The sequence below is a fragment of the Lissotriton helveticus genome, chromosome 4_1 (genome assembly GCF_964261635.1).
Source record: "Lissotriton helveticus chromosome 4_1, aLisHel1.1, whole genome shotgun sequence".
Classification (NCBI taxonomy): domain Eukaryota; kingdom Metazoa; phylum Chordata; class Amphibia; order Caudata; family Salamandridae; genus Lissotriton; species Lissotriton helveticus.
This window is the reverse complement of record NC_136063.1, coordinates 477,803,033-477,875,121: the sequence shown is the minus strand read 5'-3', so window position 1 is coordinate 477,875,121 and position 72,089 is coordinate 477,803,033.

Here is a 72,089-nt window from a genome sequence, read left to right as displayed (position 1 = left end):
CGCTTTTATGTGTCTTAAGGACATTTTAAGTAATTTTCCCATGTGCAGTGTTTTGAAATTATGATTTGAAAATCGTTTTTGAGGTAAAGGAATGTTGTTAAAATTTATGTGCGCCATATGCCCCCAAATTTCTTTTTCAGGGGTGCAGCAGGGTGTTATTGAGACACCCCTGCACCTTTGGAAAAATTCCTAATTTGCGATGAGCAAATTGTTAATCGCAAATTGCACCTTCATTTATATGAGCCTCCTAGCCCATGGAAATGAATGGGTAATTTGCAATTAGCAATTTGCTCATCGCAAATTTGGAATGGTAAAGAATCGCTATTTATTCCTTAAAATTCGCTATTTTGGAAATGCGAAATAGTTATATGATACATATGGCCGTTGATGTCTAACAAGATAAGAAGCTTAGGGATACATTTATGATGACTGGCGCAATGAAGTGGACATCACTTACTTCATTGGTAGAGCTTTACATGTATTATGTCCTCTGTATTCTTCATCAAGCGTAACTTTAATCTGCAATCCTGAGTAGGCCTCACCTTAAACAAACCTCTGGATAGGCCACATCTTATTGTCATCCTGAATTAATCATTTAAAATGCTAGGGACAGATTTATGATAGGTGTATGCCTCTTTTGCGCCACTTAGAAAACACTGTCCATGGGGAAATGACTTAAAATGTCCTTAAGACACATGAATGTGTTTTTTCAAAACGTTTGCAATTTTTTTGGGTCACTTTTAACATGGCTATGTGACTCAAACAGTCAAAATCTAAATTCGCCATGCACAGGTGGGAGCATATTTACAAGGAATGTGCTCCATGGGGAAAGGTCTTATAATGTAATATGGGAAAAATGACATCAGAGACATTTATGTCCTTGTCATAAATTTGCAAACCATTACTTTTCCCCAAAAACGATTTTCAAATCATAATTTGAAAACACTGCACATGTGGAAATGACTTAAAATGTCCTTAATTCAAAATTTGCTATTCCTTATTTTGCGATTGCACTGAAGGATTTGCAAATTTTGCGATTCCTTAAATGCAATGTATCAAACAAAAAATATGTAAAAAATGATATTAAGGATTTGGAAACTACCACCAACTTCTAGTTTGTGGTAATTTGCGAATTCTTTTCAAAAAGCATTTTTTTCCCAAAAACAAAAGGTCCCATATGACGCCCATACATGCCCTTAGGGCATGTATGTGTGCCATATGCCCCCAAATTTCTTTTTCAGGGGTGCAGCAGGGTGTTCTTGAGATACCCCTGCACGCTTGAAAAAATTCCTATTTTGTGATGAGCTAATTGCTAATCGCAAATTGCAACCTTCATTCCTATGAGCCTCCTAGCCCATGGAAATGAATGGGTAATTTGCAATTAGCAATTTGCTCATTGCAAATTAGGAATGGTAAAGAATTGCTATTTATTCCTTAAAATTTGCTATTTAGGAAATGCAAAATAGTTTGATGGTACATATGGTGGTTCATCTGTAACAAGATAAGAAGCTTAGGGATACATTTATGATGACTGGCGCAATAAAGTGGACATTACTTACTTCATTGGTAGGCCTTTACATGTATTATCTCCTCTGTATTCTTCATCAAGCGTAACTTTAATCTGCAATCCTGAGTAGGCCTCACCTTAAACAAACCTTTGGATAGGCCACACCTTATTGTCATCCTGGATTAATCATTTAAAATGCTAGGGACAGATTTATGATAGGTGTATGCCTCTTTTGTGCCACTGTGCGTCACTTTTATGATGCAGCGGCGGTGCTAATTTTTAATTAGCAATTTGCTCATTGCAAATTAGGAATGGTAAAGAATTGCTATTTATTCCTTAAAATTTGCTATTTAGGAAATGCAAAATAGTTTGATGGTACATATGGTGGTTCATCTGTAACAAGATAAGAAGCTTAGGGATACATTTATGATGACTGGCGCAATAAAGTGCACATTACTTACTTCATTGGTAGGCCTTTACATGTATTATCTCCTCTGTATTCTTCATCAAGCGTAACTTTAATCTGCAATCCTGAGTAGGCCTCACCTTAAACAAACCTCTGGATAGGCCACACTTTATCGTCATCCTGGATTAATCATTTAAAATGCTAGGGACAGATTTATGATAGGTGTATGCCTCTTTTGTGCCACTGTGCGTCACTTTTATGATGCAGCGGCGGTGCAAAAGATTTGCTATGAGGCGACAACATTACAAATTGATGCATTTAGGCAGATATGTCATGGTGTAAAAAAAACGTACCACATGAAACCGATGCAGCAGTGATGCAAAAGATGCACCATGTCGCAAGACAGGCCTCACTTGGGGCCATATGTATCAAGCTAATTAGCATTCGCAAAGATCAAAATTCTACGAATTTCGGCCTTTGCGAATGTTAATTAGACAAATGGTATGTATCAAACAAGTTTGATGCAAAATAAGGAGTAGCAAAATTTGCTATTCCTTATTTTGCAATTGCACTGAAGGATTTGCAAATTTTGTGACTACTTAAATGCAATGTATCAAACAAAAAATATGTAAAAAATGACATTAAGGATTTGGAAACTATTGTGGTAAATTGGTGGTAATTTGCGAATTCTTTTCAAAAAGCTTTTTTTCAAAAAAACAAAAGGTCCCATATGACGCCAACACATGCCATTAGGGCATGTATGTGTGCCATATGCCCCCAAATTTCTTTTTCAGGGGTGCAGCAGGGTGTTCTTGAGACACCCCTGCACCCTTGGAAAAATTCCTAATTTGTGATGAGCAAATTGCTAATCGCAAATTAAACCTTCATTCCTATGAGCCTCCTAGCCCATGGAAATGAATGGGTAACTTGCAATTAGCAATTTGCTCATTGCAAATTAGGAATGGTAAAGAATTGCTATTTATTCCTTAAAATTCGCTATTTAGGAAATGCAAAATAGTTTCATGCTACATATGGCGGTTCATCTGTAACAAGATAAGAAGCTTAGGGATAGATTTATGATGACTGGTGCATCACCAGGGATGTGTCAGTCATCCTGCGCCGCTGTTCCGCCACCCATGGTGTGCTGCATTTAGAATGCGGGGCATCATGGGGCAAAAATGGCACAGATGCGTGACGTATCTGTGCTGTAAAGGTAGTGATTGCTGGAGTTGTATCGCAAGTGCGATGCAGCTCAAGCAAGGCTCAGGGGTGCCCCATCTCCACAATGTTGCGTCAAGACCTATGCCTGCTTAAAGCAGGCGCAGGGTTTTGACGAAGCTTTCTCCTATCTGATTGTAAATACGGCACACCATGGGTGGCAGAGTAGTGGTGCACGTTAACTGGTGCATGCCTGGGGATGTGCCATTTAACATAAATCTGCCCCTTTACATTTAAGTATGTGCAGGACACACAGAGTCGGTGAGGCTTATCCAAGGTTAAGAAGAGATGAGTCCTGTTCACTGAAAATTTAGACATAGTCTTCACCTGCTCAGCATTGTTGGACATGGCTAAATAATAGCTGCAAAATATTACTCTTGTTAAACAATTTTACTATTATAATCTCTGAGATTTGTCTCTTACTCTGCAACATCTCATTGTTGTTATCTTTCTTTAAAGATAAAGACAACCTCAACATGAGCGACAATCTGCAATCAGTTGATTTTGACCTCATCATTGAACTTGTAATTGAAACATCAGTGGATGTTGATCCCTTGGATGATTTAAATCCTGAGGATGAAGAAGAGCGTGATGAGGATGCAGATTTGTCCGAATTATATGACATAGGATGGGAAGCTGACCTGCTTGAGCCTATGGAAATATAAACATTTATTTTTAAAATTTATAATTAATAAAAAGTAAAAAGGTAAACCGTTTAATTTAAAAATAAAGACACCTTCAAAAGCAGGTTATGTGTAGTGTCTTCAATAAAATATTAAAATATGCTCATAAAATTAGATCAGATTCACATATAAAATAGCATAGGTAACATAAATATAAATGTCATTTCTTTTCTGCTATTTCTGTATTGTAAATTTGCAATGACTAAAAAATCTTCTATTTAAAATGTCAAGTAGTGTGTTAAGTTTTTGATCACTGTTATTGTTTTACTGTTTGGTAATAATGGTTAATAACATTTTTTATTATATTTTACCACAGATTCAACTGCAGATCATTTCAAGATTTCACCATGCCAACAATAGAAAGACAGAGAAAGGCTGCAAAACGTCAAAGACAGCAGGTGAAAGAAAATAAGCAGCAGTCCTCTAACAAAAAGATTTGTCAAGTCACGAAGAAAGCACCGGGTAAGAGCACAAAATATTTCATAAGAAATATGTGTAGTAAAAAAAATATTACTACAGAAAATGTTTCAGTCCATAAAACGAGAAGGAATTCAAATGGAAAGGAAAGGCCAATCAAAAATGTTACTGCTAGAGCAAGAGATAACTCTGTGCATGATAGTAGAAGGAAACAACAGTTTAGGGAGATTCGTAAACGAATGTTCCGCAACAGGATAATTGGCAATTTGTTAAAAAATATTAAGAAAGGTCAACAGAAATTGGTTTTTTATAAGAGAAAAAAAAAAGTTGAGAAAGTTATTGATCAGGCATTTGAAATTAAACGTAAGTTATTTATTTTGATAATCAATAGAATTAGGAAGATAAACAAGGCAATTTATGATTTCAAAAGAAATAGTAGATGGAAGAGAATAGTTAATCGTAGTAATTTTTGTGAAGTTTTTTCTGGAGAATGGATGCATAGTTCAAGCTGTGAGGCATTTTTTAATGAGGAGAGTTATTTCCAGGATAATGATTTGGTGCATGCAGTTGACACCAGTGGTCGTGCTTATGAAGTGAAAGATGGTTGTCCAGTTGAAAAAGAAAAACTTGTGACAACAGAGGCAGAAGAGGTGTTAGGTAATGAGGTTTTAGGAAGATGTGCTAAGGGTCCTGTGTACACCTGGAAGTGTAGTAGTATTTGCAGTGTGCGACAGGATTCCATCAATTTGCTTTGTGATTTTGTACAGTCATTTAATAAGAAAAGTTTGAAGCAGAAAATAAGGTTGTTGCAAGAATTAGATCCTTGCAGAGTAAGAGAAGTGACAGGTTTGCATGGTCATTCACTGGCTTGTCTTTCCAGGAGAGTATGCCAGAGTGTTTTTCATCATTTCAGGATGCTAGCAGTGCATCATAATAAAGTGAGGAAATTAGTTAGAATGTTGTATTATGCTAAGAGTCCAGCAATTATGCTTAAACAATTATGCGCTGCTCTTTTGCATGGTTCTGAAATAGATGTGAAGAATATATGTGAAGAAATTGAGTTTTGTTACTTTGGAAGTAAAGAGGAGAATGTTGAAATTGAGCAAGAAGAAGAGGGTCATATGGAAGATAGTGTACAGGTTTCCAGTACAGATAATTTCCAGAGGGAAATTGCGACGTTTGAGGTGAAATCAAGTGAGAGGCCTAATTTCACTTGTGTGTGTTGTCGACGCACTTATTATAAGAATCAGACTAAGTTAGTGGATTTATATGCAAAAAGTGAAAGGGAAAATAATAGTGAATGGAAGGATTTCGCAACATACTTGATGGTAGAAAATTGTTTTGATTTGGGATTGGATCAACGTGTGTGTAGTTATTGTTGTTGCAAATTAAATCAAAACCAGATGCCTGCTAGAGCAGTTCATAATAATCTGGAATTGGTTGAGATTCCTTCTGAATTGAAGGATTTAAATACTTATGAATCTATTTTGATTCAAAGTATCCATCCCTTTCAGGCTATTGTAAGAATGGAGCCAAAGACAGGGAAATTGCCTCCATCAGATTTACAGAGAGGATTAAAGGGAAGAGTTGTTTATTTGCCTCTAGATTTGAAGAAAAACATTAACACAATTGGAGTAGAAAAAGTGGAAGAGGAACCTCTGGTTATCTTAGTTAATGGGGTTCCGACAAAGAATAAGAAAATATGGCAAGATTTAGTAGATGTTAGGAAAGTTAAAAAGGCAACATTGTATTTGAAAAAAAATAATAAATACTATAAGAATGTATATGTTGCAGAAGAGGAAGTAAGTGAGGAAGAGGATAGCGATTTGTGTGCTGGTCAAATTGAGAAAGTAGAACCCTCTACTAGTGAAGAAATATATGAACATTATAGTGTTCATCCTTTGCATTCCAAGGAAGTCATGGGGAATGCTATTGAGTTGTTTCAAATGAAACAAGCCAAAGGGAGTCCCATTAGTGTTTGGGAGGAAAGTTTGGAAGCTCGGTGTTTCCCACAGCTTTTTTCAACAGGTCAGGGAGGAAGATATGATGAGCGACCTCATCAAATTCCTGCTTCTGAATACCGGACTTTGCGATTGTATGCAGGAGATGCTAGGTTTCGACAATGCATTCCTTATTTGTTTCATCTCCTGTTTGAAAGCGATCTGTCTGGACTGTCATATGCAGTGAACCACATCTTGAAAAGTGGTATACACATGCAAAACATCTCGGCAAGTGACTTTATGGATAAAGTCAATGTCCAAGACAGTATTTTGGATTCTCACCTGATTAATCTCATGGCGTGTCAGCGTGGTACTAATGAGTACTGGTACCGTCGTCATGGTGATTTAAAATGTATGCTGAGGAACTTAGGTACTCCCACATGGTTCCTCACTCTGAGCTGTGCCGAGTATGGCTGGGAAGACTTACTTGAATTTCTACGAGAGGCAAATGCTAACGTAGATAACATCGAATTCAAGACACCCGGAGAACTGTGCTCTTTGGATCCAGTCAATGTATGTAGGTACTTCAATCATAGATTTGAAGCTATGATGTCTTTCATCATGAATAAGAAGAATCCACCTCTTGGAGAGGTGTTGGATTTCTTCTGGAGAAAGGAGTACCAAGCAAGAGGTGCTCCTCATATACATATGTTGCTGTGGATCAAGGATGCACCTAAATTTGGAACGGATCCAGAAGACTCAGTGATGAGTTTCATCCAACAGTATTCTACGTGTGCTGTTCCAAACGCAAAGGAGAAGAAAAGCCTAAGAGAAAAAGTTCTGCGTTTCCAAAGCCATCGATGTGGAAAGTACTGCCGTCGTAAATTCCGAAACAAGGACAAGTTCTACACTAAATGTCGTTTCGGCTTTCCACGACCGGTGATTTCTAAAGGAAGAGTAAACAGTTTGATGTCTTCGCTGCGACACAATGTCATGAAGAAATCACCTAAAAACACTTACAATTTGAAGAGGAACGAAGAGTCCAAGTACATCAACGACTACAACCCGGTGATTTTGTCCATGTGGAATGCTAACATGGATATACAGTTTGTGGCTGATAACTGTATGGCTGTGGCTCGGTATGTGACGTCTTACATCACCAAAAAAGAGAAGACAGAATTGAAGGATATGTGGGAGGACATTTCCCATGAAAAGAGCCTCAGCAAGAAGTTGTACAGTTTCAGTCTGAAGATGTTGTCGCATCGAGAAATCGGAGCGTACGAATGTTCTGACCGGTTGTCTTCAGCAAGTCTCTATGCCAAGTCCAGGAGTATCGTTTGGGCGAGTCTTGGTCTTGCTGCAACGCGTAATCGAGTTCTCAAACCTGTGCGGGAAATTGAGTATTTGGCGGAAAAGGAGCCAAACAGTACCGACATTTTGAAGACCAACATGTTGGATACATATTATCCAAATCGAAGCATTCACCTCGAGAATGTTTGTCTGTATGAGGTTCTTCAAAATTACATATGCAAGAGGAACATCAAAGAAGATACTGAGAAAGGAGTGTATGCTGTAATAGGAAGTGAGGGATGTCTGGTCAAGCAAAGAAAATGCCACTTGGTAAACCATCGAAAATTGAGTGGCGAATCTCCTGAAAAAAAGGAGTTTTTCTATTTAGCACTTTTGCAACTTTTCAAGCCTTGGCGTGCAGAAGAGGAACTGCTTGGAGATTTCCTCTGTTACGAAGACTCTTTCAATGCCGCCAAGGAGACCATAGAATGTCCTGCTTTTCCCAAATATGTAGAAATGTTGAATGCGGAAATTGAGCAGGAAGCAACGATTGCAGCCGAGATTGCCAGAGACAGTTCTCAGGACAGTCAGAGTTCTGCTTCATTGAGTCAGGATCCACTAGGAGGACCTGTTATTGAAAATGAAGCTGCCACTGCTATGAATGAAGTGGAAAGAGCCATGGCACATGCTCAAGAGGATGCGGTTAACTTAGAAGAGTTGGAAAGACAACTCAACGTTGAGCAGAGGAAAATATATGACGAAGTTACCATGCAAATTGATCATGGATTAAGTCATGATAAGACAGAGTGCTCATGTACGTCGTTGAAGCCTGTCCGACTGTACGTGAGTGGAGAAGCGGGAACTGGAAAAAGTTTCCTCATTAAAGCAATTTCATGCTATTTGCAGGAAAGGACAGAGTCATCGCTGTCTTGTGTTGTCACTGCTCCAACTGGACTGGCAGCACATAATATTAAAGGGATTACTTTACATCGTTTACTGATGCTGCCAGTGGAGCATGACAACAAATTACAATATCACAAGCTATCTGGAGATGCTTGTTTTGAAGTTTCAAGAATCTTGAGGAAAATGAAACTTCTTATCATTGACGAAGTAAGCATGGTTTCCAATGTCATGCTTGCCTTTGTGCATTTGAGGATGCAAGAAGTTCTCAAAACAGAGTATGATGTGTTATTTGGTGGCAAACACATCATTGTTTTCGGAGATCTTCTGCAGCTGACACCAGTGAAAGGGCAACCTGTGTTCAAAATGCTCACGCATGAAGATACCAGGAAGTGCCTAGGCAGCATTGGCAACGTCAATATATGGTTAAACTTCAATTATGCTGAACTGCATGAAAATATGCGTCAGGCGAAGGATGAAGTTTACAAGACTATTCTACAAGATGTTAGAATTGGAAAAGTGACCGAGCATGGGAAAGAAGCTTTACATGCACGATTACTGTCAAATTTATATCCAGAACAAGATGTTGTGCCTGAGAATATTTTTCAGAAAATTACTGAGAAGAAATCTGGAATATGTTTGATGCCAACTCTTGCAGAATGTGCCAAATTTAACAACAAAATGTTGCATTTAGAAAAGCAAGAGATTGTGAAACTGGAAGCTATTGATAGAGTAGAGCATATGGGATCAACAAATATTTTGTCTGAGAATCTGAAAACAAAATTGGATTCATTAGAGAAGAGTATATCTAAAACTGCAGGTTTTGAAAAGACTCTGAATGTGTGCTTGAACTGCCGTATAATTTTAAGAAGGAATTTACATGTTGAAAGAGGTCTGGTAAATGGATCAATGGGTAATGTTGTTGATTTTGTAAAATACAGAAATAGAGATGGAATTGAATTTTTAAAAATTAAATTTGATGGCATTGAGGAAGTACAGTTAATTGGTCGTTGCTCTGCTAGATTTTTGCTTGTAAAAGACTTATATGTTCGCCGTAAGCAGTTTCCTGTTTGCTTGGCATATGCGGTGACAATTCATAAATCGCAAGGTTTAAGTGTAGACAGTGCATTGGTGAATATTGGCAGTTCTGTGTTCAAGGAGGGTATGGCATATGTGGCATTGTCACGAGTTAGAACTTTATCGGGATTGTACTTGATTGAGTGTGATGTCACAAACATTTGTGCGGATCTAGATTGTGTTAAGGAATACAATAGGTTAAGAAGAGAGTATGCGCCACATTTGCCTCAGTATCCTTTGTTTGAGAAACGTGTGGTAGGCCGGAAACGAAGAAATGAGAACAATACTGGGGAGGTTGTAGCAAAAAGACAAAAAGTCAATGAACCTAAAATTACAAGCAGAAACAAAAAGGATTCTGTTGAAGATGTTGTTGGTTTTCAGTTTGAAAACAGTTCTGGTGTCAACTGCTATGCTAATGTAGTGGTTAATGTTTTGTTTTCTCTAAAAAATGTAAAAGAAGAGATTGTGGTCAATTCTGATCAAAGATTTTGCAGTTTGTTAAATTCTGTGTTAGAGAAATGTAGCACTGATAGAAGAAACATAGAAAGTGTGTCTGAAATTCGAAATCTGTTAGACAGATGTTCAGGCCAAACACAATTCTCTCAAAATATTCACCAAGATTGTCAGGAGTTTTTAATGTATATGCTTGATGTATTACATGCTGAAGGTGTAGATGTAGATCAGCTGTTTGGGCTTTCTTATCAATGGCAGCATGACTGCGAGAACTGTATGGTATCAAGTACTACTAGTGTAGACTCAGAAAGATTTATATATTTAACTTTGCCAGACAGTAAATCAGTCTCCTTTAATAAGCTAGTAAAAGCAGCTGATCACAACATGGAGTGTAGCCAATGTAAATCTGAAATGATGTCCACATTATTTATACGAACATATGGCCAGTATGTCATTTTAATGTTCCAACGATGTAGGCCTGATGGAACAAAATTGACAACTTTAATTAAAAATTTTGTAGCTTCGCAGTTGTCAATATCAGGAAGGACTTTTGTAACTGCAGCAATTATATATCATGACGGCCCTTCAATAACATCAGGACATTACACAGCTTATTTAAAGTCTAGAAATGGCTGGTCATTCTGCAATGATTCTGTTTTAATTTTCAAAAAAAAATTGCCGTATGACCTTAAAAACTCTTACCTGGTGTTTTTAAAACCAAAATTTTAGGGAAATAATCTCGGGATGTGCTCTGTGGAATTTCAAGAAGTTCTAATGGCTCCTACACAATTTGGCCTTGAGGATAAGTGTAGTTCAGAGACATAACTTCTAACCATAGGACTGGACGTCATGGAGAAATACGTGCACTTTGAATGAGTTCAGAAAAACTGTTTCTTTTTATAAGCTAATTGAAGCAGCCAATCAAAACATGGAGTAGAGGGAATGTAAGTCTGCAATGCTGTCTACTGTTTTACATTGCTTTGTGATTAAAAGTGATGTAGAGAATTAAATAATTGTAGTAGTCATAGAGGTAGTGTAAGTCTGCTTCATAGTAAGCAGTATCAGTGTCATAGGAAATGTAGAACATGACTGAGCAAGAAAGGGAAGATATTACTATTCCAGGATTGTGAAAATGATCTTCAACATTTTAATTCTGAAAGTTGCGGAAATGCCAAATGACGGGATTGGCTTACAAGAAATCCAAGAGTTATAAATGGCTCTGACCAGATTTGGCCTTGTGGAAAATTGTGGTAGAGAGCAAGAAGTCATTTATTGCATGTAACGTGTTTTTAAAAACGATGGAGATTTTCTTTCAGAAAGTGGCGGGCTGAAAGTAATAACAGCACAAAAGAGTGTAAGCTGTTCATAGGACATCCTTGGACGTCATGGAAAGTAAGTTAACTTTAAGGAGTTCTGAATTTTGATTTCTGATGTTGTATGGGTTTTTTAAACACAATCATTTTGATTGTGTTTTTTTTCCCCGCTGTTACATGATGAATACCTTCAAGTCACTGTTTTTAGTGAAATTTGATACATTCTGAGAACAGCAAAAATAAACCATTTAACATGTATAATTAATGTTCTACTTTTTGTACTTATGATATACATTTAGAAATGTGAGGTAGATATGGAGAAACTGAGGCTTCTGTAAGTGTCAAAGTTAATGCTTACAGTGCTGCACTTCTGGGTACTGTTTTTTTTAACAAACTGAATAGGCCTCACCTTAAAGAAACCTCTTGAAAGGACACATCTTATTTGTATCCTGAAAGAATCATTTAAAATGTTAGACACAATTGTATGATGGCTTTACATCTTTTTTGCGCTGCTATTGCATCACTATTGTGAGACATCAGCAGTGCACAAGATGCACCATGTTCCAAAATAGGCCTCACTTCATCAGCATCAAGATACTGTTTGTTTAAAATATATATCTTTAGGATTGTGTAGGGGACGTATAGCAGCAGAGGCTTCTGTAAATCTCAAAGTTTTTGAAAAACTGTTTCTTCTTGAACCTTTTCCCTTGTCTTTTCAAATTTTTAAATACATGTTTTAATATTTTTGAAATGTTTCTTCTCTCTTTTACAGATTGAAAGTATGAAAAAATATGTGAAAAAGTTAACAAGAATTATAAGGTAAATGTTTTCTACTCTTTTAACCCGCAATCCACTGCTGATGATGTCATTGACTATGTCATGAATGATGTAATAAGTGGACATGACTTACTTCATTGGTAGGCCTTCACATGTATTAATGCATACACTGCTGCACTTCTGCGTACTGTTTCATATGCTGAACTACATCTGCACTATGAGATACCTAAGCAAAGGCAACACAGGTGATGTGATTTTGAAATGAGCAAAAGAAACTCCACGTTTTTCAATTACATTACTTGTGTTTTCTAAGTTTACGGATGACATTGTGCAGATGAACTTTAGGTCTGTCTATGGACACAGAAGAGGTCTGGCCGTTGTTCAAGAGTGAAGTGGACATGTTTTACTTCAATGGTAGGCCTTCACATGTATTATCTCCTCTGTATTCTTCAACAAGCATAAATTTGATATGCAACCCTGAGTAGGCCTCATCTTAAACAAACTTTTGGAGAGGACACACCTTATCGTCATCCTGAATCAATCATTTAATCTATCACATTTAACATCTATTAGTTCTACTGCTTCATTTCTTTAATCCTTACTTTCCTGCGTTTGCTACTTCTCTCATTCCTTTCTCTATTACTTAATTATTCTACTCCTTCCAGTATTTTTCTCAGTCCCTCTCTTCTCATACTTCTTCATTATTATTCACTCATTCTGTCTCTATTAATGTTACTGTTTCTGAATGATCTCAAATTTTTTTTAAAACAAGAACAGTAAGTATAAGGATAGGAAACAGACATTTATGTTACAAGAAAGACAGCTATAGGAAGTAAACAAAAGATACTGTTACTCGCAATCCACTGCTGATGATGTCACTGACCATGTCAAGAATGATATAATATGTGACATGATCAGAAGTGGATTGCGGGTAACAGTATGTTTTCTTTACTCCCTGTAGCTGTCTTTCTTGTAACATAACTGTCTGTTTCCTTCCCTTATACTTACTGTTCTTTTTTTTAAAAAAATTTTTTGGTTCGCTCCTGGTTCGCGTACCGGAGTGCGAACTGGAAGCGAACTAAAAGAAATAGAGGTTGGCAGAATTTCAAAAATTCTACCAATTTTTTTTATAATGGGGAGGTAGTTCTGAAAAAAAAAAATTATTATTTTTCTGAACATTTTTTATATTTTTTTTGTTTTTTCTGAACATTTTGTAATTTTTTTGTTTTTTGGGGGGGAGGGGGGAAACAAAAATGATTCATTGAGAAGGGCTCAACAGGAGCAACGAAAAAAAGAAGAATTTATTTTTTGGGGCGTTTCGGGCAAACATGAATATTGATAGCTCTCATTATAAGAGTAATGCTACTTTCTCGGTAGCAAAGTGTTTGGCTGCACCACACGCACACTTGCTTTACTTCCCCCATGTCCATTTGAATGTTCGGGATCACCTCCCTCGCCTCTGGTCCCGATACTTCTTTGACAGCAGATCTTCTCACCATTGCCAGGGGATTTTGCTGTTCATCACGAAGCTGGGCAGCACTATAATTATTTGGGTGCCACCTACTCATATGCCTGTGCATCGTATAATTTCCGAAGCTGTATTTCTTGTCAGTGCCCCTTGAAAGTCGATCGTCGCAAATACGGCAAAACACATATCTGGCATTGACTTTTTTTTGCCCTGCTGGAAATTAAAAAAATTGCCAGATGTAGTTTTCTTTTCTATTGTACCTCCTGGGCTCCTCTGGCAAAAACTCAGGCTCTTCCTCCTCTTCCTCCTCTTCTTGATCTTCCTCTTCTTCAAAGATTGGTTGAGCAGGTGGTCCTTTCTTCCCTTGAGGAGGTGGAGGTGGTGGTGGGGGAACACTAGCTGAAGCAACAATGGAAGCCATTTCTCTAGAATGTAAAAGGGTCTTTCTCTCACCAAGATGAAAGTCAGAGTGAGGAAAGAAGGAGGGGTTTTCATCATTTGGGAAAAGCAAAAGTTCTCAACCAATGAAAAGTGTTATTTTTAGGTCACCTGACCTAGCCTTCCATCATTATGAAACCAAAAGTGAAATGAACCAATGAAAAGTTTTATTACCAAGTCACATGACCTCTCACGCTCATGTTACGCGCTGCGGAACGCTCCCCGGTTAGCTTCTGGGTCGCTCAGCTTCGCGCCTCGGTCCGCGCCCCGGGACACTTCCGGGTGCGCTAACGCGATACGTCACAAGACGCATTACGCGGCAACGCGGATCGCTTCCGGGTCGCTGCGCTTCGCGCCTCGGTCCGCGCCCCGGGACACTTCCGGGTGCGCTAACGCGATACGTCACAAGACGCATTTCGCGGCAACGCGATACCGTCACTATGTTGATTTCTTATCGGTTCGCGGACCGGGTCGCGGCATCTATTTGAGCTAACGGAAAGCTTCCCGGTTCGCGGACCGGGAGCGAAACAAAAAAAATATTTAAAATTTTTTTTTAATAAACATATAAAATATATTTTTGTATTTAAAGAAGAATACATTTTACAGCTATAGATATTAGCTTTTAAAAAACCAATGAAATTCATTGAAAAAACCATAGGTTATAGACCATATATAGTTAGGAATTTGCATTTACAAAACCTTGAAAATTCACTGAAAAAACCATAGGTTATACACCATATATAGTTAGGAATTAGCATTTAAAAAACCTTATTTTACTCACACAAAACCAATGAAATTCCATATATAGTTAGTTGTACTAACTATATATCACGCACCCGCAATCCACTGCTGATCATGTCACATATGACATCATTCATGACATGGTCAGTGACATCACTGATGACATCACTGATGACATCTCAAATGACATCACTGATGACATCACTGATAAAATCTCATTTGACATTAATGATCACATCACTGATGACATCATTCATGTGATAATACGATGAACCTCTTCAGACTCTAATATAACCTTAGATACACTCAGTGTAAACAGACACTCACAGACTGTCACTCATCCATGGAGTTACTTACACACCTAGTCAGTCATGCAAAGAATCAATCACAGCTCCATTTTCACAACTATACAGTTATACACACCTTACTTATTCAAACATATACTAAAACATATTTACTCACTTATACAATCCTGGATACAAGAGCACAATGATCCATACAGCCACTCACACATTCACTGGCTCTTATGCACAGTTATTTATATATGTCAACTCTCACATGTACTGTATTTTACATATGTACTTACTTTGACATGTAGCACTGAGATATCTATTCACTCACCAATACAGTCATGCACACAGTCAACCACCCATACAGCTGTTTCCACATGCACATTTGAACCCATACATCTATGCACAGAGTCATACACCTCCCAGCCACCCACACACACTCTCAGTCTCCCATACAAATGCTTGGGCAACCAATCAATAACCCATATAGTTACTCATATAGCTACTGATCAACACATGCAGCAGTTTACAGAACAACAGACATAATGATGCACAAATTAAGACAGTTTAGTCACTAACCCATGCACTCAGTGAGACACATTTAACCACTCACTCATACAGTCAGTCATGCACCTACTAAATCCTTCATCCAGACACTTATACATCCACTCATTCTTAAATATGTAAGACATATTTTAACTTTACAGAAAAATACAGTCACTGGATGTTGTCATCAGTGATGTCATCAGTGATGTCATTTGAGATGTCATCAGTGATGTCATCAGTGATGTCATTTGAGATGTCATCAGTGATGTCATCAGTGATGTCACTGACCATGTCATGAATGATGTCATATGTGACATGATCAGCAGTGGATTGCGGGTGCGTGATATATAGTTAGTACAACTAACTATATATGGAATTTCATTGGTTTTGTGTGAGTAAAATAAGGTTTTTTAAATGCTAATTCCTAACTATATATGGTGTATAACCTATGGTTTTTTCAGTGAATTTTCAAGGTTTTGTAAATGCTAATTCCTAACTATATATGGTCTATAACCTATGGTTTTTTCAATGAATATATATATATTCACTGAAAAAACCATAGGTTTGACAACAGTTATAGTTAGCTGGAAATTTTACTGATATAAAACCAATGAAATTCCACGTTATAGTTAGTTGGACTCACTATAACTTGCGCGTGTAATGCACTGCTGATGACGTCACATATTACATCACTCATGACATCACTGATGACACCATCCAGTGAATGTGTGTCTTTCTGAAAAATATATATATGTTATATATGTATATATTATTGAATATCTTAGTGAATACATATATTAGTGAGTAATGCTTAAATATTTAAATATATGTATTAGTGTTTCACTTTGTGTATAAGTGGCTGCATGGGTTGATGAGTAGGTACATGTGTATGTATATAGGTTATTAGATGTTTTTCTTAGTATCAGTATAAGTGTTTGCATGGTTTGGTAGGGGTATTACTTAGTACATAGATGCAAGAATGACCGAGTCTCTGTTTGTATGTGTTTTGAAGACAGCATATGTGCAAGACTGTATGGGTGGATTAGTGTGCATATGTCTGTGTTAGTGAGTGAATGACTGTCTTATTAGTTTCTTTATCAGTAACTACATATGATTTAATGTAGTATATGTGAATATTGATGTATATAAGTGACTATATGTGAGAGTGAGGGATTATAAGAGTTCCTCTTTAAATTAGTATGTGTTTCTATAAGTGATTTTTTAAGAGAGTAAGTATGTGTAAGTTTCCTTGAAGTAAAGTGGTAGTGTGTGTATAGCTGTTTATGTAAATAAATGGATGTTCAATAGTTTATTTGCATGTGTGAGTATGTGTGTGAATAACTTTTGGATGACTGTCGGTGTGTAACAGGATGTGTAGGTGTATCACTACATATGATTAGTGAATATATGTATGAGTGACTATATAGAACTGTTGGTGAATTAGTGCATGTGTATATAGATGGTGGAATTATTGAATTGGTTGTTGTAACTGGTATGGGTATCTCCATTTTTTTCAAAATTTTAGTTTCTATTTTTGAATGTGTTTCAAGGGTTAGAGTACAGTGAAAGGAGGTCTGTCACTGTGTCACAAGGATGGTGTCATCAGTGATGTCATGAGTGATGTAATATGTGATGTCATCAGCAGTGCATTACACGCGCAAGTTATAGTGAGTCCAACTAACTATAACGTGGAATTTCATTGGTTTTATATCAGTAAAATTTCCAGCTAACTATAACTGTTGTCAAACCTATGGTTTTTTCAGTGAATTTCATAGGTTTTGTAAATGCTACTTCCTAACTATAACGTGTGTAAAACCTATGGTTTTTTCAGTGAATTTAATTGGTTTTTAAAATGCTAATTCAGAAATATCTCGTGTATACAACCCATACTTTTGTCAATAAAGTTCTGGCAATATTTTTTTCGGAAACAAGCCGTTTTCTTCACTGTTCAAGTTGCATAGAGACTCCTTGTAAAGCGATACAGAATTAGAAAGTCTGTACCTTGCCTTTTTTTCAACGCATTAAAATTTGTCTGTAAATAAAAATAGCCTTTCTAAACTTTCGTGCACGACCCGGTGTGCGCACTCTCGGCAACAGTTCTCAATAAAATGGATAGCGCATTTCCAGGCTTTCGTGCGTGACCGACTGCGCGCACCCGCCTATATATTTCGTGAAAACTTTGCAATCTGAACTTATTGAATTTCTTCATAGACCCATCAAAGAACTTATAATACGTCAAAGAGACTAAACCTAGGCTTCTTTTTTAATATTATGAAAATTTTCATTAAATGGAGCCGAATGTCTTTTTAAACTTTCGTGTTTGACCGAATGTACACACCTTGTTTTTTTAAAAAAAAATATAAAAGGTTTTATACTTTAACAATTGTATGCTTGATTCGAGCTCAGAAGATATATTAGATCCGGATATGTTTGGATTTACTCCTTTTCACGTTTTGAAACTTTGCTGAATTAGACCGCTACTTCCAAATGGCGTACGTGACCAGATACTATCACCGCGTACACGTCCTGAGACGCCCATGTGAAGTCATGTGACTTGAAAACAACACTTCCAATTGGTTCTTAGTAGTTTCTATTCTGCAATTTACACGGAGAACTCCACCCACTTCTCTCACTATCTTTTCTACTCTCAAAAGAGAACAACTTTCAACACCCTTCGGAAGACTTTGCTGAAATGGCTGCCGCCCCGCATTCATCTTCCGAATCTGAAGAAAATGAGCGACTACCTTTAAAAAGAAAAAAGGAATCTTTTATTTGGCAATTTTTCACTTATCCTGAACAACAAAAGAAAGTAAATGCGCCAAAAGTTACCTGCACGATATGCAATTCGGTTCTCTCAAGAGGAAATCCAAGAAAAAAATATTCCTTTTCATACATACCATGGTGCGGCATGTCAAACAAGTGCACCCTGTGGAATTTGCAAAGGCATCGACAAGAGCCCTGGCCACGCTATTACCATTAGAGGTGGCCAGCACATTTTTTGATTGACGACCTGTATCTCCATCGAGTGAAGAGATGGACTTGAGATATTTAACTATATATGGTCTATAACCTATGTTTTTTTCAGTGAATTTGCTCCGCCGCCCACCCCGCCCAAAATAACGAGAAACCCTATGCAAATATTATAAATATATACAACACACCAAACAAAGTAACAGGGTAAAACGTTTCATTAAATAACTATTTACATGGCAGCCTGCTGCAACATCGATCCAAATGCATGGTTTTTTCAGTGAAATTCCTCCGCCGCCCACCCCGCCCAAAATAACGAGAAACCCTATGCAAATATTATAAATATATACAACACACCAACAAAGTAACAGGGTAAAACGTTTTATTAAATAACTATTTACATGGCAGCCTGCTGCAACATCTCCGCCAGGAGACGGCGTGGGGTGCACTGGAAGGGAGAGGCGGCGCGAACGAGCCTCCCCCACCTCCCCAGGTGGAGGTTTCTCAGCTACACCCCAGCGCTTCACTGATCTCCTTGTCCTCAGTCAAGCATCAATAGTAAGATTTTCATAGGTGAGTGTAGGTTCATAGTTTGCCATCCACAGACTAAAAGCCTGGAGTGGCAGTGAAAAAACCATAACTAGGTAAGAAGGAACGCAGAGGCTGTAGGAAGGACTCTGCATATGCTTGGTCTCTGAGATGCTTCGATGTCACAGCCTTCCACAAATGTCACAAGTCCTGGATGTTGGGTGCCATAGTTGAGGGTTTGACCTAAAGACACGTCCTGCGGTGCCCTGGTCCAACCATCACATATACCTGCGCCAGGAGACGGCGTGGGGTGCACTGGAAGGGAGAGGCGGCGCGAACGAGCCTCCCCAGGTGGAGGTTTCTCAGCTACACCCCTAAAGACACGTCCTGCGGTGCCCTGGTCCAACCATCACATATACCTGCGCCAGGAAACGGCGTGGGGTGCACTGGAAGGGAGAGGCGGCGCGAACGAGCCTCCCCCACCTCCCCAAATGGAGGTTTCTCAGCTGCACCCCAGCACTTCACTCGACATAGGCGGCCGGCTCCCGGGGTCTGGCGGAACTTTTAGCCTTTTGGTGACTCTTCCATTCTGGACCTTGTCATACAATCCGTTTGACCTGTGGTGCCCTGGTCCAACCATCACATATACCTGCGCCAGGAGACGGCGTGGGGTGCACTGGAAGGGAGAGGTGGCGCGAACGAGCCTCCCCCACCTCCCCAGGTGGAGGTTTCTCAGCTACACCCCAGCGCTTCACTCAACAAGCTGAGTTGCGCCCGCTCCTGCGGCACAGTGCCTCGCTAGGCCAGCTGAATTACGCCTGCTCTTACTATACAGCGTCTCACCCACCATCCGGCTGAATTGCACCCACTCTTGCGGTACAGCGACAGGCGGCTGCCACGGAGCTCAGGAAATGGCGGTCGGCTCCACAGACTTGGGCCTGGCCTGCAAGGATGGCTCTGGACAACCCTGGAACTCGGACGCTTGACTGCTACGGCATGGGCCCCATTCCCAAAAGCGTCCCATCAGCCTTGAAGATTCTACAAGAGTCACCGGGGCCCCCGACTCCCGCAGAGTTCCGGTGGGGAGCTTCTGCCATGATTGCTCGCAGAATGGCCATGACGTAGCCACGGGGTGCTCTCATGCTGACGCCAGCTTCAGTCTGAAACTTCCAGAAACACTGTAGACTACCAATTCAATCAGTTCCGGTGGAGCCCCAACGACGTATCGCGTTGTTGCATAATGCGTCATATGACACGCCGCGTTAGCGCACCCGGAAGTGCTCCGGTGTGCGAGGCGCGAAGCGCAGCTTCCCGGAAGCAATCCGGGGCGCGGCACGGAGCGCGTAACGTAAGCATAACAGGTCATGTGACTTGTTAATAAAACTTTTCATTGGTTTAGAAATATTTTTTGTCCCAAATGATGAAAACCCCTCCTTGTTTCCTCTTGTTTCCTGTCCCCTCCCCAAGTCTTGCTCGGCCAGCTGAGTTTCGCCCACTCGTGCAGCCTACGACATGGATACGCCGGGGCGTTATGGATCAGTATGAGCAAATATACACTTGGGGATTCACATGCAACAACAAGCCTTTGTATTTGGGGCTCTAAATCAACAACAGTGAGAGAACAGAACCGAACTAAGCACTCAGGGGCTACGTTTAAACGTAACATCATCTCCCCAGAGGTACATCACCTTACACACACATGCACTCTGATCTCCTTGGCCTCAGTCAAGCATCAATAGTATGATTTTCATAGGTGAGTCTAGGTTCATGGATTTCCATCCACAGACTAAAAGCCTGGAGTGAGAGTGAAAAAACCATAACTAAGTAAGAAGGAAGGCAGAAACAGAATCTTCCTCTGCAACATCCGGCTCTGCATCGCTACTTACTTATAAATGCAGAAAAAACTCAATTAACACAAGGGCTCTTTTCAGAGCCACCTTATATCAAAGCACTCAAACTTCTGATTTATCTCCATTTTCACACTCTTCTCGTGCGCGCACCCCGCAACTTTTTTCAAAAAAAATATATATATATTTTCGCCTTTAAGGACCTTACTGCACACCCTGAGAAAACCTACGCAGCAAAACAATCTCTACCTTCTCCCCTTTCCATGTTCCAACGCTTTCAAATGAACAATATATTTACTCCCAGTGACAAAATGGCGGTCAACACTTCCTGATTTCCTTCGAATCGAACGTTAACACACGTCACGCAGCAAAAAAAAATTCCGCTCGCGCGCAGCCGCTTGAGTGCGCGCACCCGTGCGCGCTTACAGATATATAATTGACTTTAACTTTAATTTTCTCAGCAACTACTGAACGGATTTACACCATTCCAAAAAAAGCGTAATCTGCGAGCCGGACTCTACAGTTTTGCCAAATTTCTTATAAATCCATTCAGCCGTTCGACCTGTAGCCGTGTCTAAACGTCCTATGGAAAATAACATGGAGAAAACACGTTTTGGGACCCCCCTTTTATCTCAGCCCCCACTTCACCAATCCCCCCCAAACTTTCAGGGAAGGAGCGCAGCGGACCGAGCCATCTTCTTTGAGAAATTCACAAAGATTCATCCACCAGGGCCAAAGTTAATCCAAATAGAATGTTGAGGATTTCCTTTGGAAACTAGGTCCTAACTTTAAAATTCACTGAAAAAAACATAGGTTTCAGGCCTTATATCGTTAGGAATTAGCATTTAAAAAACCTTGCAAATTCACTGAAAAAAACATAGGTTTCAGGCCCTATATAGTTAGGAATTAGCATTTAAAAAACCTTTGAAATTCATTGAAAAAAACATAGGTTTCAGGCCTTATATAGTTAGGAATTAGCATTTAAAAAACCTTTAAAATTCACTAAAAAACTATAAGTTTTAGGGGTGTTATAGTTAGCTGGACATTTCACTCATACAAAACCATTGAAAATGCTCCTATATAGTTAGTTGTACTAACTATATTTCGCGCACCCGCAATCCACTGCTGATGATGTCACATATTACATCATTCATGACATGGTCAGTGACATCACTGATGACATCTCAAATGACATCACTGATGTCATTTGATATGTCATCAGTGATGTCATCAGTGATGTCACTGACCATGTCATGAATGATGTAATATGTGACATCATCAGCAGTGGATTGCGGGTGCGCCAAATATAGTTAGTCCAACTAACTATATAGGAGCAATTTCAATGGTTTTTTAAATGTTAATTCCTAACTATATAAGGCCTGAAACCTATGTTTTTTCAGTGAATTTCAATGGTTTTTTAAATGCTAATTCCTAACTATATAGGGCCTGAAACCTATGTTTTTTTCAGTGAATTTGCAAGGTTTTTTAAATGCTAATTCCTAACTATATAAGGCCTGAAACCTATGTTTGTTTCAGTGAATTTTAAAGTTTTTTTTTAATGCTAATTCCTAACTATATAAGACCTGAAAGCCCACCAGGAATCTCCAGTATGCGCCAGGGGACTGCATTGCAGAGAGGTGTAATGAAGCCACGCCCCTTTTTACACCTCTCCGCAAGGCAGCCCCTGTGCATGTTTGAAGAGGGGGAACTAATTCCCCTTGCATACTGGGGGCCACTGGGGGCCAACTAGCCCACCTGGAACCTCCAGTATGCGCCAGGGGGCTGCATTGCAGAGAGGTGTAATGAGGCCACACCCTTTTTTACACCTCTCTGCAATGCAGCCCCCGTGCATGTTTGAAAAGGGGGAACTAATTCCCCTTGCATACTGGGGGTGCCTGGGGGCCAACTAGCCCACCTGGAACCTCCAGTATGCGCCAGGGGGCTGCATTACACAGAGGTGTAATGAGGCTATGCCCCTTGTTACACCTCTCTGCAACGCACGCCACTGGCGCGTTTGCAGAGGGGGAACTAATTCCCCTTGCATACTGGGGGTCCCTGGGGGCCAACGAGCCCACCAGGAGCCTCCATTATGCACCAGGGGGCTGCATTGCAGAGAGGTGTAATGAGGCCACACCCTTTTTTACACCTCTCTGCAACGCAGCCCCCGTGCATGTTTGAAAAGGGGGAACTAATTCCCCTTGCATACTGGGGGTGCCTGGGGGCCAACTAGCCCACCTGGAACCTCCAGTATGCGCCAGGGGGCTGCATTACACAGAGGTGTAATGAGGCTATGCCCTTTTTTACACCTCTCTGCAACGCACGCCACTGGCGCGTTTGCAGAGGGGGGACTAATTCCCCTTGCATACTGGGGGTCCCTGGGTCATATCTGCCCAAACGCCGATATTCCGAACGATTGAAAATGACTTTTCTTGAGAAACATTTGGATTTGGATTATCATGTCCTATACTTTGGAATTTTTGAAAGACTGACTTTGAGGATGCTATAAATTACTCAAGTCTGCCCGAATTGTGTGGGTAAAATGGATACCTAGTCACTTCGAATAAGAATGTACTTACGTCTCGTCTAACATTTGGAAGAAATATCTAGTTATATGAAAACAGGATACCGACATAACTTGAAGGAAATAAGAATGCCCTGAAGAAGTTCTGTTGTACAGAACGAAACGCGTCGGCTGGCTGTGGTACATAAACATAAGGAAAATAAAAGCATTTGAATATACACCAAGATTCAGTGCTTCAATAAGGACTCTAAGTGATATGATTTGATTGGACTTATTGTGCAAGTGGTGCTGTGCCAAACTTTGGAATATTCTCCATTACTCTCTACTACTTACTCTCTACTACTCCACTACTCTCTAATACTCACTCTCTACTACTCATTCTCTACTACTCTTCTACTCTCTACTACTCTCTCTCTACTACTCACTCCCTACTACTCACTCTCTACTACTCTCTACTACTCACTCTCTACTACTCTCTCTCTACTACTCACTCTTTACTACTCACTCTATACTACTTTCTACTACTCACTCTCTACTTCTCACTCTCTACTACTCTCTACTACTCACTCTCTACTACTCTCTCTCTACTACTCTCTACTACTCACTCTCTACTACTCACTCTACTATTCACTCCCTACTACTCACTCTCTACTACTCTCTCTCTACTACTCTCTACTACTCACTCTACTACTTACTCTCTACTACTCTCTACTATTCTCACTCTCTACTACTCACTCTCTACTACTCTCTACTACTCACTCTACTATTCACTCTACTACTCTCTACTACTCACTCTCTGCTACTCTCTCTACTGCTCTCTACTACTCTCTACTACTCACTCTCTACTCTCTATTACTCACTCTCTACTCTCTACCTCTCTACCTCTCTCTACTTCTCTCTCTACTAGTCCCTACCTCTCTACCTCTACCTCTCTACCTCTACCTCTCTACCTCTACCCTCTACCTCTCTCTCTCTACACGGACACATATACACATATATATATATATATATATATATGCATAGGCATTTATATATATATGTATGTGTATATATATATATATATACATACATATATAAACATATATAATCTGCATATCTATATAAATACAAATATAAATGCATGTATACATATACATATATGCATACATATGCATGTTATTTACATGAAAGTTTTAAAAACACTAATAAAAGCAAAGCTAAAAAGCCACCTCATTACAAACAGAATGGCTTTAACTTAAACGAGGGCGAGATCTATTGCATTTTCACTGCTTGTTTACTTTGGTTCCATCAAGAAGGCATTCAGATGTGTCACACATTTGCCATAAATTCTGAATGTTAGCACTCTAGTTGCTCATTAGATACTGTAGTAAAGCTACTGCTCACCAAGGAAGTCTGCTGCTGGTATTCAAAGTGCATGTTTCAGTCTGCATGTCAGAATTGTTTTAATGAAATAGAAGAGGATTTGAGAAGTCACTCAAAATGTGCCCTAATTTTTCCTTCTGAAGCACTAATCATACTTTCTATGGCAAAATGAACCCCCTCATTTTGTTCCTTTTTAAAATAAATGTTTTCAGACTTACCATTTCATTCCAGCCAAGATGGCTTCTGGTGTGCCATACTTTTGTCATAAGTAAGACTGTTAGCGCTCTAGTTGTTCTTTAGAACACTCTGGGACATTCTGTCATTGGGCTATACTTGGGCTACATCTGGGTGATATTTGGGCTACATTTGGGCTCTTTTGTCTCTGGTGGCCATCTTGGGAGACTGCATGTCAGAATTTTTTAATGAAATAGAAGAGGATTTGAGAAGTCACTCAAAATGTGCCCTAATTTTTCTTTCTGCAGCACTAATCATACTTTCTATGGCAAAATATACCCCTCATTCTGTTCCTTTTTAAATTAAATGTTTTAAGAGTTACCACTTTATTCCAATCAAGATGGCTTCAGGTGTGCCATACCTTTGTAATAAGTAGGACTGTTAGCGCTCTAGTTGTTCTTTAGAACACTCTAGGAGGCTGCAGTAGAACACAAAGGAATCAACTGACAGTCTCTGTCCTTGTTGGATGTACATGTTTTACTGAGAATGTCAGACTTCATTCTCACATGTCTGAGAAAGATAATGTGAATTTACAGAAAATATGCTTTCAGTTTAGCTTATAGATCCCTTTCCAAACCACTGTGGGAAAAGCATGAGATAATAGTTTTCTTTCAAACATGATTCATGATATCCCAGCAGAAGGCTTTTTCACATGGTAAAATCACCTTAGAACATACCACAATTCCTAAAATGAGTATGGTACCATCAACAAATGATTTATAATGTAACTAAAGTCCTAAAACCCTCTATTAACTACAATGCTTTTTAATGAGGTGCTATCATGTATATTGGTCCCAAGATGGCTGCCAACACTTCTTGGATGAAGTGCTGACATCCAATCAGATATCACGCGTACCCCGTGATTTAAAAAAAAAAAAAAGTGGGGGCGGCCTGGGGGGTCTTTGTGGGACTCCCTGAGCAACCCTAGGGGGTCAGGGTGCTTCTACCCTGCCCCCTTTTTGAGTTCTACATGTTTGTTTTTCTGCTTTCCTGTGCCTCAGTCTACCGAGGTACAAGATGGCTGCCAACAATTTCTGTTTTGGAGTGTTGACAGACATTGGCAGCCAATCAGAATGCAGCTCATACTCGGGATGGTAGAGTACAGTAAGCTTACAGTAAGCTTACAGTAAGCTTACAGTAAGCTTATATAGATACATATGTGTTTTTGAAGTTAATTTTCATAAAAACCACTGGAGCAATTTTCACCAAATAAAGATAAGGCACTTCTGCGTACCAGTCCCTACAATTTTGCATAGTTTGGTGTAATCCCATTCAGCGGTTCGAGCTGTAGCCGTGTCTGAACGTCCTATGGAAATTAACATGGGGAAAACATGTTTTGGGACCCCCCTTTTTTCTCGGCCCCCGCTTGACGAATCCCCCAAAACTTCCAGGGAAGGAGCAGAACTGAGCTGGCCCAAATTTTGGAAAATTTCATGCAATTTCCTCAATCGACTCCAAAGTTATTCCCAATAGAATGTTGTGGATTTCCTATGGAAACTAAGTCCTAACTATATATTCCTACTGGCTAATGCCAGTAGGTAATATATATTACCTACTGGCGATAGCCAGTAGGTATATATAGTTAGGATTTTTTCTCAATGGGATTTCTGAAAATTCTATGTCTAATAACTTTGGCGTTTGTGGACGGAATTGGCTGAAATTTTCAGGAAAATGGCACATTTTGTTTCTGAGCAGCCCCTGAAAATTTGGGGGGGTTTTGTTAAGGGGGGGCCGAGAAAAAAGGGGGGTCCCAAAACGTGTTTTTAACATTGAGTTTTCCATAGGGCGGTTGGCCTCACTTTTAGCTCGAACGGCTGAATGGATTTCCACAAAACTTGGCAAAATTGTAGGGACTGGTAGCCCGATGTGCCTTTGCTATGTCTCAAGATATATGCTCCAGTGGTTTTTACGAAAATTAACTTTGAAAAATATATATTGGGCTACATTGGGCTATATATATGTTGGAGCCCAAATGTAGCCCAATGTAGCCCAATGTAGCCCAATGTAGCCCAAAGATGGCCACCAGAGACAAAAGAGCCCAAATGTAGCCCAAATATCAGCCAGATGTAGCCCAACTATAGCCCAGTGACAGAATGTCCCAGAGTGTTCTAAAGAACAACTAGAGCGCTAACAGTCTTACTTATGACAAAAGTATGGCACACCTGAAGTCATCTTGATTGGAATAAAGTGTTAACACTTAAAACATTTAATTTGCAAAGGAACAAAATGAGGGGGTTCATTTTGCCATAGAAATGTCATATATATATATATATATATATATATATATATATATATATATATATATATATATATATATATATATTACCTACTGGCGGTCGCCAGTAGGTATATATAGTTAGGATTTTTTTGAATAGGGATTTCTGAAAATTCTATGTTGAATAACTTTGGCGTTAATGGACGGAATTGGCAGAAATTTTCGGGAAAATGGCACATTTTGTTTCTGAGCGTCCCCTGACAGTTTGGGGGGGTTTCGTCAAGCGGGGGCCGAGAAAAAAGGGGGGTCCCATAACGTGTTTTAACATTGAGTTTTCCATAGGGCGGTTGGACTCACTTTTAGCTCGAACGGCTGAATGGATTTCTATGAAACTTGGCAAAATTGTAGAGACTGTTTGCCCGATGTGCCTTTGCTAGGTCTCAAGATATGTGCTCCAGTGGATTTTGAGAAATGAACATTCAAAAAAATATATATATCTGTGACAGCGTCCCGGTTAGCGCCCCGGTTCGCGTACCAGACGCGTAACAGAACTTCGCGAGGAGAAGCGGATTGGCTCTCCGGTGACTCTCAACATTCTAAACAGTCCGGAGCGGCCACCATCTTGTCTCTCGGTAGGATCGAGAGACAATAGGTGGAAATAAACGAAGGGGGAAATGAATGAAAGGGGCAAGGTAGACCCCTCCTGACCCCCTAGGATTGATGTGGGGGCTATTAAAGGGCCCCGCGGGGCAAAAGAATAAAATACATTTTTTTTCGATTTTTCGCGGTGGAAGCGCTACCCGGTACGCGAACCGGGTAGCTCACCGGTAGCGTAACGGGAGTCCGCCATCTTGTGTTTCGGACGAATTTAGTCACAAGATGGAGGATAAACAATGTTGGGAATGGGTATAAGGGGGCACGGGAGACATATCCTGACCCCCTAGGTTTTCTGAGGGTGGCTGAGGAGGCCCATATATGTAAAAAAAAAAAAACTTTTTTTTTCAAATTTTCGCACGGTTAGCGCCCGGACACCGCGGTAGGGTCCTGGAAAGCGTAACAAGGGGAAAACCAAGGGAAATAGTAAAATAATATTTTAGAGTGCTTTGAGGTAGGGTAGCTCTGAATAGAGCTGTTGTGTTGTGTGGGTGATGTAAGTACTAACATGTAGGTACCAATGAAGAGTCTAAAATTCAATGTACACCGTCTCCTCTGTAGATATTTTGTATGTTCTAATATGGGTTATTTAAATGTAAATGTGTGGAAAAGCACTTCATGCTTTAAAGCAATTGTATTTTTGAACTGATTGTTCTTTCCTCTTAGTCCTCCTCTTTGGGTTTTTTTCCCCACACTCTTCTTCAGCATGATAGTTGATAAATTTGTTCCCTCAAAAAATTTATATACATAAAAAAATTATATTAAATAGATATAAAATATATTTTTCCTTTAAAAGAAGAAGACATTTTACAGCTTTTGATATTTGCTATTAAAAAACCATTGAAATTCACTGAAAAAACCATAGGTTATAGACCATATATAGTTAGGAATTAGCATTTACAAAACCTTGAAAATTCACTGAAAAAACCATAGGTTATAGACCATATATAGTTAGGAATTAGCATTTACAAAACCTTATTTTACTCACACAAAACCATTGAAATTCGCATATATAGTTAGTTGCACTAACTATATATCGCGCTCCCGCAATCCACTGCTGATCATGTCACATATTACATCATTCATGACATGGTCAGTGACATCACTGATGACATCACTGATGACATCTCAAATGACATCACTGATGACATCACTGATGACAACATCCAGTGACTGTATGTTTCTGTAAAGTTAAAATATGTCTTACATATTGAAGAATGAGTGGATGTATAAGTGTCTGGATGAAGGATTTAGTAGGTGCATGACTGACTGTATGAGTGAGTGATTAAATGTGTCTCACTGAGTGCATGGGTTAGTGACTAAACTGTTTTAATTTGTGCATCATTATGTCTGTTGTTCTGTAAACTGCTGCATGTGTTGATCAGTAGCTATATGAGTAACTATATGGGTTAGTGATTGGTTGCCCAAGTATTTGTATGGGAGACTGAGTGTGTGTGTGGGTGGCTGGGAGGTGTATGACTCTGTGCATAGATGTGTGAGCAGTTGATTCACTAGATGTATGGGTTCAAAAGTGCATGTGGAAACAGCTGTATGGGCGGTTGACTGTGTGCATGAGTGTATTGGTGAGTGAATGGATATCTCAGTGCTACATGTCAAAGTAAGTACATATGTAAAACACAGTACATGTGAGAGTTGACATATATAAATAACTGTGCATAAGAGCCAGTGAATGTGTGAGTGGCTGTATGGATCATTGTGAACTTGTATCAGGGATTGTATAAGAGAGTAAATATGTTTTAGTATATGTTTGAATAAGTAAGGTGTGTATAACTGTATAGTTGAGGAAATGGAGGTGTGATTGATTCTTTGCATGACTGACTAGGTGTGTGAGTAACTCCATGGATGAGTGACAGTCTGTGAGTGTCTGTTTACACTGAGTGTGTCTAAGGTTATATTAGAGTCTGAAGAGGTTCATCGTATTATCACATGAATGATGTCATCAGTGATGTGATCAGTAATGTCAAATGAGATGTCATCAGTGATGTCACCAGTGATGTCATTTGAGATGTCATCAGTGATGTCATCAGTGATGTCACTTGAGATGTCATCAGTGATGTCATCAGTGATGTCATCAGTGATGTCACTGACCATGTCATGAATGATGTAATATGTGACATGATCAGCAGTGGATTGCGGGTGCGCGATATATAGTTAGTGCAACTAACTATATATGCGAATTTCAATGGTTTTGTGTGAGTAAAATAAGGTTTTGTAAATGCTAATTCCTAACTATATATGGTCTATAACCTATGGTTTTTTCAGTGAATATATATATATATATATTACAGCTCCACTCTCTCTCCACATCAGCTTCCGCCAGGAAAGACTCGCACTCGCGGGGGCTTGTCACCATTCATTTATTGCAGTAACTAAGCACAAAATAAACGGACGCGTTTCGGAGTAAACCTGTCTCTATGTAGAGAAAGGTTTACTCCGAAACGCATCTTTTTATTTTGTGCTTAGTTACTGCAATAAATTAATGGTGACAAGCCCCCGCGAGTGCGAGTCTTTCCTGGTGGAAGCCGATGTGGGGAGAGAGTGGAGCTGTAATATTTGATGCGGGAGCACCCCCGCATGAACTCGCACCTGCCTGGGAGTTCACTACATTGCCTTGGTGCTGTGGAGCGTATATATATATGTATATATATATATATATATAGACGCAGTTGGAAGCCCCCGCTTTTTCAAGACTGCCCGGACCCTTCTGGCACTGCTTCGACGATGTGTGGATACTAAGGGATTGGTATGGCCTGGGCCCGCCTCGATGTGCAGGAAGAAACAACGCGGTTGCGAGGACACCGCTCTTCGTCTTGGACGGTGTGCACTGACACCGCTGCCCCCGCTGACATTTGGACCTGTGCTTAGGGGCTTAAGCGGTATGGGGACCCAAGGAGGCACATTGTTTTAACAGCAAGCAGGGGAATCAGATTTCATCTTTGGCAATCCCTGCTTCCCGCCTCACCACTGGGTTGATATTCCATGCACGTGCCTACCTGGTAGCTAAGCGCTGCATCCTGGGAGTTGCGGTTCAGGACTACGCCAAGAACTGCAACAGGTGGGCTGTTTACATCGGGGTGGAGCCTGGGTCACTTGACCAATATAGGCAGCAGGACTACATCAGTGCTTTGATGAAAACCTCCTGAATACTTGTGGCGCTGAGGAAGGCATTGTTATGCCGAAATACATTCGCCGATTTTGTGAAAATAAATGACCTCCATGTTGTCCCCAGCTGAGGCTTCTGCTCTTTTTTACCGAAGAGGTTGTGTGATATTTACTGCGTTGTGCCAGAGACGCAGTTGGAAGCCCCCGCTTTTTCAAGTCGGCCCGGACCCTTCTGGCACTGCTTTGGCGATGTGTGGATACTAAGGGATTGGTATGGCCTGGGCCCGCCTCGATGTGCAGGAAGAAACAACGCGGTTGCGAGGACACCGCTCTTCGTCTTGGACGGTGTGCACTGACACCGCTGCCCCAGCTGACATTTGGACCTGTGCTTAGGGGCTTAAGCGGTATGGGGACCCAAGGAGGCACATTGTTTTAACAGCAAGCAGGGGAATCAGATTTCATCTTTGGCAATCCCTGCTTCCCGCCTCACCACTGGGTTGATATTCCATGCACGTACCTACCTGGTAGCTAAGCGCTGCATCCTGGGAGTTGCGGTTCAGGACTACGCCAAGAACTGCAACAGGTGGGCTGTTTACATCGGGGTGGAGCCTGGGTCACTTGACCAATATAGGCAGCAGGACTACATCAGTGCTTTGATGAAAACCTCCTGAATACTTGTGGCGCTGAGGAAGGCATTGTTATGCCGAAATACATTCGCCGATTTTGTGAAAATAAATGACCTCCATGTTGTCCCCAGCTGAGGCTTCTGCTCTTTTTTACCGAAGAGGTTGTGTGATATTTACTGCGTTGTGCCAGAGACGCAGTTGGAAGCCCCTGCTTTTTCAAGTCGGCCCGGACCCTTCTGGCACTGCTTTGGCGATGTGTGGATACTAAGGGATTGGTATGGCCTGGGCCCGCCTCGATGTGCAGGAAGAAACAACGCTGTTGCGAGGACACTGCTCTTCGTCTTGGGCGGCGTGCACTGACACCGCTGCCCCCGCTGACATTTGGACCTGTGCTTAGGGGCTTAAGCGGTATGGGGACCCAAGGACTCACATTGTTTTAACAGCAAGCAGGGGAATAAGATTTCATCTTTGGCAATCCCTGCTTCCCGCCGAACCACTGGGTTGATATTCCATGCACGTACCTACCTGGGAGCAAAGCGCTGCATCCTGGGAGTTGCGGTTCAGGACTACGCCAAGAACGGCAACAGGTGGGCTGTTTACATCGGGGCGGAGCTTGGGTCACTTGACCAATATAGGCAGCAGGACTACATCAGTGCTTTGATGAAAACCTCCTGAATACTTGTGGCACTGAGGAAGGCATTGTTATGCCGAAATGCATTCGCCGATTTTGTGAAAATAAATGACCTCCATGTTGTCCCCAGCTGAGGCTTCTGCTCTTTTTTACCAAAGAGGTTGTGTGAATATTTACTGCATTGTGCCAGAGACGCAGTTGGAAGCCCCTGCTTTTTCAAGTCGGCCCAGACCCTTCTGGCACTGCTTCGGCGATGTGTGGATACTAAGGGATTGGTATGGCCTGGGCCCGCCTCGATGTGCAGGAAGAAACAACGCGGTTGTGAGTACACTGCTCTTCGTCTTGGGTGGCGTGCACTGACACCGCTGCCCCCGCTGACATTTGGACCTGTGCTTAGGGGCTTAAGCGGTATGGGGACCCAAGGAGGCACATTGTTTTAACAGCAAGCAGGGGAATAAGATTTCATCTTTGGCAATCCCTGCTTCCCGCCCGACCACTGGGTTGATATTCCATGCACGGACCTACCTGGGAGCTAAGCGCTGCATCCTGGGAGTTGCGGTTCAGGACTACGTCAAGAACTGCAACAGGTGGGCTGTTTACATCGGGGGGAGCCTGGGTCACTTGACCAATATAGGAAGCAGGACTACATCAGTACTTTGATGAAAACCTCCTGAATACTTGTGGCGCTGAGGAAGGCATTGTTATGCCGAAATGCATTCGCCGATTTTGTGAAAATAAATGACCTCCATGTTGTCCCCAGCTGAGGCTTCTGCTCTTTTTTACCGAAGAGGTTGTGTGAAAAAAAAAAAAAAAAATATATATATATATATATATATATATATATATATATATATATATATATATATGTCTACATACATATTACCTACTGGCGGTCGCCAGTAGGTATATATAGTTAGGATTTTTTCTCTATGGGATTTTTGAAAATTCTATGTGTAATAACTTTGGCGTTTGTGGACGGAATTGGCTGAAATTTTCAGGAAAATGGAACATTTTGTTTCTGAGCAGCCCCTGAAAATTTGGGGGGGGTTCGTCAAGGGGGGGCCGAGAAAAAAGGGGGGTCCCAAAACGTGTTTTTAACATTGAGTTTTCCATAGGGCGGTTGGCCTCACTTTTAGCCCGAACGGCTGAATGGATTTGCACGAAACTTGGCAAAATTGTAGGGGCTGGTAGCCCGATGTGCCTTTTGTAGGTCTCAATATATGTGCTCCAGTGGATTTTGAGAAATTAACGTTTAAAAAAAGATATATATCTGTAACAGCGGACCGGGCAGCGCTCCGGTTCGCGGACTTTTCGCGCAACGGAGCTTTGTGAAGCGAAGCTGATTGGTTCTCCGGCGTCTGTCAACATTCCAAACAGTCCGTAGCGGCCGCCATCTTGTCTCTCGGTAGGATTGAGAGACAAGAGGAGGCCAAAACAAAGGGGGAAATAACCATAAGGGGGCATAGTAGATCCTCCCTGACCCCCTAGGTTTAATGTGGAGGTTTTAAAAGGGCCCCGCGGGGCAAAAAATAATAATTTTGTTTTTGTTTTTTTTGCGTGGGTAGCGCCCGGTCCGCGAACCTTAAGCGTTACGGGAGTCTGTCAACATTCCAAACAGTCCGTAGCGGCCGCCATCTTGTCTCTCGGTAGGATTGAGAGACAAGAGGAGGCCAAAACAAAGGGGGAAATAACCATAAGGGGGCATAGTAGATCCTCCCTGACCCCCTAGGTTTAATGTGGAGGTTTTAAAAGGGCCCCGCGGGGCAAAAAAAAAAAAAATTTTTTTGTTTTTTTTGCGTGGGTAGCGCCCGGTCCGCGAACCTTAAGCGTTACGGGAGTCCACCATTTTGTGTTTCAGTCGAATTAAGATACAAAATGGAGGGCAAATAATGTTCAGAATGGGTAGAAGGGGGCACGGTAGACTTATCTTGACCCCCTAGGTTTTGTGAGGATGGCTGAGGAGGCTTATATGTGCGCAAAAAAACATTTTTTTTAAAAATTTCGCGAGGTTAGCTCCCGGTTCGCATACCGGGTAGCGCCCCGGGGAGCGTACTTTGTTGAAAATTAGTGAAAAAAGTTAGAGTAAAATAATAATTGTGAGTGATCAGATGTAGGGTAGCTCTGAGAAGAGCTTTTGGGTTTATGGTACATTTAGGTACTTATAAGTAGGTACCAATGCACATTCTTAAATTCAGAATGAAAATTCTGTTGCCCTCATCTGAGAAGTGAACTCCATCTCCTCTGTAGATATCTTGCATGTAGTAACGCAAGTTATTGTTGGACAGGGAGCCCATTCCATGGTCTCTCATGTAAGCTGAAACAGATTTGTTTACATGCTTCCTCGACTTCTCAATTTGTGGACAAAATTGGTTTGACCACCTCCATTTCTGTCTTTGGCATATATTTGAATATACCAAGGCAGTCTGAGGAAAAAGTGCAATCAATTGCTCAAAGGTGTCCTTTAAAAGCATTTCCAGACCTACCCCAGTCAAAGTGCCCAAATCATTACCTCCACAGTGCACAATTAACAGGTCAGGTTTGGGCAAATGCATAAAGGTTTTCACGAATGGTATCAATTGGTGACATTTTAATCCTCTGTGGCCAAACCACTTAATTTCCACATCTTGTAAATTGAGGTTAGGTAATTTTCTGTTCTCAGCATACCTGTGAGCCCAGTGGATATAACTATGTCCAACAATCCAGACAGAAAACATGGTGAGAGAAGGTTCTGCTGCAGTCAGATGAAGTGTGGCAATGAAATGGCAGTTGAAAAAATGAGAGTTTAAAATGAAAAAAACTGTGGAGTTTCTGTGTTAATGAAGCAGTAACAGTGATTGGTGGATTTTGATTGCTGAAAACAGAAAGTTAGGGTGCATGGGTGAGTTCTTTGAAAGATGTATTTTGAATGGTCAATAAATAATCATTAAATGAAAGATTGCAGTGGATACGCAGGTGCACTGAGAGTTCAGAGTTCAATTGCAACATTGTTGTGTGAACTTGCAAACACCAGAGGTCTTGCAAGAGGTGGTTGCTATGCAGAAAAGGCATGAAATGGCAGAGGGGGGAAGGGTTTTCATTTGAAAAAAAGTGAGGGAAGAGTTTTGATTGGGTGACATGAGAGATATGTGTGAAGAATTACAGCATTTCTGTGCTTTTGATAGCTGCAGGCTCTGGAGTGCATACCTTTTGCTCTGCTGAAGACAAATTGGTGTGTTTCTGAGACTGTTTTCAAACTCAAAGTATTTGCTAAGGTGAGAAAATATTTCTTTAATTTAGATAGAGAATAGTGTGCTTTAAGGAGAAAATTATGAAGAAAGTTGTGTTTTTCAAATGTTGCTTTGTCTCAAGTGTTTTACAAATAGATTTTGTTTCTTTGAGAAAATGTAATTGGAGAAAATGTGAAGTATTAGTACTGACAGGGTGTTTTTCTGCATAGGAGCTGTGGAGTCTTTTCAAATTATGACTTGAGAATCGTTTTTGAGGAAGATGAATGGTTATAATATTTCTGAGAAGGACATAATGGTGTATGCTTCTTTATAATGCAATTGAATGTCTCTGATGTTATTTTTCCCATTTTAATGTAAGACCTTTCTCTGTGGCGCAAATTGCTTGTAAATATGCTCCCACCTGTGTATGGTAAATTTAGATTTTGAATGTTTGTGTTACATAGCCATGTTAAAAGTGATACAAACATGCTGCAAAGGCAATCAAAAAACGCTTTTATGTGTCTTAAGGACATTTAAAGTAATTTTCCCATGTGCAGTATTTTGAAATTATGATTTGAAAATCGTTTTTGGGGAAAAGTAATTGTTTTTAAAATTAATAACAAGGACATAATGGTGTATGCTTTTTTATAAGGCAATTGACTGTCTCTGATGTTATTTTTCCCATTTTAATGTAAGACCTTTCTCTGTGGCGCAAATTGCTTGTAAATATGCTCCCACCTGTGCATGGCAAATTTAGATTTTGAATGTTTGTGTTACATAGCCATGTTAAAAGTGATACAAACATGCTGCAAAGGCAATCAAAAAATGCTTTTATGTGTCTTAAGGACATTTAAAGTAATTTTCCCATGTGCAGTGTTTTGAAATTATGATTTGAAAATCGTTTTTGGGGAAAAGGAATTGTTTTTAAAATTAATAACAAGGACATAATGGTGTATGCTTTTTTATAAGGCAATTGACTGTCTCTGATGTTATTTTTCCCATTTTAATGTAAGACCTTTCTCTGTGGCGCAAATTGCTTGTAAATATGCTCCCACCTGTGCATGGCAAATTTAGATTTTGAATGTTTGTGTTAAATAGCCATGTTAAAAGTGACCCAACCATGCTGGAAAGGCAATCAAAAAACACTTTCATGTGTCTTAAGGACATTTTAAGTCATTTCCTCATGTGCAGTGTTTTCAAATTATGATTTGAAAATCGTTTTTGGGGAAAAGGAATGGTTTGTAAATTTATGACAAGGATATAATGGTGTATGCTTCTTTATAAGGCATTTCTGTGTCTCTGATGTCATTTTTCCCATATTATATTAAAAGACCTTTCTCCGTGGGCCACATTCATTGTAAATATGGTCACACTTGTGCATGTTAATTTTGGTTTTTACTGTTTGAGTTACATAACCATGTTAAAAGTGACCCAAAAAAATTGCAAAGGCTTTCAAAAAACACTTTCATGTGTCTTAAGAACATTTTAAGTAATTTCCCTGTGGGCAGTGTTTTCAAATTATGAATTGAAAATCGTTTTTGAGGTAATGGAATGTTGTTAAAATTTATGTGCGCCATATGCCCCCAAATTTCTTTTTCAGGGGTGCAGCAGGGTGTTCTTGAGACACACATGCACCCTTGGAAAAATTCCTAATTTGCGATGAGCTAATTGCTAATCGCAAATTGCACCTTCATTCCTATGAGCCTCCTAGCCCATGGAAATGAATGGGTAATTTGCAATTAGCAATTTGCTCATTGCAAATTAGGAATGGTAAAGAATTGCTATTTATTTCTTAAAATTTGCTATTTTGGAAATGCAAAATAGTTATATGATACATATGCCGGTTGATGTCTAACAAGATAAGAAGCTTAGGGATACATTTATGATGACTGGTGCAATGAAGTGGACATTACTTACTTCATTGGTAGAGCTTTACATGTATTATGTCCTCTGTATTCTTCATCAAGCGTAACTTTAATCTGCAATCCTGAGTAGGCCTCACCTTAAACAAACCTCTGGATAGGCCACACCTTATCGTCATCATGAATTAATCATTTAAAATGCTAGGGACAGATTTATGATAGGTGTATGCCTCTTTTGCGCCACTTACAAAACACTGTCCACGGGGAAATGACTTAAAATGTGCTTAAGACACATGAATGTGTTTTTTTAAAGCGTTTGCAATTTTTTTGGGTCACTTTTAACATGGCTATGTGACTCAAACAGTCAAAATCTAAATTCACCATGCACAGGTGGGAGCATATTTACAAGGAATGTGCTCCATGGGGAAAGGTCTTATAATGTAATATGGGAAAAATGACATCAGAGACAGTGAAATGCCTTATAGAGAAGCATACACCATTATGTCCTTGTCATAAATTTGCAAACCATTCCTTTTCCCCAAAAACGATTTTGAAATCATAATTTCAAAACACTGCACATGTGGAAATGACTTAAAATGTCCTTAATTCAAAATTTGCTATTCCTTATTTTGCGATTGCACTGAAGGATTTGTAAATTTTCCGATTTCTTAAATGCAATGTATCAAACAAAAAATATGTAAAAAATGACATTAAGGATTTGGAAACTACCACCAACTTCTAGTTTGTGGTAATTTGCGAATTCTTTTCAAAAAGAATTTTTTTAAAAAAAACGAAAGGTGCCACATGACGCCAATACATGCCCTTAGGGCATGTATGTGCGCCATATGCCCCCAAATTTCTTTTTCAGGGGTGCAGCAGGGTGTTCTTGAGACACCCATGCACCCTTGGAAAAATTCCTAATTTGCGATGAGCTAATTGCTAATCGCAAATTGCACCTTCATTCCTATGAGCCTCCTAGCCCATGGAAATGAATGGGTAATTTGCAATTAGCAATTTGCTCATTGCAAATTAGGAATGGTAAAGAATTGCTATTTATTCCTTAAAATTCGCTATTTAGGAAATGCAAAATAGTTTGATGGTACATATGGCGGTTCATCTGTAACAAGATAAGAAGCTTAGCGATAGATTTATGATGACTGGCGCATCACCAGGGATGTGCCAGTCATGTTGCGCCGCTGTTCCGCCACCCATGGTTCGCTGCATTTACAATGCGGCGCAGCATGGGGCAAAAATGGCACAGATGCGTGACGTATCTGTGCTGTAAAGGTGGCATATTGCTGGAATTGTATCGCAAGTGCGATGCAGCTCAAGCAAGGCTCAGGGGTGCCCCATCTCCACAATGTTGCGTCAAGACCTATGCCTGCTTAAAGCAGGCGCAGGGTTTTGACGCAGCTTTCTCCTATCTGATTGTAAATACGGCACACCATGGGTGGCAGAGCAGCGGTGCACGTTAACTGATGCATGCCTGGGGATGTGCCATTTAACATAAATCTGCCCCTTTACATTTAAGTATGTGCAGGGGACACAGAGTTGGTGAGGCTTATCCAAGGTTAAGAAGAGATGAGTCCTGTTCACTGAAAAATTAGACATAGGCTTCACCTGCTCAGCATCGCTGGACATGGCTAAATAATAGCTGCAAAATGTTATTCTTGTTAAACAATTTTACTATTATAATCTCTGAGATTTGTCTCTTACTCTGCAACATCTCATTGTTGTTATCTTTCTTTAAAGATAAAGACAACATCAACATGAGCGACAATCTGCAATCAGTTGATTTTGACCTCATCATTGAATTTGTAATTGAAACATCAGTGGATGTTGATCCCTTGGATGATTTAAATCCTGAGGATGAAGAAGAGCGTGATGAGGATGCAGATTTGTCCGAATTATATGAGATAGGGTGGGAAGCTGACCTGCTTGAGCCTATGGAACTATAAACATTTATTTTTAAAATTTATAATAAATAAAAAGTAAAAGTGTAAACCGTTTAATTTAAAAATAAAGACACCTTCAAAAACAGGTTATGTGTAGTGTCTTCAATAAAATATTAAAATATGCTCATAAAATTAGATCAGATTCACATATAAAATAGCACAGGTAACATGAATATAAATTCCATTTCTTTTCTGCTATTTCTGTATTGTAAATTTGCCAAGGACTAAAAAATCTTCTATTTAAAATGTCAAGTAGTGTGTTAAGTTTTTGATCACTGTTATTGATTTACTGTTTGGTAATAGTGGTTAATAACATTTTTTAATATATTTTACCACAGATTCAACTGCAGATCATTTCAACATTTCACCATGCCAACGAAAGAAAGAGAGAGAAAGGCTGCAAAACGTCAAAGACAGCAGGCCAATCAAAAGAAGCAGCAGTCCTCTAACAAAAAGATTTGTCAAGTCACGAAGAAAGCACCGGGTAAGAGTACAAAAACATTCATAAGAAATATGTGTAGTAAAAAAAATATTACTACAGAAAATGTTTCAGTCCATAAAAAGAGAAGGAATTCAAATGGAAAGGAAAGGCCAATCAAAAATGTTACTGCTAGAGCAAGAGATAACTCTGTGCATGATAGTAGAAGGAAACAACAGTTTAGGGACATTCGTAAACGAATGTTCCGCAACAGGATAATTGGCAATTTGTTAAAAAATATTAAGAAAGGTCAACAGAAAGTGTTTTTTTATAAGAGAAAAAAAAAAGTTGAGAAAGTTATTGATCAGGCATTTGAAATTAAACGTAAGTTATTTATTTTGATAATCAATAGAATTAGGAAGCTAAAGAAGGCAATTTATGATTTCAAAAGAAATAGTAGATGGAAGAGAATAGTTAATCGTAGTAATTTTTGTGAAGTTTTTTCTGGAGAATGGATGCATAGTTCAAGCTCTGAGGCATTTTTTAATGAGGAGAGTTATTTCCAGGATAATGATTTGGTGCATGCAGTTGACACCAGTGGTCGTGCTTATGAAGTGAAAGATGGTTGTCCAGTTGAAAAAGAAAAACTTGTGACAACAGAGGCAGAAGAGGTGTTAGGTAATGAGGTTTTAGGAAGACGTGCTAAGGGTCCTGTGTACACCTGGAAGTGTAGTAGTATTTGTAGTGTGCGACAGGATTCCATCAATTTGCTTTGTGATTTTGTACGGTCATTTAATAAGAAAAGTTTGAAGCAGAAAATGATGTTGTTGCAAGAATTAGATCCTTGCAGAGTGAGAGAAGTGACAGGTTTGCATGGTCATTCACTGGCTTGTCTTTCCAGGAGAGTATGCCAGAGTGTTTTTCATCATTTCAGGATGCTAGCAGTGCATCATAATAAAGTGAGGAAATTAGTTAGAATGTTGTATTATGCTAAGAGTCCAGCAATTATGCTTAAACAATTATGCGCTGCTCTTTTGCATGGTTCTGAAATAGATGTGAAGAATATATGTGAAGAAATTGAGTTTTGTTACTTTGGAAGTAAAGAGGAGAATGTTGAAATTGACCAAGAAGAAGCGGGTAATGTGGAAGATAGTGTACAGGTTTCCAGTACAGATAATTTCCAGAGGGAAATTGCGACGTTTCAGGTCAAATCAAGTGAGAGGCCAAATTTCACTTGTGTGTGTTGTCGACGCACTTATTATAAGAATCAGACTAAGTTAGTGGATTTATATGCAAAAAGTGAAAGGGAAAATAATAGTGAATGGAAGGATTTCACAACATACTTGATGGTAGAAAATTGTTTTGATTTGGGATTGGATCAACGTGTGTGTACTTATTGTTGTAACAAATTAAATCAAAACCAGATGCCTGCTAGAGCAGTTCATAATAATCTGGAATTGATTGAGATTCCTTCTGAATTGAAGGATTTAAATACTTATGAATCTATTTTGATTCAAAGTATCCATCCCTTTCAGGCTATTGTAAGAATGGAGCCAAAGACAGGGAAATTGCCTCCATCAGATTTACAGAGAGGATTAAAGGGAAGAGTTGTTTATTTGCCTCTAGATTTGAAGAAAAACATTAACACAATTGGAGTAGAAAAAGTGGACGAGGAACCTCTGGTTATCTTAGTTAATGGGGTTCCGACAAAGAATAAGAAAATATGGCAAGATTTAGTAGATGTTAGGAAAGTTAAAAAGGCAACATTGTATTTGAAAAAAAATAATAAATTCTATAAGAATGTATATGTTGCAGAAGAGGAAGTAAGTGAGGAAGAGGATAGCGATTTGTGTGCTGGTCAAATTGAGAAAGTAGAACCCTCTACTAGTGAAGAAATATATGAACATTATAGTGTTCATCCTTTGCATTCCAAGGAAGTCATGGGGAATGCTATTGAGTTGTTTCAAATGAAACAAGCCAAAGGGAGTCCCATTAGTGTTTGGGAGGAAAGTTTGGAAGCTCAGTGTTTCCCACAGCTTTTTCCAACAGGTCAGGGAGGAAGATATGATGAGCGACCTCATCAAATTCCTGCTTCTGAATACCGGACTTTGCGATTGTATGCAGGAGATGCTAGGTTTCGACAATGCATTCCTTATTTGTTTCATCTCCTGTTTGAAAGCGATCTGTCTGGACTGTCATATGCAGTGAACCACATCTTGAAAAGTGGTATACACATGCAAAACATCTCGGCAAGTGACTTTATGGATAAAGTCAATGTCCAAGACAGTATTTTGGATTCTCACCTGATTAATCTCATGGCGTGTCAGCGTGGTACTAATGAGTACTGGTACCGTCGTCATGGTGATTTAAAATGTATGCTGAGGAACTTAGGTACTCCCACATGGTTCCTCACTCTGAGCTGTGCCGAGTATGGCTGGGAAGACTTACTTGAATTTCTACGAGAGGCAAATGCTAACGTAGATAACATCGAATTCAAGACACCCGGAGAACTGTGCTCTTTGGATCCAGTCAATGTATGTAGGTACTTCAATCATAGATTTGAAGCTATGATGTCTTTCATCATGAATAAGAAGAATCCACCTCTTGGAGAGGTGTTGGATTTCTTCTGGAGAAAGGAGTACCAAGCAAGAGGTGCTCCTCATATACATATGTTGTTGTGGATCAAGGATGCACCTAAATTTGGAACGGATCCAGAAGACTCAGTGATGAGTTTCATCCAACAGTATTCTACGTGTGCTGTTCCAAACGCAAAGGAGAAGAAAAGCCTAAGAGAAAAAGTTCTGCGTTTCCAAAGCCATCGATGTGGAATGTACTGCCGTCGTAAATTCCGAAACAAGGACAAGTTCTACACCAAATGTCGTTTCGGCTTTCCACGACCGGTGATTTCTAAAGGAAGAGTAAACAGTTTGATGTCTTCGCTGCGACATAATGTGATGAAGAAATCACCTAAAAACACATACAATTTGAAGAGGAACGAAGAGTCCAAGTACATCAACGACTACAACCCGGTGATTTTGTCCATGTGGAATGCTAACATGGATATACAGTTTGTGGCTGATAACTGTATGGCTGTGGCTCGGTATGTGACATCTTACATCACCAAAAAAGAGAAGACAGAATTGAAGGATATGTGGGAGGACATTTCCCATGAAAAGAGCCTCAGCAAGAAGTTGTACAGTTTCAGTCTGAAGATGTTGTCGCATCGAGAAATCGGAGCTTACGAATATTCTGACCGGTTGTCTTCAGCAAGTCTCTATGCCAAGTCCAGGAGTATCGTTTGGGCGAGTGTTGGTCTTGCTGCAACGCGTAATCGAGTTCTGAAACCTGTGCGGGAAATTGAGTATTTGGCGGAAAAGGAGCCAAACAGTACCGACATTTTGAAGAGCAACATGTTGGATACATATTATCCAAATCGAAGCAGTCACCTCGAGAATGTTTGTCTGTATGAGGTTCTGCAAAATTACATATTCAAGAGGAACATCAAAGAAGATACTGAGAAAGGAGTGTATGCTGTAATAGGAAGTGAGGGATGTCTGGTCAAGCAAAGAAAATGCCACTTGATAAACCATCGAAAATTGAGTGGCGAATCTCCTGAAAAAAAGGAGTTTTTCTATTTAGCACTTTTGCAACTTTTTAAGCCATGGCGTGCAGAAGAGGAACTGCTTGGAGATTTCCTTTGTTACGAAGACTCATTCAATGCTGCCAAGGAGACCATAGAATGTCCTGCTTTTCCCAAATATGTAGAAATGTTGAATGTGGAAATTGAGCAGGAAGCAACGATTGCAGCCGAGATTGCCAGAGACAGTTCTCAGGACAGTCAGAGTTCTGCTTCATTGAGTCAGGATCCACTAGGAGGACCTCTTATCGAAAATGAAGCTGCCACTGCTATGAATGAAGTGGAAAGAGCCATGGCACATGCTCAGGAGGATGCGATTAACTTAGAAGAGTTGGAAAGACAACTCAACATTGAGCAGAGGAAAATATATGACATACTTACCATGCAAATTGATCATGGATTAAGTCATGACAAGAAAGAGTGCTCATGTACGTCGTTGAAGCCTGTCCGACTGTATGTGAGTGGAGAAGCAGGAACTGGAAAAAGTTTCCTTATTAAAGCAATTTCATGTTATTTGCAGGAAAGGACAGAGTCATCGCTGTCTTGTGTTGTCACCGCTCCAACTGGACTGGCAGCACATAACATTAAAGGGATTACTTTACATCGTTTACTGATGCTGCCAGTGGAGCATGACAACAAATTAGAATATCGCAAGCTATCTGGAGATGCTTGTTTTGAAGTTTCAAGAGTCTTGAGGAAAATGAAACTTCTTATCATTGACGAAGTAAGCATGGTTTCCAATGTCATGCTTGCCTTTGTGCATTTGAGAATGCAAGAAGTTCTCAAAACAGAGTATGATGTGTTATTTGGTGGCAAACACATCATTGTTTTCGGAGATCTTCTGCAGCTGACACCAGTGAAAGGGCAACCTGTGTTCAAAATGCTCACGCATGAAGATACCAGGAAGTGCTTAGGGAGCATTGGCAACGTCAATATATGGTTAAACTTCAATTATGCTGAACTGCATGAAAATATGCGTCAGGCAAAGGATGAAGTTTACAAGACTATTCTACAAGATGTTAGAATTGGAAAAGTGACCGAGCATGGGAAAGAAGCTTTACATGCACGATTACTGACAAATTTATATCCAGACGAAGATGTTGTGCCTGAGAATATTTTTCAGAAAGTTACTGAGAAAAAATCTGGAATATGTTTGATGCCAACTCTTGCAAAATGTGCCAAATTCAACAACAAAATGTTGCATTTAGAAAAGCAAGAGATTGTGAAACTGGAAGCTATTGACAGAGTAGAGCATATGGGATCAACAATTATTTTGTCTGAGAATCTGAAAACAAAATTGGATTCATTAGAGAAGAGTATATCTAAAACTGCGGGTTTTGAAAAGACTCTGAATGTGTGCTTGAACTGCCGTATAATTTTAAGAAGGAATTTACATGTTGAAAGAGGTCTGGTAAATGGATCAATGGGTAATGTTGTTGATTTTGTGAAATACAGAAATAGAGATGGAATTGAATTTTTAAAAATTAAATTTGATTGCATTGAGGAAGTACAGCTAATTGCTCGTTGTTCTGCTAGATTTTTGCTTGTAAAAGACTTATATGTTCGTCGTAAGCAGTTTCCTGTTTGCTTGGCATATGCGGTGACAATCCATAAATCGCAAGGTTTAAGTGTAGACTGTGCATTGGTGAATATTGGCAGTTCTGTGTTCAAGGAGGGTATGGCATATGTGGCATTGTCACGAGTTAGAACTTTATCGGGATTGTACTTGATTGAGTGTGATGTCACAAACATTTGTGCGGATCTAGATTGTGTTAAGGAATACAATAGGTTAAGAAGAGAGTATGCGCCACATTTGCCTCAGTATCCTTTGTTTGAGAAACGTGTGGTAGGCCGGAAACGAAGAAATGAGAACAATACTGGGGAGGTTGTAGCAAAAAGACGAAAAGTCGATGAACCTGAAATTATAAGCAGAGACAAAAAGGATTCTGTTGAAGATGTTGTTGGTTTTCAATTTGAAAACAGTTCTGGTGTCAACTGCTATGCTAATGTAGTGGTTAATGTTTTGTTTTCTCTAGAAAATGTAAAAGAAGAGATTGTGGTCAATTCTGATCAAAGATTTTGCAGTTTGTTAAATTCTGTGTTAGAGAAATGTAGCACTGATAGAACAAACATAGAAAGTGTGTCTGAAATTCAAAATCTGTTAGACAGATGTTCAGGCCAAACACAATTCTCTCAAAATAGTCAGCAAGATTGTCAGGAGTTTTTAATGTATATGCTTGATGTATTGCATGATGAAGGTGTAGATGTAGATCACCTGTTTGGGCTTTCTTATCAATGGCAGCATGACTGCGAGAACTGTAGGGTATCAAGTACTACTAGTGTAGACTCAGAAAGATTTATATATTTAACTTTGCCAGACAGTAAATCAGTCTCTTTTAATAAGCTAGTAAAAGCAGGTGATCACAACATGGAGTGTAGCCAATGTAAATCTGAAATGATGTCCACATTATTTATACGAACATATGGCCAGTATGTCATTTTAATGTTCCAACGATGTAGGCCTGATGGAACAAAATTGACAACTTTAATTAAAAATTTTGTGGCTTCACAGTTGTCAATATCAGGAAGGACTTTTGTAACTGTAGCAATTATATATCATGATGGTCCTTCAATAACATCAGGACATTATACAGCTTATTTAAAGTGTAGAAATGGCTGGTCATTCTGCAATGATTCTGTTTTAATTTTCAAAAAAATATTGCCGTATGACCTAAAAAACTCTTACCTGGTGTTTTTAAAACCAAAATTTTAGGGAAAGAATCTCGGGATGTGCTATGAGGAATTTCAAGAAGTTCTAATGGCTCCTACACGATTTGGCCTTGAGGATAAGTGTAGTACAGAGACATAAGTTCTTACCATAACACTGGACGTCATGGAGAAATACGTGCACTTTGAATGAGTTCAGAAAAACTGTTTCTTTTTATAAGCTAATTGAAGCAGCCAATCAAAACATGGAGTAGAGGGAATGTAAGTCTGCAATGCTGTCTACTGTTTTACATTGCTTTGTCATTAAAAGTGATGTAGAGAATTAAATAATTGTACTAGTCATAAAGGTAGTGTAAGTCTGCTTCATAGTAAGCAGTATCAGTGTGATAGGAAATGTAGAACATGATTGAGCAAGAAGGGGAAGATATTACTAGTCCAGGATTGTGAAAATGATCTTCAACATTTTAATTGTGAAAGTTGCGGAAATACAACATGACGGGATTGGCTTAAAAGAATTCTAAGAGTTATAAATGGCTCAGACACGATTTGGCCTTGTGGAAACGTGTGGTAGAGAGCGAGAAGTCATTTATTGTATGTAACATGTTTTTGAAAACGATGGAGGTTTTCTTTCAGAAAGTGGCGGGTTGAAAGTAATAACAGCACAACAGAGTGTAAGCTGTTCATAGGACATCCTTGGCCGTCATGGAAAGTAAGTTAACTTTAAGGAGTTCTGAATTCTGATTTGTTATGTTGTATGGGTTTTTTAAACACAATCATTTTGATTGTGGTTTTTTTTCCCCGCTGTTATATGATGAATACCTTCAAGTCACTGTTTTAGTGAAATTTGATACATTCTGAGAACAGCAAAAATAAACCATTTAACATGTATAATTAATTCTGTTCTGTTTGCATTTATGATGTACATGTAGAACTGTGTAGGAGGCATGGAGAAGGTGAGGCTTCTGTAAGTGTCAAAGTTGTTGCATACAGTGCTCATATTCTACGTAGTCTTTTATATTTCATTACTTTCACTGTTTCTGACTGATCTAAACATTTTTTTTTTAAAAAGAACAGTAAGTATAAGGGAAGGAAAAAGACAGTTATATTAAAAGAAACACAGCTATAGGGAATAAACTAGGGATACTGTTACCCGCAATCCTCTGCTGATGATGTCACTGAGCATGTCATGAATGATGTAATATGTGACATCATCAGCAGTGGATTACGGGTAATAGTATCTCTAGTTTACTCCCCTATAGCTGTCTTTCTTTTAACATAACTGTCTGTTTCCTTCCCTTATACTTACTGTTCTTTTTAAAAAAAAAAAAATTTGGGTTCGCTTCCGGTTCGCGTACCGGGGAGCGAACTGGGAAGCGAACTAAGAGAAATAGAGGTTGGCACAGTTCCAAATATTGTACCAATTTTTTAATAACGGGGAGGTAGTTCTGAAAAGAACTTTTTTTTAAATTGTTTTTGTTGTTTTATATTTTTTTTATTATTTTTCTGAACATTTTTTTACTTTTTTTGAATTTTTCTGAACAGTTTTATATTTTTTTTGTTTTTTTTTCGGAGGGGGCAACGAAAACGATTCATTGTAAAGGGCTCAACAGGAGCAACAAAACAAAAAAAAAGAATTTATTGTTTGGGGCGTTTCGGACAAACATGAGCATGATTGTCAATAGCTCTGTTGATCAGAGTGATGCTACTTTCTCCGTAGCAAATGAATCCACTGCAATGTACGCAGACTTGTTTTACTTCACGAAATCTCGTTTGTATATTTGGCACCATCTCCCTGCCCTGTGGTCCCGTTACTTCCGGTACAACAGATCTTCTGGCCATAATAGGGAGATTATCTAGGTCGTCCTGTTCCTCTTCTTCCTCTTCTTGCTGAATTATAACTTTAGCAGGTGGTCCACTCTTCCTTGGATGTGGTGGAGGTGGTGGGGAAGCACCAGCTGAAGCTACTAAAGAAGCCATTGCTCACTGGTAACAAAGGGTCTTTCTCTCACAATGATGAAAGTCAGAGTGAGGAAAGAAGGAGGGATTTTCATCATTTGGGAAAAACAATAGTTCTCAACCAATGAAAAGTGTTCATTTTAGATTATATGACCTAGTCTTACATCATTAGGAAACCAAAAGTGAAATGAACCAATGAAAAGTGTTATTACCAAGTCACATGACCTGCTGTGTTTACGTTACGCGCTTTGCAGGGCCTCCCGGTTTGCTTCCAGAAACCTGTGCTTTGCGACTCGGTAAGCGTACCAGTTCGCTAACGTAGCACGTCATATGACGTATCCCTCGACAACGCGAAACGTCGTGCGGACCGGAGGCGTCACGATGTTGTTTTCTAACGCGGCAGTTGCGGTAAAGAAACGTTTACCGGCTCGCGGTCTATTTCGCGGCATCAAGGTCAGCTAACGGGAAGCTTCCCGATTCGCGAAGCGGGAACGAAGAAAAAAAAATATTTAAAAAAAAGTTATTAATAAACATATAAAATATATTTTTGGATTTAAAGAAGAATACATTTTACAGCTACAGATATTAGCTGTTAAAAAACCAATGAAATTCACTGAAAAAACCATAGGTTATAGACCATATATAGTTAGGAATTAGCATTTACAAAACCTTGAAAATTCACTGAAAAAACCATAGGTTATAGACCATATATAGTTAGGAATTAGCATTTAGAAAACCTTATTTTACTCACACAAAACCATTGAAATTCCATATATAGTTAGTTGCACTAACTATATATCGCGCACCCGCAATCCACTGCTGATGATGTCACATATTACATCATTCATGACATGGTCAGTGACATCACTGATGACATCACTGATGACATCTCAAATGACATCACTGATGACATCACTGATGACATCTCAAATGACATCACTGATGACATCACTGATGACAACATCCAGTGACTGTATGTTTCTGTAAAGTTAAAATATGTCTTATATATTGAAGAATGAGTGGATGTATAAGTGTCTGGATGATGTATTTAGTAGGTGCATGACTGACTGTATAAGTGGGTTAGTGACTAAACTGTTTTAAATTGTGCACCATTGTGTCTGTTGTTTTGTAATCTGATGCAATTGTTGATCATTAGCTATATGACTAACTATATGGGTTATTGATTAGTTGGCCAAGTATTTGTATGGGAGACTGAGTGTGTGTGTGGGTGTCTGGGAGGTGTATGACTCTGTGCATAGATGTGTGAGCAGTTGATTCACTAGATGTATGGGTTCAAAAGTGCATGTGGAATCAGCTGTATGGGCGGTTTACTGTGTGCATGAGTGTATTGGTGAGTGAATGGATATCTCAGTGCTACATGTCAAAGTACGTACATATGTAAAACACAGTACATGTGGTAGTTGACATATATAAATAACTGTGCATAAGAGCCAGTGAATGTGTGAGTGGCTGTATGGATTATTGTGAACTTGTATCAGGGATTGTATAACAGAGTAAATATGTGTTATTATATGTTTCAATAAGTAAGGTGTGTTTAACTATATAGTTGAGGAAATGGAGGTGTGATTGATTCTTTGCAAGACTGATTAGGTGTGTGAGTAACTCCATGGATGAGTGACAGTCTGTGAGTGTCTGTTTAAACTGAGTGTATCTAAGGTTATATTAGAGTCTGAAGAGGTTCATCGTATCATCACATGAATGATGTCATGAGTAATGTCAAATGAGATGTCATCAGTGATGTCATCAGTGATGTCATTTGAGATGTCATCAGTGATGTCATCAGTGATGTCACTGACCATGTCATGAATGATGTAATATGTGACATCATCAGCAGTGGATTGCGGGTGCGCGATATATAGTTAGTGCAACTAACTATATATGGAATTTCAATGGTTTTGTGTGAGTAAAATAAGGTTTTCTAAATGCTAATTCCTAACTATATATGGTCTATAACCTATGGTTTTTTCAGTGAATTTTCAAGGTTTTGTAAATGCTAATTCCTAACTATATATGGTCTATAACCTATGGTTTTTTCAGTGAATATATATATACATACATACATACATATATATATATATATATATATATATATATATATATATATATCTCCTCCCCTCCCGCCCCTGTAGAACGGGTCCGACACATGCCAAGGTTGCTCAACTTCAATTTATTACCACCAGAATACAGCAATTTCACGCGAAGTCCACACTGTCATGGCCCCAGGCAGACGCGTTTCGGCGGTTGCCTTCCTCAGTGCCGGGTGCCTGCTGTGTGATTCAAAGATAGCAGTCTTTCGCGGGGCTTTTCAAAATAAGTCCTGCCCTTGAATCCCATTGGCTGAATCTGAAAGCCACAGAAAGCGGACAGGGGAGGTGTCATCCAACAAGTGCTTCACGGCTTTCTTTCTCTGGGATTCTCGGGTGCCGTTTTTTCTTCAATCCCACTGTTTGGGGGATGCCAGACCATATGTATGTATATATATGTATGTATGTACGTATTGTTAGACTTGGGCCTTAGGGCAGGTTCACCCCGAATCTTTTTGCCTTTGTTTGTGACCCTGTGTAGTGATTTTTGGGTCTTGGCGCACTTTTTCCCTGTGTCCCAGAGTGAAAGTGCGTGCGTGTAGTATGGCTGGCCTGCCCTCCCATAGGAATGCATGGGGAATGCGTGTGCCCTGGTAGTTCCTGATGTGTGGGGAGTGCAGGCTCGAGTTTAGTATGTATGAACTCGTGAGAGTGAATGCTGCGCAATGGTATGTGCGGCTTGTATGTGTCTAGAAGGGAAGTGCTACTTCTGGACATTGATGTATGTGTGCAGTGAGGATACTGGAGCGTGATTGGCTGGAGCTGGCTGGCATGCCAGGCTCCAGGGAGTCTGGATGGGTCTGCCCGGTGGTGAGTGAGAGATCAGCATGAGTGATGTGTGGGAGGAGTAGATCTGTGTCCTGGATGGGCTGGGTTTTTCCCCACACAATGCTGGCTCCGCCCCCCTGTGGTTTGTCTAATGACCCAAGCCTCCCCAGTGAATGAAAGGGGTGGTTGGGCCATCAAGGGTACTCCCAAGCCAGCTGCAACTGGTTTCCCCCCACCCGGCACCTCCTAACAAAGGATTTCTCTGTATAAATATGGGGCTGTGTCCCCACAGAAGTTGTTCTATTTTCGGATCCTTGCCAGAGGGGGCTGTTGCTGCTGCTGGGGCCAGGAGGACCGCCACTTGGACTGTCTCCCTGCCTGGAGACCCAGTGTGCTGGCTCTGGCCCTGCCCTGCCCCTCTGCCTGCCTCCAGTCCCTGCTGGAGCTTTTGCTTTGCTTAGAGTGCCTGGAGGCGCTCTTATTTGATTTATAGCGCTAGGAGCGCTTTCCTGGTGCCCCAGCGCTCAATAGCGCTTTGCTTATATTTCTAGCGCTAGGAGCGCTTTCTTTAGCCCCTAAGCGCTGGGGAGCGCTTTGTGTCCAGCCGGTGCCCACCCGGCATCTGCCCGCCTGATTTGGCCGATTTGCGGCGCATCGCGAGTGCCTACCTCGCTTTATGTTTTAATTTGAAGGCCGGTGCCACCCGGCATTGCCCCGTACCTGGATTTTATAATTACCACGAGGGAGCCCACTCCTCGGGTACTGAGAGCCCGCCTGCCTGTCTACAGCGAGCCGCCGCGCTGCCCGCGGCGACCCGGAAGTATCTGGCCGACCGGCCAATCACTGCGCGGCCCCCTCGAGGCCGACCGGAAGTCCCGCCCCCGCAGCAGAGAAGCCGCCGGCGTGTCCTGCCCGAGGCTCCCGATCGGAGGGAGAGCCCCGGGACGAGGGAGGAGGAGAGCCTGCAGGGTTCCTGCCCCCGCAGCACCAGCGAGGTACCGGTGAGTGCGGGGACAGGGTCCTTTGTTCTTTGAGCGGCCCCGATTGGCAGAGGGCCGCTCCAACGTGTGTTGCCTTTCTTCGTGGGAGCCGAGAGGCTCCTTGCAAGCGTGAAGCCCGAGGGCTTCAGGGGGGCATTATTGATTCCTGAGTCCCCCGTGAGGGACTCCCACGTGGCCGCATTTTTGGTGCTTGGAGCCCCGAGGCTCCTGGGGGCAATTGGTTTATTTAGAGCCCGAGAGGCTCCCGCCCTACTCCTATATTTACGAGCCCCGAGGCTCTGGGGGCATTTTAATTGTTTTAGAGCGCAGAAGCTCTACATTGCCTACTTTGTTTTGCGAGCTCAGAGAAGCTCGAGGGGGCAGTTGATTTATTTAGAGCCAGAAAGGCTCACAGCGCCCACAGTTGTTCTAGAGCCCCAGAGAGGCTCTTGGGTGCCATTCCTTGTTCTTGAGCCCACCTGGCTCCAACGTCTGCCTACCTGCTATTCACAACTGTCCAGCACTTAGTGGACAGTTGCTACGTTTAGGCTTTTGTGTCTGTGCTGCCTGCGCAGACCTCCCTGACACTGAGACTCAGGGCATTCCGCCCCTTTCGAGGCCAGTTGGCCTGAGGGACATTTTGAGTGTTGTGCTACATGCACCCTGCGCATTGTGATTTCTTTGCTATATGATTCTTGCGCAAAAGTTCTAACCTGCACCTCTGAATGTGTTTTAATGTTACATGTGCAATTCTTGTTTATTATTACCTTTGCTAAAAGTGACCTGCTTAGGTAATTCTTTATGTGTTTATCCCCTTTGCTAAAAGTGACCTGCTTAGAGGATTGTTGGTGTCATTACCTTTGCTAAAAGTGACCTGCTTAGGTAATGCCTTGTTCTTTTATTCCCCTTTGCTAAAAGTAACCTGCTTAGAGGAATGTTGATGTTTGATTGCCTTTGCTAAATGTTACTTGCCTAGGTGATTATTTTAGGTTTCCTTCCCCCTGCGTGATTTCCCTACAGAGACTAGGGTGGCGTAGGAGGTGATAGGTTTTCCTTCCATAGGTTTCCTTCTCCCTGCGTGATTTCCCTACAGAGACTAGGGTGGCGTAGGAGGTGATAGGTTTTCCTTCCATAGGTCCTGATGATAAGGTCCTAGCTCCCTGCGTGATTTCCCTACAGAGACTAGGGTGGCGTAGTAGGTGATAGGTTTTCCTTCCATAGGTCCTAGCTCCCTGCGTGATTTCCCTACAGAGACTAGGGTGGCGTAGGAGGTATTTTCTCTTTACCAGTAGTTACTGGTTGTATGCTACATTTACTACTTCTGTGTTACAGTCATTATATGTTGATGTGCTAAAGTGTTATACCTACCAGTATTATTTCTAACAAGTGCATACCCCTGACAGTGGTCCAGGTGGCCCTGTCCTGTACATAATCCCTTGTAAATCTTGCCCGTGCCTGTTGGCACATTGTAAAGTGTGTGTGTTATCTAATGTGTTTTTATTATTATAATACAAAGGCTATTTTTGATATAACCTTGTGTGGAGTTTCCTTTGTGGTGGGCCTTTGGTTGTTGTCGCTGGGGTGCGCGCGCAAACGCTTTACACATCGCCTCTGAGATTAGCCTTGCTGCTCGCGCCACGTTACCTAGAGGGTGAGCGGGGGTTATCTTGGTGTGTGACTCCCTAGCCCTGACCTTAGAAATGGTGATCCCTGACTGACCTCGACGCGAGTCTTGGCCGGCCAGGGTCCCGTTTCTAACATTGGTGGCAGCGGTGGGATTGGACTTGCGTTTGCGTTGTACCACAGTGGCGACAGGCCACACTTCAAAACTCTGCAATTTTAGATAACCACATTTTGGGGATTATTGTTTTTTAGGGAAGTTCAGTTTTGCTTCTCCTGAAAGGTGTCATTTGTATTTTGTCCAGTACCTTGTTCCCCGCCCTGCTCCCAGAGTTTGGTACCTGTGTCGCTAGTGGTCAGGTTGAGATAATCAGGGGTGGTAGAAACTGCCTTACCAGTCCGAGGGGAGGGTTGTGTGTGAATGAGTGTGTGTTACGCTGGACAGTGGAGTGCAAGTTCTGAGATAGGAATCTTGCTGAATTTTGTTGATTGTATACTCCTGTTTAGCTCAGACCCCCAGGTTCCCTGTGTGATCTCATCTCTAGAACGTCTGCCAAAATGGAGCCTGTTTTTGATCTCAGTGATCTAGTTTGGTACAGTATGCAGGAGTTGGAAAGGTTCTGTAGAGAGAGAGACATAGGGGTGGATGAGTCAGATACTGAGAACCAACTTAGGAACCACCTGGTCCAATGGTATAAGGATCAAAGGGATCTTGAGCGCAGCGAGGAAAGGGCCCAGGCCACATGCCATGAGGGTGGTGAGTCTGTGGGGAGCCCTGAAGATTCTGATGAAGAATGTGAGTTGGATGATGACAGTGGTTGGGCCCCAGCAGATAGTGAGGAGCCCATAGATAGGGAGTCCCTTGCTAGGCCCAGTGTCAGTACCAGCGCCCCATCCCTTGTCCTGTCCCCAGAAGAGTGGGAAGATAGGGAGAAAGAAAGGGAGCATCAGTTAGCGATGGAACAGCTCATGTTAGAGCATGCCCAGGCTATGGCGCAGCTAGAGATCGAAAGACTCTTAGCGCAGGAGAGGATAGAGGTGGAGAGAAGGGCCATCATCCGTGAGAGAGCAGCCCTAGAGGATAGACTCTTCCCTGCGCATAATTGTAATTGTCTGGATTCCCCAGGGAGGGTGGAGTCCAGTGGTGGCAGCTTTTTAAATATAAGTGTAGACAGTCCCACTCCCAGTTCCCCGAGTATGTTACCTGGTTCCCCCGCAGAAGAGTTTGGGTTGAAGTTCAGGAGACTTAGGAAACTGCCTCATCAGTCGTGGGAAGACTTTGAAGATGAGTGTTGTGGAGCACTGCGTGATTGGGAAAAGGCTCACGTGAACGACAAGTCTGGCAGTTTATTTTGCATGGTTGTCACAGAGCACCTGCTCAGTTATTGTTCGCCAGAGTTACGCCAGCACCTGTTGAAGTTTGGATCGTTTATTGCATGTGAGCTTGCAGAGGAAGCAGACCGATGGGACAGTGCGAGAGGTTCTTTTGAGTCACTAATGAGTGATTCCAACAGTAGTGGGTCAGGTGTCTTCCAGCCCAGTGTGGTGGAGGAGGGTGAGAGTAGCCCAGCTAGGTCCTTGGTTAGTGAGAAGGGTGTAGGGGCTGACTGCCTGTCTCAGTGGAGCGGGAGTGAGTGTGTGACCGAGAGTCCCCAGATGCCCGAAGCCCTGTCACAGAGCCTGGATGGTTTCTTTAGGGAACACCAGGAAAGGAACCTAGGCTTGCCTGTTAGTTCACTTGAGGGAGATCTCCTAGTGTGTAGAGAACCTGGAGCATCTGTAAGCGGAGCTTCCATGCTTCCAGAGTCTGGCAGTACCGCTCCAGGAGGGAGAGTACAGAAGTCCAGTGAAGGGAGTGATTGGGGGATGGTATGTGAGTCCCCAGAAGTCCTGGAGTGCCAGGCATTGGTTCCACCGAAGGTTTTAGACCAGAGGTTGGATGGCCAGGTTCAGGATCCGCCTGACCTGAAGGGTGGGACTACTGTAATCAGTGTCCTAACCAGTTCTTTCTCCAGAGGTACCGCCCCGGTTGGGAGGGAGCAGGACTCTGGAAGGGGGTGCAGAGGGTGGGAAAGCCCACCTCTGACCCCGGTACCACCTGAGGGGTTAAACCCTAGGTTGGGAGAGTGTTGTTTAGAGGGAACCCCTCGCAGGAGGAGGAGGAACCCTAGGAGAAGAGGTAAGGGGAGGAGAGCCTTCCCTGAGACTCCTGGTCCACCTAAGGTTGTAGACCCTAGGCTGGAGAACCAGTGGCAGTCTAGCCCTGTCTTGCAGACAGGAAGGGTGGAGAATGGCTATTATGTGCCAGGGGTTACTACCCCCCACTTTGTGAGTAGGCAGGATCCAGTGGTACCTGGGTGGCCTAGGGCCTGGTCCTGGCCGAGGGCAGCTGGAGAGTATCAGTGGGGTACCCCAGTTAGTCCCTACAGTAGTTTTAGAAGGAACCCTAGGGGTTCACCGTGGCGTAAAACAGGAGGGTGTCCCTGCAGTTGTGGGCCCGCGTCCTTGTTTTATCGCCCCAAGCAGGGAAGCCCATCACGGTGGTGATCGGTCTGCCCTGCGTTTTGGCTGGAAGGGGGTCGTGTTAGACTTGGGCCTTAGGGCAGGTTCACCCCGAATCTTTTTGCCTTTGTTTGTGACCCTGTGTAGTGATTTTTGGGTCTTGGCGCACTTTTTCCCTGTGTCCCAGAGTGAAAGTGCGTGCGTGTAGTATGGCTGGCCTGCCCTCCCATAGGAATGCATGGGGAATGCGTGTGCCCTGGTAGTTCCTGATGTGTGGGGAGTGCAGGCTCGAGTTTAGTATGTATGAACTCGTGAGAGTGAATGCTGCGCAATGGTATGTGCGGCTTGTATGTGTCTAGAAGGGAAGTGCTACTTCTGGACATTGATGTATGTGTGCAGTGAGGATACTGGAGCGTGATTGGCTGGAGCTGGCTGGCATGCCAGGCTCCAGGGAGTCTGGATGGGTCTGCCCGGTGGTGAGTGAGAGATCAGCATGAGTGATGTGTGGGAGGAGTAGATCTGTGTCCTGGATGGGCTGGGTTTTTCCCCACACAATGCTGGCTCCGCCCCCCTGTGGTTTGTCTAATGACCCAAGCCTCCCCAGTGAATGAAAGGGGTGGTTGGGCCATCAAGGGTACTCCCAAGCCAGCTGCAACTGGTTTCCCCCCACCCGGCACCTCCTAACAAAGGATTTCTCTGTATAAATATGGGGCTGTGTCCCCACAGAAGTTGTTCTATTTTCGGATCCTTGCCAGAGGGGGCTGTTGCTGCTGCTGGGGCCAGGAGGACCGCCACTTGGACTGTCTCCCTGCCTGGAGACCCAGTGTGCTGGCTCTGGCCCTGCCCTGCCCCTCTGCCTGCCTCCAGTCCCTGCTGGAGCTTTTGCTTTGCTTAGAGTGCCTGGAGGCGCTCTTATTTGATTTATAGCGCTAGGAGCGCTTTCCTGGTGCCCCAGCGCTCAATAGCGCTTTGCTTATATTTCTAGCGCTAGGAGCGCTTTCTTTAGCCCCTAAGCGCTGGGGAGCGCTTTGTGTCCAGCCGGTGCCCACCCGGCATCTGCCCGCCTGATTTGGCCGATTTGCGGCGCATCGCGAGTGCCTACCTCGCTTTATGTTTTAATTTGAAGGCCGGTGCCACCCGGCATTGCCCCGTACCTGGATTTTATAATTACCACGAGGGAGCCCACTCCTCGGGTACTGAGAGCCCGCCTGCCTGTCTACAGCGAGCCGCCGCGCTGCCCGCGGCGACCCGGAAGTATCTGGCCGACCGGCCAATCACTGCGCGGCCCCCTCGAGGCCGACCGGAAGTCCCGCCCCCGCAGCAGAGAAGCCGCCGGCGTGTCCTGCCCGAGGCTCCCGATCGGAGGGAGAGCCCCGGGACGAGGGAGGAGGAGAGCCTGCAGGGTTCCTGCCCCCGCAGCACCAGCGAGGTACCGGTGAGTGCGGGGACAGGGTCCTTTGTTCTTTGAGCGGCCCCGATTGGCAGAGGGCCGCTCCAACGTGTGTTGCCTTTCTTCGTGGGAGCCGAGAGGCTCCTTGCAAGCGTGAAGCCCGAGGGCTTCAGGGGGGCATTATTGATTCCTGAGTCCCCCGTGAGGGACTCCCACGTGGCCGCATTTTTGGTGCTTGGAGCCCCGAGGCTCCTGGGGGCAATTGGTTTATTTAGAGCCCGAGAGGCTCCCGCCCTACTCCTATATTTACGAGCCCCGAGGCTCTGGGGGCATTTTAATTGTTTTAGAGCGCAGAAGCTCTACATTGCCTACTTTGTTTTGCGAGCTCAGAGAAGCTCGAGGGGGCAGTTGATTTATTTAGAGCCAGAAAGGCTCACAGCGCCCACAGTTGTTCTAGAGCCCCAGAGAGGCTCTTGGGTGCCATTCCTTGTTCTTGAGCCCACCTGGCTCCAACGTCTGCCTACCTGCTATTCACAACTGTCCAGCACTTAGTGGACAGTTGCTACGTTTAGGCTTTTGTGTCTGTGCTGCCTGCGCAGACCTCCCTGACACTGAGACTCAGGGCATTCCGCCCCTTTCGAGGCCAGTTGGCCTGAGGGACATTTTGAGTGTTGTGCTACATGCACCCTGCGCATTGTGATTTCTTTGCTATATGATTCTTGCGCAAAAGTTCTAACCTGCACCTCTGAATGTGTTTTAATGTTACATGTGCAATTCTTGTTTATTATTACCTTTGCTAAAAGTGACCTGCTTAGGTAATTCTTTATGTGTTTATCCCCTTTGCTAAAAGTGACCTGCTTAGAGGATTGTTGGTGTCATTACCTTTGCTAAAAGTGACCTGCTTAGGTAATGCCTTGTTCTTTTATTCCCCTTTGCTAAAAGTAACCTGCTTAGAGGAATGTTGATGTTTGATTGCCTTTGCTAAATGTTACTTGCCTAGGTGATTATTTTAGGTTTCCTTCCCCCTGCGTGATTTCCCTACAGAGACTAGGGTGGCGTAGGAGGTGATAGGTTTTCCTTCCATAGGTTTCCTTCTCCCTGCGTGATTTCCCTACAGAGACTAGGGTGGCGTAGGAGGTGATAGGTTTTCCTTCCATAGGTCCTGATGATAAGGTCCTAGCTCCCTGCGTGATTTCCCTACAGAGACTAGGGTGGCGTAGTAGGTGATAGGTTTTCCTTCCATAGGTCCTAGCTCCCTGCGTGATTTCCCTACAGAGACTAGGGTGGCGTAGGAGGTATTTTCTCTTTACCAGTAGTTACTGGTTGTATGCTACATTTACTACTTCTGTGTTACAGTCATTATATGTTGATGTGCTAAAGTGTTATACCTACCAGTATTATTTCTAACAAGTGCATACCCCTGACAGTGGTCCAGGTGGCCCTGTCCTGTACATAATCCCTTGTAAATCTTGCCCGTGCCTGTTGGCACATTGTAAAGTGTGTGTGTTATCTAATGTGTTTTTATTATTATAATACAAAGGCTATTTTTGATATAACCTTGTGTGGAGTTTCCTTTGTGGTGGGCCTTTGGTTGTTGTCGCTGGGGTGCGCGCGCAAACGCTTTACACATCGCCTCTGAGATTAGCCTTGCTGCTCGCGCCACGTTACCTAGAGGGTGAGCGGGGGTTATCTTGGTGTGTGACTCCCTAGCCCTGACCTTAGAAATGGTGATCCCTGACTGACCTCGACGCGAGTCTTGGCCGGCCAGGGTCCCGTTTCTAACACGTATGTATGTATGTATATATATATATATATATATATATATATATATATATATATATATATTTCTGATCTCTTGCAGGATCCCCAGAGTCATATTATTTGCTGCTTGTGTATTCATCAGTATTATTCATGCATTATATTTCCCAAGTGGGTTATTATTGCTTGCATATAAACATATTTATCTCTTTGTGTATTTGAATCGTGTGCATTTGGCATCTGTTAGAGAGCATTGTGTAAAATAAAACCCCAAGCCTTATTCTAAAAGAGAGAGAGTCCTTGCATTTTGTAAAATAAAACCCTTTTCTAAAGGTGCTGTGTTTATGTCTCCTTCTTCGCCTTGTGGGTTTGGGCATGTGGAAGATTCTGTTTTATCTGATAGACATAAGCAAGACCTCTCCCCAAGAAAAACTGCGCAGAACAAAAGTTCAAAATTATACTTGCGCAAAATTCACAAAATTAAACCACCTCTGCACCCCACTGGTCTAAAATGAATGGAGAAGGTAAGCCAACCCCTACTTATGCAGGAAAAAACAGGGTTTTCAAGTTATGAAGAAAGTCTTTTCAAAGGAAATGTGTTTGAAGAGAAAGATGCCATTGCGAGAAAAAAATAAATGACGGCTGAATATGAGGAGCGGGAGGGGAAAAGAGCCATACCGGTATCCACATCCACTCAGTGCGTCTTCCGATACCTGTAGAAATCTGTTGCAGGTTTGAAGAGGAGCTGGAGCCTTGAAAAACATCGCAGCATTCCCCGTTGCAGCATGGAGCTCTGAGCTAGACGCCATCTTTGTTTACGCATGCGCTCCTCTCTTTACTTACATTTTCCAACAAGAAAGAAGTGTCCTAGACACTCCGGCTTCCTGTTCCTGTCCAGGAGGCTCCTCCCAGTTCTTTGTCCAGCTACTGGTCACTTTTCGTTTGGACTTGGAGCTGGAAACATCACTCTCTTTGTCTGCTGCATATATATTATTGGATTTAAGGACTTTGTTTTTTGAGAAATCACAAGTAAGTTAAAAAACTCTTGTAAGGGTGTTGTTTGTTTGATAAAGGGCATGCACCATTCTTTATTTCTACTTTCATTCAAAATGTATTGTGTGAGTTACCTGGAGGTTTAGTATGAGATTTTTGCACATAATTTTTCATTCTTTGAAAAGAAAAAGTGTTGCACAGTTCATTACATTTTCTCTAAGTTTGTTAAATTTGCAATATTCATTTATTTTACTATGGGGCCTAGTCTGCCAATGGGCCATCCAGCCAGTAGGTCCAGGTCAGTACTGTTCATGGGTGCATGAAATAACTGTTTATGTGGTATATGCTGTTTTAAAAAATCATGTAAGGCTGGGATGCCATTGGACTAAATAAAAATATTTTTTTTGTATTTCACGTTTGATTTTAAAAAGTGTATAGGGGGAGTAATATTTGTTGCCTTCAATTCTCATTTTTGGCATAGGTAGTGGAATATTTTTCCAGTATTATCAATGCTTCCTTTTCTGGCCAGTGTGTGTATATATTTGCCGTAGGCCGCTATTTGTTTATTTTTTCAAAGCCAAGAGGCCAGGGGCCATTTTGTGTAGTCAGTGTCCTTAGGCCTACATGTTTTATTTGTTTTCCGTGCCTCCTTGCTTGTTGTTATCTAATTATGTGGCCGGTAACCATTTTATGTAGCCAACCAGTGTGCTTTTGCCCTAGTCTGAATGTGTCCTTTGTTGTGGTCCTTTCTCCTTGGTTGCTGTTGTTGTTTGACCATGTGGTCGGTGTTGCTTTTGAGAAACCAACCAGTGAGCTTTTGCCATAGGCTTGCATGTGTTATTTGTGGCCAATGCCTCCTTCCTTGCTCCTTTTGTTTTACCATGTGGTTGGTGGTCATTTTGTACAGCCACCCTTTTTTCCACTTTCAAAGGGAGGTTGATAGGAAAGGGCTATGCATTTTTTTATTTGCTGATTTTTTAAAACGTTTGTCTGATATTAGTTTAATATTATCCTTGAGGATCATTGTAGTATTTGTATTAACAGTGTTTTATAGTATATGCATTTTGGGGATTTTTCACCTGCACCTCCCTGCCTCCCAATAGGTTCCTCATGGTCCTCTAGTATCTCCTAGTAGAACAGCAATTTGTTTTTTTGCTATTCGTTATTTTTTATTTAGTTTTCTCTTTCTTCAAATGTATTTATATTATTTTTTAATTTATATTTGAATTTATATTTTTTGTTTAATTTATTTTAAAGATATATATTTTTTAATATTTTCCCACCATCTATCTACCACCTGCCTGCCATGGGTACAGAGTCACACAACAACATTTCTTTTGTAAGTATTATTATTCCATTTCTCCCTGGACCACCTGCCTGTCATAGGTGCACAAACACAAGCATTCATTTTTTAGGGAGTTTTCCCCCTGGACCTCCTTATCTGCCATTGGCGCACACCAGCATTAATTTTTTAATCATTGTTACATTTTCCCTGCACCTCCCTGACTGCCAAAGCTGCCTCCGTTAGATGCACACAAAGCAAAAAGTTACATTTGTATGTTGTTATCCTGATTGAAAATTAAATATGTTTCGGTGGTGTGGTTTGACTTTGGAATGTATACACTATTGTTGTAAGTGATTAAAGGATAATAATGATAACTTAAATACCCACCCTAAATTAGATTGTCTTTGTTTGTACTAATTCAAATGGCAATAATGCCACGTTTCCAAAATGTTTTTCTTGCATGTTTGCTTTTAGGTGCACAAGAGACATCAATCAGAATACTGCCTGTCACCGTAGTCCTCCAATCTCTTCTGCTTATGCAGCTAAGTGCTACTGCCAACTGACAGCTTTAGGATGGCCCCAAAGAAAGAAGCTGCCAAGAAAGTGGGGAGAGGAGAAGAAGAAGCAGATTTCCACCAATGGTGTGTTGGCTCAATCCTTTCTCGGGGGTCGTGTGCATGATGCACCTGCCTCCAGGAAGCAAGATAGGAACAGCACTCCTACATCAACAGCACAACCCCAACCTAAGTCCAAGGCCATGTCTCTCAGTGAGGAAGCCACTGCAATCATGTCTAGGCTAATGAGTAATGACGTTGAGTGGTATTTGTCTTTTTCACAATGTAGTCCCAGTCATTGCATTAAAGTGGACAACAGCTGCAGCCAGCAATAAATATTCTTGAAATAGCAGCAGAACAGGAGGTTGTGCTTCCTGCTGATCAAGAGCATCCTCTTTTATTACCATCGGCTTCCAGATCTCCGGAGAGAAAAAGTAAGGGTACTCCACCATTTCCTCTAAGCCCCCCTTCTGATGATCTGGACATGGATTGGACTCCGGCTGAATCCAAGACTCGCCAGGAGAGGCTCTGGAAAAGGAAGTTACTGAATCAAGATGTGCTGCAGTTGGTTGGAAAAGCTTAGCAGCAGAGTGCTGTTGACACTATCCACCTGACAACAGACATGTGGACCAATTGCGAAGCCACTGATTACATGGGTATCACTGCACACTGGATCTCTTTTATAGGTGTTAGTAAGGAGCACAGTATGATGGGCCAGGCTATCCTGCTGTTACACCTGCTGCACAACAAGTTAAAAAAGGAGCCTGAACGGTTCACGCTCACAGGTGAGAATAAAAAGGTGTGCATGAGTTGGTTGAGGGCTTAATCCTCTGCTTGAATGCTAATACAAGGCTGCAAAAAGACATTGTGTCACACAAAGAGTAAATCTGATCCACTGAACAAGAACATACTTGCCAATTTCAGGCAGGGCTAATGTGCAGTGCAGTGCAGAGGCGAAGGCAAAAGAGGTTAAACAAGTGGCAGCACCAATGACCATTGAAAGGATGTTCCGGGAGTATCTGGATAGCCTAAAATATATCTATGTAATCAAAAACTATTGGTGTATTGGTATGGAAAGATGCGCCAATGGATTGTGCTCAACAGGCTGGCAATAAAGTATCTACTTTGTCCAGTAGCGGGTGTCTGCTAAGCGTGTTTTCAGTGCAGCTGGTGCAGTTGTCACAGTGAGAAGTAACAGTCTCTCACCTCAAAATATGGAGCGATTGACCATGATCAAAATGAACTAACACTTTATACCATGAATTACACCATTCCTGAAAAATCACAGGAGGATGAGGGTGCTTGGTCAGGCTCAGTTCAGAGTGTATTAGGTGACCAAATTCTGGCTGAACCACCTGAGTTCGAAGATGAACTCTACTTCCCTGACTGAGTAGGCCACATTAGAACTCTTTATTGTCTAACTGCTTTTTGCCAGAAATAATAAAAGGATATATCTAGGGTAACATTATATATTATGTTTGTTTGTGGGTGATTGACTTATGCAGACCCACTGTTTTAGGCACATGTATGGCCATATTGGGGTTGAACTGTGTGCAGTGAAGAAGTCCCCACCCCCATTTCCTTCAAGGACATTGGAGAGACAAATGCCTGCCTCAATTCCACGCCTATCCCTTTTTTATCCCCTAGCAGGACTTCTTTAGGAAACTTGATTTACAACACTGCCCAATGTGTGTTCCTTGCATCAATGTGGAGATACAATTGTATAACACAGTGCTTTGATCAGAACAGATAACTATTGAACCAATGAGTGATATATTATTTATGATGGTGGGTGATGATTGCAGATTAATGTGGTGGCAGATAGTGAGGGAGGGTGTTTGACTAATTTGTAAGTTTGATTTGCAATATTTGGGGCCTGATGGGTGATTATTTTCCTGAAGGCTATTGCCCTTTCCCCTTTGACACTTAGCGAGAATTGCTTGCCAGGTCTACTCCCTTTTGCTTATTCTCAATTTTCAAAGACCAGACCAGTCAAAACTACACAAAGCAATTACTCAATCTTTTGCTTCTGGTTCATCAACAGCAGTGCACTACAGGGTGATCTATCTCATTTGGGTTGCAACGGAGTTGTACTGATTTGTTACTTGTTGTCAGGAGGATGATGGAAGGACTCAGGGTGGAACTACCTCAACAAAAGCCAGAAGAAGGATGTTATCAACTTCAGGGAAGCCAACATGATGATGGCTGTAAGAGGCCTACTCAGCTCTGTGTACTGGTGAGAAATGCATTCATTTGAGAAATGCAACGTTGCTGAGTGTGTGTGCTAGCTCAAATGTGAAACTCCACTACTATGTGTTTGTATTGGGTGGGAGGTCTGTTGTTGTAAGTAACTGGAGACAGACATGTGATGTTACAACATCACATTATGCATGCACTTGGCTCAATATTATGAATATGATGACAGTTGTGACATTGATCAGCCCTGTACACGTAGTCAAAATCAAATCAAATCAAATCAAAAAGAGCTTTATTCAATTTTAGGCAGATAAAATCATAAAAGCGTACAATTTCAACATTTCATGTCCTTAAAATCACAATTAGCAGGGAAAAGTACATTCACAAATATGAACAAATATGAATTCATTATAAAACAGGTACAGAATATTCCCACAGCATAGTGTGTTACTGCAAAGTTAATGCCATTGTCAGTCTCCTTGCCCTCAACACACTCTTCAAAAGAACAGTCATACAGCCTATACAGTAGACACTGTCTAGCATTAACAAATAAAGAAGAGCAGGGCGACATTGACTCCACCCCCACCCCCAATTTAAAACAGGCTTAATCCATCTATCCCATTACTTTTTGTATAATTTACAGAATAATATTACGTGGATCGTACTTTGGGGGGAAGATTGGTCGCAGGGGGACGGACATAATTCCCTTGAACAATTATTCGTTTCAGGATAACTTATCAGATGATGAAATATCCCGAATCAAAAACGCGTGAGAATATGTCTATCATATCCCCCTTCACAAAGTAATAAATAGGTCTGGATATAGTAAACAATATTTGACAGTTGGTGTTGTGTCACCATTGGTTTACACAGCTCTGATGAAACCCTTATTTCCTCCAAAAAGGACATACAAGTTTTTTTCAGACCCTTGCGTGAAATAGAATTCAATGAGTCTGGTTGGTGGAAGAAGTTTGGGTATCCTATATCTTGCATAAAGTTCTTTAAATAATTAAGCCACAGAATTTTACGAGACTGGTCAAGTTTCATGGCGTCAATTAGGATCTCTTTATTTAATCCTGTAGCACTCGAGGTCCAAATGTTGTGCCAGAGTAAAAAAGGTCGGACATTGATAAGGTCAGCAATATGTGGTAAGCCTATTTCACTGCGGCAGTTATAGACTGGGGAACTAACAGGCACTGCTAAGATAAACCTTAAAAAGGCATTTTCAACCCGTTGTATTGGTGCACAGTTATTAAAACCCCATATCCCAGCCCCAAAAATTGCAATGCTAACGCATTTAGCTTGATAGATTTTTAATAATATTGATGGTGGTCTCTTGCTCTATTGTTTTGCAAAATGCATGAGTGCCACAGTGGATTTCAAGAAGAGAAGACTCCTAGTTCTGATCGCCTGGGTCCATGAGCCTGTACGATTAAAAAGAACTCCTAGGTATGAGAAACAATTAATGGACTCTACCCCACTGCCACCCGCCTGTAGGTAACTGTTTTTTTGTTTACCTCGCCCACAGGTCATAATAAAACTTTTCTTTGCATTCAGTTTTAACCCTAAATTTTCCATAAAATCAGTATATAGAGTAAGGGCCCTTTGGAGGCTGATCAGGGGGCCGTTCCATTAGCACTGCGTTGTCCGCGTACAGAAGGGATGCAACAGGGCATTTATTAACATAGGGAACATCCCTAATGTTTGTCTCCAAATACTGTTCCAAAGCATTTGTATAAAGGGTAAACGGGAATGGAGCCAAAACACAGCCCTGCCTTACTCCCCTCTGCACTCCGAACGGCGTATTGCATTCCCCATTCAGGCCATAACGTACTTTAGCAGTGGCCCCTGAATATAATTGTCTTAAAAAATGAATAATTGTTGGGTCAACCTTTAAAATATTAAGAATGTCCCATAGTTTGCTGTGGATTACGCAGTCAAACGCTGCCGTGAGGTCAACAAATGCCAGATACAATGGCTCTAAATTAGCTTGTGTGTATTTTGCAATTAAAACTGCCTTCCAGAATTGAGTACTATCTTTACTTAAGGAAGCCGTTTGCAGGTCGTCCCTAGCTTTCTCTTTTAACTCTTTTATTCTGCTTTTCCTAACCATGCTATATGATTTCCTGCACTTCGTTATTTCCTCCTGGTCTTTTTGTTCCTTGTGTACGACAGCTTTTAGTTTAGAATATGTACACGTAGTCACTTGTCCGTGATTAGTTGTAAATTACTCTCACTTCTCAGTTAATCGATCACACATGAGTAATAAAGTGAATGACAGCAGCAGGCTACGCTCTTGCTTTGAGTCCTCTTGGTACATTCCTCATGAAGCATACCTTCTGTCCTTCTCCTTGACTCTACAACATCATTTCTTTTTCACAATCTGCAGGCCTTCTCTCCTCCTCCACAAAGGCCAAAGCTCGATAAAACTCCTCCTTGCCTCACCAGACTGCTTCAGCCAGGCACCCACGATTGATGGGCAATCCAAGAAGAGTGCAGATGCACCACCCAATTTGGCAATACATTATCATTTTTCTTTTAACAATAATATTTTTAGCTCTGTGTGGATTCACTTCACTTCTCCATAATGTACATTTTTCAAACATGGCTAAAATTAAGGGCCGGCAGTAAACTTCATTCCGCCAGGGAAATTTTCGGAGTTTTTTCACTCAGTTCGGCAGCACAATCTGTGCCCTGCTGCCGCTGGGTGGAGGAGTTTACCACCCACCACCTACCCGCTTTAAATAAAATAACTTACCTTATTTTCTTTCTTGTTGGGCGGCATAGAATAAGGACCCGTGTGCCAGGGCGGATGCATAGAGCTGCAGCGGTGCTCGCCATCACTGCTGGTTTCTAGTGCACATGCATGCAATAACACCCATGCTCACACAAGAGAATCCTCTGGAGGCTGCAATCTAATTCAGGAGGCAGTGGGAGAGCGTCATCGTTGAGTTGTCGTCGACCTTGAGGATCTGCATTCTGCAGCCCAGGACTCAGAGAAGGTAGGGGGCATGTGAAACGCTGGCCGAGCTCCGCCACAGTCTAAGTTACAACGGGCAGAGCGGAATTCCACTGAGTTTTTATTCAACTCTGCGGATTGTCCACTTCTGACTCTGAGCCCACTTCTCCTGACTCGAGGATTGTGCAAGTTTAGAATTTAATGTAATACTAGCTCCCCATTGCCCCAGTCTTTATAAAGTTATGATATAAATAATATAACCCACAAGCTCTGTGTTTTCTTTCAATCTTGTTTCCTGTGATGGATAATTATTTGATTAATTCTACGGTTGGAGTTAACCAAGGTGAGAGTGGGACAATGCTAGGAATTCCTTCTCTGTTAGCGCACTGGCCTGCTACTACTGCACCGCCATAAGATGGCACCCTGGGAAACCCTGCAGTAAGAATACGGAGAGTGGTAGCAGCCCTCACTTCATTTATTCAGGTAAGAAAACTATGGATTGAAGTGAACTAGTTTAGTTAGTAGCTAACTTCTATTGAAGATGTTGTTTATCTACATAGTTGTAGCCAATATAAGTGATGACAATCCCCCCCATAGTGTTCAATATTGTTACAGAGGCTAGTATGACACGGGTATAACTAACTGGTATACACTTTTTGAAGTCAATTTAAAAACAGGACAGGCTACGCTAAAAGGCAGCAGTGTGAAGTAAAACATCAAAATAAAGATTTGAGGTATAAATAAAGCAAAACAATGATTTCCGTTTAACTTTTTTGAACAATTATACAACCCACAACAGGCCCATCCCTCTCCCCAAACAAATCACCTCATCCCCAACCACTATCCAAAGAAAAATGTACTTTTCAAACTAGTCCAAACCCCGGTCCCAACTCCCTTTCCCACCATCTCACCCCACAACAAAAGTCCCTCCCATCAAAACAAAAAAATCAGAAAAGGGCTTTAGAAGAGGCCGTCCTCTACGTGAGCCATGTGGCAATCAAGTTTCTACTCCATCCAAGAAATCCTTTCCTCAAGGCACACTAGATACTGCAGGACGTGGCACTGGAATTGTCGGTCTGAGCGGTAGTGAGGGCAGCAGTGGTGGTCACCTGGGAGCCTGATGGCTGCCGGCAGCGCTGTTGGTATTGTTGTTGGCTTGAGGTTTGAGGATGCTGCTGGCTAGTAGAACTGGAACCAGGGACAGTGTTATCTGCTTTGGCCTCCTCCTCCTCCAGCACCAGCCAACAGTACTCCTGCTGGATTGTCTCTAGCCTCTGCCGCTTCAGCCATGCTTCTATATCCTGTAGTGTTGGTATAGGTGGTAGACCAGCAGGAGTAGCTATATCAAGAAAAAAACCTGAAAAAAGACAAATTGTAAGCCATGCTATGGTCAAACAATACACCTATTTAAAATTAAATAGTGGCAAGGTAGCAGTACATTGCTGTCCCCTTGGGCCATTGGTACTTGATGTGATTAGCAGAGTCGCAGGGCCATTTTGCACCCACACATGACTCACATAAAAAAGCACTTACTGGCTGGAAATAAATAAGGCAGAATAACATAGCATAAGATTTAAAAAAAGAGTGATCTTATTGTCTTTTAAAGGTTTTCCTAGTAAAAAGCAAAATGGACACATTGTGTGGAAAATAAAAAAGAACCTCTCTGTAATGAGTAAGCCTTAATGCACTATGGAGTACAAGTCAAGTTGTCATACTAAATAATGGAGGCCTGCTAACTGGTGCATTGGGTACTTTGCTACTCTCTTCTGGCTGCATCTGGGGCAGCTGTAATGGACAAATATATTACTTTAATTCCAATGGCCCTCCTCTTCTCCAAATGCTTTTCAATTCTACCCTGACTCCAAAAAGGCAGATGAATAACAAATAAGATACTACTTCACACACGTTAGGTATAATATACTGGTATCCTGTCTGCCCCAAGTAGACACGTGACGGCTGGTTTCTTTTGAACATTAAAGACACTACTGTTGAATCAACCTACTTCAAGGACAAGATTTGTTATCATTTTGTGTTATTTGAAATTATATTTTTGAGAGGCTTTGTGTCCTTTGCTTTCTATGTCCACTTTGACAAAACTATTGTATATACGAGAGTGTGCATAGGTGATTTGTCTTGTAGTTCATACAGTGGTGGCTCAGGCTATTACTGAAATTGGGGGGTTATAGGGCTTATCCCCTCCACCTCTTTGCACCTCACATCTCACTTGAACGGACCCGTACCGAGCACTAACTATTAGCTGTGAGCTCTTTCTCTACCTGACTAAAAACCCTTCGTCTAGATCCATGCTGCACTCTGGTCATGGGTGGCGAAATGCCATGGGCAGGTAGGAAGATGATGAATTATGATGTGTTAGATACATATCTGCCTCACTTAACAAAAACAGTGAGTCAAAGGAGTAGGCAAAATGTTTAACTACCCCCACCTTAAACCATAGCTTTGAAAACCAAGAAAGCGAAGTAGGTGAGCTTGCCCCTCTTCAGAAGAGCTCCATTGTTTCTTCATCCAAGCAATTATCCATTCATCCTTTCATTGCTCTATTCACCCTTTGATGACCACTATTTAAGCTTTACTACCTCTCATCCAGTCTCTCACCAAAATATTCACTCCATCCATCCATTCAGTATCCACCCTTTCAACCATCCTTTTACCCGTTCTTACACATTTACCTACCGACACATCCTTTCGCCCACCCTTGCTTCCTTTCACTCACATCCATCCTTTCTTAACTTTTCATCCTTCTTTCCCTTTACATCATCCCATCATTTTTAGCAGTTATTATGAGCTTTTGTCTGCTGCAATGTAGATTGAAGAGGCCATAAGAACTCAATTACTGCTGTAGCTGCTAAAGTGGGGGTTCACGAATCACAACACCCTTGCAGTGAGTATAACAGTAATTGTCAAAAAGCAAGAAATATGACTTACCCTGTCCCTGCCACTGCTGTGTCTCTCCCTCCAACTGCCTCTATACCTGCAGAACTGGCACTGACCCCAGCACTGGTGGTCTGTGTGGCTAGAAAAAGCATTGCTCATTTTTAAATGCCAGATACATATCCACTTATTTTTTTTAAAACAAAATACAACTGCAATATATCACTATAGTTTGGTTAGCAGTATCTTCTATCAAAAATATCACTATGGGCATTTTGTTGGTTGACCATATTGGATAAGCCAGATAGTCAAGCCAACCAAAAACATTTCGTAATGGAGGGGCAGAGCTATGATGACTCTGAGTCATTGAAGCTCAATAAAGGGGTGGAATAATGGTCAATGAAGAACCTATGGTTTTGGGTGTCAAATGCAATGGGACCTCATACTTTCATGCCATGCTGCACAGTCATGGAAATTGCTGGTATACTGTATAAATAAATAATTTAATAGCACAATATTGGAGTTGTCCACCATGACTCCTCAACAAAACAATAAAAAGACTACAACTCAGTCACATTAACCTAATCACCTGCTCACTGACACTGATACTTCCACTGGTGCTAACCTTCAACACACGCACTGCCGACCTGCCCTATCTCACCAACTTCCTTAACTTCCTTCCAGTTGCACAGTCCCCCTACCTGTTGAAATTACACAATAGCTCTAAACACGCCAACTCCACCCAACCAAACCCTACTGACCCACCTGAAACCTCACAGCACAAAAGCATACACTATCAACTCCCTACCCAACCTGTCTCCTAAATCGAGATGAAATTTCAAGCGGAAACTGATCAGACAGCACAGAGAAACCCTATTTACGGACATATACCACTGCTCCTCCAAAGGCCTGATTAATATGCACTTAATCTTTCACACTGAGAGACCAGAAGACTGGATCACCACTCTCAGATCACAACTCTACATCTCCAAAACCACAACTACCCCACATATCTGCAAACTACCATCCTCGCTCCCTAATCATTCATCAATGGGAGAGATCACATCTGTGACCATCTACACAAACGGCACTGTCCTTATTCAGGCAAACAACGAAAACCTTGAGGTTTTCGACTCCCTCTTCCCCACACTCTGTTCTGCTCTCCCTCACCTGCCTCGACCCGCCCCAACCCATCTCCCACCTACAGCTAACCGGCCCCAACAGGAAACACAAATTATCTCCATCCCGGTCCTCGCCCCGCCTCCCTCTCCCCGAGTCACCTCTCACTACAGCACCTCCACAAAGCGTGCCCTCCAACTCTCTAAGGAAAGTTTAAATCAACTTTCTAATTGGAACCACTCTCCTCAACCCCATGACCACGCTTTGCCGACATTTAATCACATTAGCTCTCGCCCAGATATCAGAAATCCGAATTCATTTCATGACTCAACACACCCCCCCAAGATCCCAAAAAGGTGAACATATGTCCCCCACATGCAGCAATAGACAACATTTCAGTAAACTTGACCTGTACCACACAGGGCAACTCCCCCCAAGATGCTGCCACCCTTACTCAAGACTCCATGACGCAGCGTCTTGCTTCACTAGAAAGCCAGATAGATTCGATTGCCTGGGGCTTGACCGAAATCCTTTCCAACCAAGATAAGGCCCGCAGGCCCCAACAAACCCCACCCTGGATGCCCTCCAACACCAACTACCACAAGTGCCCTATCTGGCCCATAGCAACCCCGGTGACCCGGTTACAGAGACTCTCAAGAATGGATGTGGAACCCAGTGGCAAAATTCCCAAAGAAGAACAGCTCTCCCCACTAGGGCCCAGAGACGCTCAAATACCGATATCAAGCCTCTGACCTCAAGACCCACTAGGTCCGTAGCTGCAATGTCTGACAAAGAAGCAGCCGATCTAGCCTCCTCATATGATGCACATCCCATTGAATCCCCAAAATCCAAGATCCAAGTGATCACTGGCTTCTGAAAAGACCTTCCTTGCACAAAACCCCCTAGACCGCCCTTCCTCACCTCCCTACCTAGGGCGACCAAGGAAAAAAAGATCCCAAGCATCAATGAGTTTTCCACCAACTGATTGCTCATCAACTGCAGGTCAGCATCTATGCAAGCAGCTGAATTAGCAGA